The sequence below is a fragment of the Hordeum vulgare genome, chromosome 6H (genome assembly GCF_904849725.1).
Source record: "Hordeum vulgare subsp. vulgare chromosome 6H, MorexV3_pseudomolecules_assembly, whole genome shotgun sequence".
Taxonomy (NCBI): Eukaryota; Viridiplantae; Streptophyta; class Magnoliopsida; order Poales; family Poaceae; genus Hordeum; species Hordeum vulgare.
This window is the reverse complement of record NC_058523.1, coordinates 393775768-393847856: the sequence shown is the minus strand read 5'-3', so window position 1 is coordinate 393847856 and position 72089 is coordinate 393775768. Positions and strand designations below refer to the sequence as shown.

The following is a 72089-nucleotide window of genomic DNA, read 5'->3' as shown; positions in this document are numbered from 1 at the left end:
GAGAAGAAAAGAAGAAGAAGGAGAAGAAGAATAAGAGGAAAAAAGAAAAAAGAAAATAAGAATAAGAAGAAGAAGAGAAGAAGGAGGAGGAGGAGGAGGAGGAGAAGGCCAAGGACCTTCTATCCTTCTCCTCCTCCTCCTCCTTCTTCTTGATTTCTTCTTCTTCTCCTCCTCCTCCTCTTTCTTCTCCTCTTTCATATTATCCTTGCTTTAATTAACCCAACAATGACATAATTAGCCCATTTAGCTCCAAAATACCATAATAAGCTCAAAATGGCACAAGAACCTTGGTTAGCTCATGAATATTATATACTTAGCTTGTTTTCCTCTAAAATGACATAATTGGAATATTTAGCTCAAAAAAGACATAATTAGGTAATTTAGCTCCAACAAGAGGAGAAGAGGAGAAGAAATAGGCAAAATGAAAAGATAGAAGAAGAAGAAGAGATGAAGAAGAAGAGAAGAAGGAGAAGGAGGAGGAGGAGGAGGAGGAGAAGGCCAAGGACCTTCTAGTCCTTCTCCTCCTCCTCCTTCTTCTTGATTTCTTCTTCTTCTCCTCCTCCTCCTCTTTCTTCTCCTCTTTCATATTATCCTTGCTTTAATTAACCCAACAATGACATAATTAGCCCATTTAGCTCCAAAATACCATAATAAGCACAAAATGGCACAAGAACCTTGGTTAGCTCATTAATATTATATACTTAGCTTGTTTTCCTCTAAAATGACATAATTGGAATATTTAGCTCAAAAAAGACATAATTAGGTAATTTAGCTCCAACAAGAGGAGAAGAGGAGAAGAAATAGGCAAAATGAAAAGATAGAAGAAGAAGAAGAGATGTAGAAGAAGAGAAGAAGGAGAAGGAGGGGGAGGAGGAGGAGGAGGAGGAGCAGGCCAAGGACCTTCTAGTCCTTCTCCTCCTCCTCCTTCTTCTTGATTTCTTCTTCTTCTCCTCCTCCTCCTCCTCTTTCTTCTCCTCTTTCATATTATCCTTGCTTTAATTAACCCAACAATGACATAATTAGCCCATTTAGCTCCAAAATACCATAATAAGCTCAAAATGGCAAAAGAACCTTGGTTAGCTCATGAATATTATATACTTAGCTTGTTTTCCTCTAAAATGACATAATTGGAATATTTGTGTTGATCGGGTGGATTTACATGTGATAGTTGTCTCGTCGCTGTGAGGTCTGTTGTGCGAAGACCTGCCCGTGCGTTGTACGAGCTCCGCCCCTGCATTCGTGGGTCAGTACAAATTTCATCTCCTCCCCGCCCCTTCATTTACTGTGGCTTGGTTTCCGGATGAAACTTTCTAGATTTAGGTAATTCAACTAATTTATCAGTATGCGTGACTAGTATGCGTCTCCCGTTCGAAAGGGCGACATCTATAAATATGCATGTCTTTGCATATTTATAACCGCCATCCTTTCGAATTGTCCAACATTATCCATGGACAGTCCGAGTATCTGTAGATTGGGTTCATTTTCCCGTATGCTGTGCTCTGGATCCGATGCGGAATTTCGTCAGTGCCTCCCTGTTGTTCTCCGGATGCACATCCTCTCTGTTTATTGCGGAGACGTGTATCAGGAGAACAGCGGGGAGGTGCTGCCGAAATTTTGCGTTGGATCCGGAGCAGAGCATGGGAAAACGAACCCAATCTACACATACTCAGGTGGGATTAGGACCTATCTTTACCTATTAGCGTGTAGGTTGCCTGGACGTAATAAAAATGGCGAACCTGATTAACCGATGAATATAAATGCTAAATTATATATAGTTATATTTCTTGTCTTTAGTAGCTATGCAAGATGAGTGATCGTGCGTGGATGTACACCGGTCACCCTAGTCAGAAAGTGATGACAAAAGAATGGTTTTTAAAAACAAAGGAATTTGTGAAAGCCGCATTCGCAAATGGCCAGGAAAGAAACTATTGCCCATGTCCTGGATGCGACAACTATAAAAAGACGACAGAGGCTGTAATGATTAAACACCTGTAGAGGAGGGGTTTTAAGCCTAATTATACGGTGTGTACATTTCATGGTGATTCTATACAACGCACAAGAGCTGAGGTGGTCCGTCGTCGCACGGACGAGCATGGTACTAGGATCGAAGACATGGTGCAAGACTTTGATGATGCTCGGGATTCGGAAGATGAGATGGAGGAATCTGCAAAGGCCTTTTATGAAATGTTGGAGTCTTCAAAACGTCCTCTCCATGAGCACACTGAGCTCTGTCAGCTGGATGCAATTGCACAAGTAATGGCTCTGAAGGCTCAGTTCAACTTGGGAAGAGAATGCTACGACGCGATGATGACACTATTTGGACATTTCCTACCCAAAGGCCATGTCATGCCTGCAAACCTGTACCAGTCGGACAAAATACTTCGTGTACTTAAGATGCCCTATGAGAAGATAGATGCATGTGAGAAAGGGTGTGTCTTATTTAGGAAGGAGTATGCACACTTGGACTATTGTCCCAATTGCGAGTCTTGCAGGTATCTTGTGGTAGACAACGGTATGGGTGAGAAGAGGCAGACCAAAATCGCAGTTAGTGTTCTTCGGTATATGCCAATCGTACCAAGACTTCAACGTCTTTTCATGGTCGAAGAGACAGCCAGACAGATGACATGGCACAAATTGGGCAAAAGAACCGAACTAGATGCGGATGGGAATAAGATGATGGTACACACATCGGATGGGGAAGCGTGGAAAAATTTCGATGGATTGCATCAGGATAAAGCGGGAGATCCAAGGAATCCTCGAGTCTGCGCCGCCACGGATGGTTTTAATCCCTTCGGCATGACGGCAACCCAATACAGTTGTTGGCCTGTATTTGTCATTCCACTGAATCTCCCCCCCCCCCGGGCAGATTATGCAAAGAAAGAACATATTTCTGACGTTGATAATTCCAGGGCCCAATTATCCAAGGAAGAATATGAATGTGTGCATGCAACCGCTTAAGGATGAATTGGAAGAAGCTTGGGAAAATGGGGTCAAGACATACTATGCCGCTAGAAAATAAAACTTCAAAATGCATGTGTGGTACATGTACTCTATGCATGACTTGCTAGCGTATGCGCTATTCTCTGGACGGTGTGTGCATGGAAGGTTCCCATGCCCTCAATGCAAGGCAGCTCTTCAGTTTCCTTGGTTGCAGGAGGGTCGGAAGTATTCTTGCTTTGACTTGCATAGACAGTTCGTGGATCCTGACCATCAGTTCAGAAAAGACAAGAAGAACTTTACCAAAGGTAAAGTTGTCAAAAACTTGGCACCACCTGCGTTCACAGGCCAACAGATCCTGGATCAGTTAAACGCCCTCGAGCCTGATCCAGAGCGTCCAGGGTATTTCAAGGGGAATAATTCAAAACATGCCTGGACTCACAAGCCATGCTTCGGGGATCTGCCTTACTTCAAAGACCTCCTTCTACCACACAATATCGACATGATGCACACTGAAAAGAATATCGGAGAGGCTATTTTTGGTACATTGTTCGACATAGATGGGAAGACAAAGGATAATATTAAGGCTAGAGTCGATCAAGAGACACTATGTCATAGACCGTTACAAAACATGCGAGAAGGCAAAGGAAAGCAGAAGTGGTCGAAGCCAAAGGCCTGGTTCAATCTTGGAAGACCAGCAATGAGGGAAATTATCTTGTGGGTCAAAATGCACTTGATGTTCCCCGATGGATATGCAGCGAATCTAAAGAGGGGAGTGAGTCTTGAAAAATTAAAAATCTTTGGTCTCAAGAGTCATGATTGGCACATATGGCTAGAGCGGGTAATGCCGGTGATGTTGCGTGGCTTTATTCCTGAGGATGAATGGCTAGTACTGGCGGAGCTGAGCTATTTCTTCCGTGTTCTTTGTGCGAAAGAATTGTCGCCTGGCGTGGTAGTAGACATGGAGGAGTTTGCACCGGAGTTGTTGTGCAAGTTAGAGAAGATCTTTCCACCGGGCTTCTTTAATCCAATGCAGCATTTGATTTTACATCTACCGACCGAGGCAAGATTGGGTGGGCCCGTGCAAGATCGTTGGTGCTATGCAACTGAGAGGATGCAGAAGACCCTTCGAGCTAAATGTGAAAATAAGCGTAGAATTGAAGCATCGATGGCTGAGGCATTCATTACTGAGGAGGTGGCAAACTTTGTGACAGCACACTACAAAGCCAAAAATCATCATTTGCATAATCCGAAGCCTCGGCACAATGATGGAGAGCCTAAAAAAGGTGGGTCCAACCTCAGCCTATTCAAAGGGAAGCTTGCACCTGCAGGTGCTTCGAAACCAATAACGTTGGATATCGAAGAATGGTGGAACATTTCGTTGTATATCTTCAACAACCTAATAGAAGTGCGGCCGTACATCGAGTGAGTTCTCGGCACATTTTCCCGTAACTTCTAATTCATTTGAACTGCTCTTATTCCCGGATATTTCAAACAGCCGTTACGTCGTCAAATTCTCGGATGGAGCGGTGATCGAAAATGATTGCGTCGAAGAGTATGAGCTTCTGTCAAAGACAGGAGGCGGCTATCCCGGTTTCATCTCTTGGTTCAAACAAACGGTAATTATCAATAATGGACCATTTCATTCTTGGTCTAACTTGCGGCTAATGCAACAACCGTTTCGTATTAAACTTGTAGGCTAATTCAGAGTCTATGGACGCCGAATTGAGACAAGTCTCTAATGGTTTTGACTATAAGGTCCGTTCATTTGAGAAATACAACATCAACGGGTATCTCTTTCGTACCTTTGGCAAAGAGCTATCTATGCCCGACCGGAAATCTACAAATTGTGGTGTCTCTGCTATCGGCGAAGGTGTTATCGAGTATTATGGAAGAGTTGAAGCAATTTATGAACTTCAATTCTATGGTGAAAACCCACCAAACTTCGTAGTCTTCAAATGTTATTGGTTCCAGCCGAAAAAGACTAGAAGGACTCATGAACATATAGGACTAGTCGAAATCAATCCAAACACCCATTTAGATGTTCCCGATGTCTATATTACGGCTCAACAGGCGACCCAAGTTTTCTATCTACCGTGGGCATGCCAAACGGATAAGAATCTGGAAGGTTGGTATGTTGTTTATGAAGTGCCGCCACATGTGAGACCACCTCTCCCAAATGAACAGGATTATGAACCTCACATTAATCCAGACACATATGATGGAGAATTCTTCCAGGAAGCACGTCTTTCCAAGAAACGTTTCAAGAACCGCCGTGCTTCATCCAAGAACATGGAAGTAGACAGCGATAATGAATCTGACTCCAGCCCTGAGCCGGAACCAGAAGACCTGGAACTCGTAGAGGTTACTGATGCGGATGACCTGTCAATGCTTCAACGATTAAAGGAAGGCCTTTCACAACTTCACGCCGTTGAACCTGATGAGCACGTCATTCATGAAGACATGCGTGATAGTGCTGATGATGATGCATTTATTGATGATGATTATTAGTTTGTAAGATTCACAACTTAAATTATATATATTTGAATCTTTATTACTCATGTACATATTATTATTCATGTCAGTCATTCAATTTTTTTATGTTGTACTAATTTCTTTTAATCTTTATCATGGCAGGTGTCGAAAGATGGTGGGCGCGGGTCCAGAGCGCTCGATGGGTTCTTCCCAGGCGCCCCGCACGAGGGATGTTACTTCCCTTCCACCCCTATGTCTCCGTAGAGCCTTGGCAGACAGTCTTTCGACACCAGCCGGGGGTTCTTCTTCGTCGGCGGCATTGCCCCCTGGGAGAGGTGTTGGTCGGGTAGGGAGGAAGGGGAAGGGTACAGGGAGAGGTGGTGGCCGCGGAAGATCCAGGAGGACTGTTGAGCCGTCCTCGCCACCACCACCAGCTCATTCACCCGAGCATCGTACTAGTATGGTCGATCCGTTTGCGAAGGAGGCTATGAGGACTCCGGTCCAGGAGCCTGGTGTTCACGGGCATTCGTCCCATGAGACTCCGGTCCAGGAGCAGCCTCGGGTCGAGGTGCACTCGGCCCAGGAGCAGCCGGAGGAGACTACGGTTCTAGAGGCTTCACCCGACGTGGAGAGGCCCAGATGGGAGCCTTGGCCGGATCGTACCGAGTTGCCGGATTGGACCGAGGGTCCGGGTGGCTCAGGCGGCGGCGATGGCGGGGATGAGCTTACGGATAGCGAGGGCGATGTGCAGGTGGACGGGGCCACCGTGTACAAGCGTGGTAGTACATGTCTCCCGGTCTCCCCGGCAACCCGCGAGCAGAGGCCGGTGATTAAACCTGAAGGAAATAGGTAAGTACATTTACCCTTTTTTTAGCTTTTTCCTTCAAGTTTGTTCGAATATCTAATGCGCTGACCTTATCATACTGCAGGGGATGGGTACACCCTCTTGGAGTCCGCAGGCCGAACTCCGTCCTTGGTGTGCTTTGCCGGACAAATTTCCCGGGGTTTGTCACGTTGCCTGGTGAGGGTCAAGTTCCTACACTAGGATTTACCTGGGAGCACTACGAGGCTGCGCAGGCCCCGTCGGAGGAGATTATAGATGGTGTCTTGTGCCACACGAGGGCCGAGATGGTGACCAAGAGCTTTTGGGTAAATTATCCTTTTACAGAATCTAAAATTAACAATATACCTAATTATTGTACTAATCGGTGTTTTCACGTTTGATTGCAGACCTTCTATAGGTGTGAGGATGGATATGAGGAGGAGGCGGCCAGGGTTCTCGAGGTCGAGTGTAGGCGGTTACTACAGAACTTGCGCCACGAGGCTCGGCCGCAGGCTATTCGAGATTACTACGCCACGCGTGGTATTAAGAAGGAGAAGAAGGATTGCCGCGGAAAGTTTCTGAAGAAGGAGCAATACATGAAGGTAATTACCTATTCTTAAGTCCTTCTACGTAGTTTTCTTGATTTCATTCATAGGCGTAGCGTTGAAAATTCTTTCTAATAACTTACAGGTTCCCCCGAGATGGTGTGCGGATAAGATGGATTGTTGGGAGGCATTGGTTGATGAGTGGTGCACAGGCAGCTGGCGATCCGTCCACGATAATGCGAAGGATCGGCGTAGCCAAATGGTTGGTGTGCCACACCATCAAGGCAGCGCCAACTTACTTCGGTTTGGACGAAACTGGGTATGTGATTTGCTTCATGATTCATGCAATTCATTCTTGATGCTAATATTTTGTTCCTCTCTTTTAGGCGCATCACAATAAGACTGAGATGCCACACTTGTATGACCTTTATGGCCTGGCCCATACTGCCTCGTACAAGAAGGCGAAGGCATTCTCTGAGTCTGACCTGGATGATCCCAGTAACTTCACCAACATATCATCCCACCAGAAGCTCGTGGCATACAGGGATGCGGGGAAGGCTACGAAAGGGGATGACTTTAACCCTAGCCAGGAACCTTTGGATCCAGAGCTCGTGATGATATATGGTGGCGGGAGGCCCCATGGCTCGATAGCCATTGGATATGGGATAATACGTTGTCCACTCACTCTTCCGGAGATCAAGGCGCGCCAGTCGAGCAGCTGTCCTGAGATAACGTGTCGTCCACGGCCAGTCGAACTTGCCATCGAGGTTAATTGTACGAACCAAGAACACTTTCATCCATTTCATTATGTGTGTCACCATAAATCATTACTGTGGTAACGAGGAATGGTTTTTCAGGCTGCTCTTCAGAAAGAGAGAGCGGCAAACCAGGCTGCTCTTGAGAAAGAGAGATTGGCAAGCCAGGCTGCTCTTTAGGCTGCTCTTGATGAGAGGGACCAGAGCACGACAAGATTGCTTGAGGAGGAGAGGGCCCGGAATGAGGCGGGTCAACGGGCCCTGTACGAGCTTTTTGTGGTATGTTTTCTTCACATTAGCCAAATCATGTGTGTAATGTCTGTTTCAATACTAACTAATAAGACCCACTCTTCAGGGTCTGTGCGAGAAGAGCGGTCAAGTCCCTCCGCCGATGCCCGTCTTCTCTTCGATTGGCACGGTGAGTTTCATTATAAACTAGTATTAATAATTGAGTGTCATCATGCTAACTGAGACATTGCAAAATACCATTTCTGCAGAATAACTCCCGAGCGGCATCGCACGACCCTTCTCCAGGGCAACCGTCTCCAAACAAAGCCGGCGCGAGCAACCGTGGTGTTTCTCCTCCTTGATGACCACCACAGTAAGTTTCTCTTCAAAACTTAGCTTGTTTTCCTCTAAAATGAGATAATTAGCCCATTTAGATCCAAGAAGACATAATTAGGTAATTTAGCTCCAAAAAGAGGAGAAGAAATAGGAAAAATGAAAAGAAAGAAGAAGAAGAAGAAGAAGAGAAGAAGGAGAAGGAGGAGAAGGAGGAGGAGGAGGAGGAGAAGGAGGAGGAGAAGGAGGAGAAGGCCAAGGACCTTCTAGTCCTTCTCCTCCTCCTCCTTCTCCTCCTTCTCCTCCTTAATTTCTTCTTCTTCTCCTCCTCCTCCTCTTTCTTCTTCTCTTTCATATTATCCTTGCTTTAATTTCCCCAACAATGACATAATTAGTCCATTTAGCTCCAAAATACCATAATAAGCTCAAAATGGCATAAGAACCTTGGTTAGCTCATGAATATTATATACTTAGCTTGTTTTCCGGTAATTTAGCTCAAAAAAGACATAATTAGGTAATTTAGCTCAAAAAAGACATAATTAGGTAATTTAGCTCAAAAAAGACATAATTAGGTAATTTAGCTCCAACAAGAGGACAAGAGGAGAAGAAATAGGCAAAATGAAAAGAAAGAAGAAGAAGAAGAAGAAGAAGAAGAAAAGAAGAAGGAGAAGGAGGAGGAGGAGGAGGAGGAGAAGGCCAAGGACCTTCTATCCTTCTCCTCCTCCTCCTCCTTCTCCTCCTCCTCCTTCTTCTTGATTTCTTCTTCTTCTCCTCCTCCTCCTCTTTCTTCTCCTCTTTCATATTATCCTTGCTTTAATTAACCCAACAATGACATAATTAGCCCATTTAGCTCCAAAATACCATAATAAGCTCAAAATGGCACAAGAACCTTGGTTAGCTCATGAATATTATATACTTAGCTTGTTTTCCTCTAAAATGACATAATTGGAATATTTAGCTCAAAAAAGACATAATTAGGTAATTTAGCTCCAACAAGAGGAGAAGAGGAGAAGAAATAGGCAAAATGAAAAGATAGAAGAAGAAGAAGAGATGAAGAAGATGAGAAGAAGGAGAAGGAGGAGGAGGAGGAGAAGGCCAAGGACCTTCTAGTCCTTCTCCTCCTCCTCCTTCTTCTTGATTTCTTCTTCTTCTCCTCCTCCTCCTCTTTCTTCTCCTCTTTCATATTATCCTTGCTTTAATTAGCCCAATAATGACATAATTAGCCCATTTAGCTCCAAAATACCATAATAAGCTCAAAATGGCACAAGAACCTTGGTTAGCTCATGAATATTATATACTCAGCTTGTTTTCCTCTAAAATGACATAATTGGAATATTTAGCTCAAAAAGACATAATTAGATAATTTACCTCCAACAAGAGGAGAAGAGGAGAAGAAATAGGCAAAATGAAAAGATAGAAGAAGAAGAAGAGATGAAGAAGAAGAGGAGAAGGAGAAGGAGGAGGAGGAGGAGGAGGAGAAGGCCAAGGACGTTCTAGTCCTTCTCCTCCTCCTCCTTCTTCTTGATTTCTTCTTCTTCTCCTCCTCCTCCTCTTTCTTCTCCTCTTTCATATTATCCTTGCTTTAATTAACCCAACAATGACATAGTTAGCCCATTTAGCTCCAAAATACCATACTAAGCTCAAAATGGCATAAGAACCTTGGTTAGCTCATGAATATTATATACTTATCTTGTTTTCCTCTAAAATGACATAATTAGCCCATTTAGCTCAAAAATAAGGAGAAGGAAGAAGAAGAAGAAGAATAGAAGAAGAAGAGAAGGAGAAGGAGAAGAAGAAGAAGGAGGAGGAGAAGAAGAGAAGAAGGAGAAGGAGGAGAAGAAGGAGAAGGAGCCCTCCTTCTTCTCCTTATTCTTCTCTCCTTCTTCTCCTCCTTATTCTCCTTCTTCTTCTCTTCTTTTTTCTTCTTCTCCTCCTCCTTCTCCTTCTCCTTCCCCTTGCCCTCCTCCTCCTCCTCCTTCTTGTTTTTCTTCTCCTTGTTCTCTTCTTGCTTCTTCTCTTTCTTCTTCAATTAGCTTATTTGTCATATATATGTTGTTGTTCTTCTTCTTCTGACTTTCTTATTCCCATTTTGCAGATTGGATGTACTACATGCATGGAAGCTGGCGTTGGAGTGCTTTAGTTTCCGTTTTTATTTGAGTTGATGAACAATGTGTTGGTTCTTTGTATGTGTTGATGAACAATATATGTGCAACTATATGTATGTATATATGGATGAAACTTTGTATGTGATGGTTCTTTTGATATATGGGATGTACGTTGATGAACAAATGGCATTGATGAGCTTTATATGGATATCATATATGTGTTGTGATCTATTTATGATATATGTGCTATGAATTATATGTATATGTGATGTGAAATAGAAAAAATAAATAAAAATGTGACAATATAGGCTCTTTGCCGTCTGCCAGCTGATGGCAAAGGCCTTTGCCGTCTGCCAGCCGACGGCAAAGGTGCCACGTGGCGCCCAGCTGTGCAACCTGGGCAGTAGCAGCTGGTCATATAGTCTCTTTGTCGTCTGCTTCCTGGGGGGCAGACGGCAAAGAAGAGGGCACAGAGGAGGAGGCATACGACAAAGAGTGGAGAGAGGGGGGAGGGGAGGACCCGGCAGATGGCAAAGATGGTCGTGGGGGTAGACGGCAAAGATGGAGGGGGAGGGGAGGGGAGGAGAAGGCAGACGGCAAAGATTGACGGGGAGGCAGACGGCAAAGGCTCCGTTAACCCCTAACGGAGGCAACGCGTGTCGGCTGCCGTCTCAAGAGCTTTGCCGACAGCTCCTGAGGAAAGCTGACGCTAAAGAGCTTTCTCATCCGCCTTAGGCAAGCAGACGGCAAAGAAGTACCTATGCCGTCGTAGGCTGACGCAGAACTTTTGTCGGCCGTGACAATCTTTGTCGTCTGTGGTATTGTCTTTGCCGTCAGGGATACTGTCTTTGCCGTCTGTGATGGCAGACGACAAAGAAGGTGATTCTTGTAGTGATTACCAAAGGAATTAGGTTTTCCAGGTTGGTGTATCATAATCAATTGCTCCGACTAATATACAAGTAAGTTGAAAATAACTTAGATGGACAATCAAACAAAGTTGATTTGTCGAGAACCAGCTCTGTTTGGAAGGACGTATGAACCGGAAGATAATTCATGACTATCAATAGATGATTGTGTGCATCACACAAAGGCAGAATCAATAAGATCACAGGAAATTCACAAAGGAATTTAATGAATGTGGCTAGACATATGGATTTAACAATAATGCAAGCAGTTGAGAAGGTGAAGAGCAATAGGCTACTGAGTATTCCGAAAGATCGAATAGCAGTTCGAAGAACTTTCGAAACCCATGATAAGTGATGACGAACAGATCCCCGATAAGATAATTCGTTGCCTCTCGTAAAACAAGAGCAATTGGAAAATAAAGTATGGACGACATTTGTATGTCGTCATCCATAAGGGCTGACGGAGGACGGGAAATCGCAGAAGCGATGAGCAACAGCTCTCGAGAGAACATCGGAGGGTATCTGTAGTTCTTCTGACGGATAAAGCCATCGTCTCGAATACGGGGCTCTCCGAGAGGAAGTATTTACGAGAATCCTAATGTTAGAGTTAGTAAAATCTTTAACCCGAAAGAGGAGAGAGAGTAGAACCCAAAGTATAGAAAAGGAGTAAAAGATACTAATACCACCCAATTGAGATGTGGGCCCGTAAGCGACAGCATCAGTGTTAGTAAAGTTTTTCAAACACTAGACTCAACTTCGGCCAAGGAGTTGGAAAGGGGCCTACCTACAGGCAGCCGGCTCTGATACCAACTTGTGATGCCCTCGATTTAATCGTACACTAATCATACACGCAAATGCGTACGATCAAACTCAAGGACTCACGGGAAGATATCACAACACAACTCTAGACACAAATAAAACAATACAATCTTCATATTACAAGCCATGGGCCTCGTGGGCTAGAATACAGAAGCTTGATAAACACACGAGTCAGCGGACGCAACAATATCCGAGTACAGACATAAAACATGGGGTGCCTTAGAGAAGGCTAGCACAAAAGAAACACGATCGAACGAGGCGAGGCCTCCTGTCTGGGAACCTCCTAAACTACTCCTGGTCTTCAGCGGCTTCCACGAAGAAGACACCATGGGGGGGTGTGTGCCGACGTCGGCAGGAAAACTCCATCTCCTGTGCTCCATCATCTGGTCGAAACAACGGATCAAGGGGACAAAGGGGGAGAAAAGCAACGGTGAGTACTCATCCAAAGTGCTCGCAAGACTTATATCAGAACTAAGCTAAGTATGCATTAGTATCAAATGAAGAGGGGGTTTATAAGTGGATTCACTGCAGCAATGCAAGAATAGAGAGAAGGCCTAGTCCTATCGAAGACTAGCATCTTCAGGGTCTTGCAGCAATAGACGAGAGTAGAGCAAGGTAACACAAATACTCATATTGTTGCAGCAATATTAATATGAGGTCATGCCCAGAGATCCTCCCTCGACTCCGTGGGAGGAAGCAATCCCGGGGCACCTAATTCCAGTTAAGTAACAGTTGTAGTTGTATAAGATCAGGGCACAAATCCAAGTCGTCCTGTAACCGTGGACACGGCTACCCGAATAGTTAATTTTCATCCGTGCAGGGGTGCACCAAGTTTCCTGTCACGCTCGATAACACTCTGGTCGGGCACACTTTTCTGGGTCATGCCTGACCTCGGAATATCGACACGTCGCAGCCCCACCTATGCTCAGCAGAGAGGCCAGCCCGCCGGTTTAACTCCTAAGCACAAATGGTTCATGGGCCCACTTGCCCTCCGCGCTCCTGCACGATGCGAGGGCGGCCGAGGTCAGTCCTAGCACCCCTTAATCACAAGCGCGATGCATCTCGGGACCACTCGGTCGCGCGCTGCTCCATTTCTGACGTCTTAAGAGCTTCGGCTGATACCGCGACGTCGAGTACCCATAATTCTTCATGTGTAGCCGGTTAGTGTGAAAAGGTCTCCGACCAACCCAGATCAAATACCCAAATCCATTATCATTTTAATTAGGTCATCGACACAAACACGCGGGAATTCACCCGCCTAACATATATTCATCAAAGATCCCAGTAAGATGGCCGAGTAACTGTGTGGTTGTAACATCGGGGGGAATCCGAGGTATCACCCTCGTTGGATTCCAAACAATGTAACCGTGAAGGTGGACTTAGAGGAATCACCCTCGAGAGTCGCACACTTGAGGGGTTGCACGACAGAGGCATCATCGGGAATGGTGAAAGAGGAATCACCCTCGATAACCATGACCGACTAGTTGTACTACAGAGATATCATCACGAGTACTTCGCGAGGTTTCACCCTCGGTACCCGATAGTATCTCTGTAGCGTCGCATAACTAAGGGCGGTGTAAGTGATGTGTCGGGTCCGGCTCGTCGATCAGGGATCGAGACTTGAAAACAAAGCGGGGCAACTGGACTACGGGGTCAGAGGGGATGACTGTTGCACCTATACTAAAAAGTTTAAAGGTACAATACTGAAAGTAGTAGTTCATCAAAATTAGGGTATGCATCAGATATAGGAGCTAACTAAAAGAGTAGCAAAAATATAATGCAAGCAGGAGGAAGAAAGACATAGGCGATATAGGGATGATCAGGGGGGGTTGCTTGGCTTGTTGCTCTGCGGCAAAGGGCTGGTCGGCAGGGTCGTAGATGTACCCGACAGCAGCGTCGGTCTCAGGGTCTACCGGTAAGAAGAGGGGGGAGAAACAATAAATAATAGCAACAGGTGCAACACTAAGCATGACATGGCAATATGCATGCTAGGCATGAGCTAACGCAGTAACATCCGTCATAGACGGGTCGGGAAAATATAAGACGATATTTCCCGGGTCTCTAGCTACTACCGGTCAGACTGAAAACGATGGAAAAGTTCCACGGTTGCTATGCTAGGGACGCGTGACAAACGAATGGATGGCGTATCCCGGTTCGTCTCGTTCTACTGATCAACTTTCATATTGAAAATATTTGGATATGACTTATGGTTTATTTAATATTAATTTTTAAAGTTTTATTCAATAATTAGGAATTGAAAAAGTATTTAATTAATTATTTAAATACTATTATCACATCAGCCTGATGTCATGCTGACATCAGCAGTTGGCTGGTCAACTGACCAATGGGTTCTACGTGTCATTGACATAATTTTTAATTAAGGTTTAATTACCAATTAATCAGATTAATTTAGTGGGGGACCCACGTGTCATACTCTAATAGGATAATCATGTATCTATATTAACAGATTATGTAATTAATATATTTACTTAATTAACTAATTAATTAAATAATATATCTAAAAATTTATTTATTTTATTAATAAAAACATATTTAGTTATTTATATTTATTTATACTTTATTATTATTTTATGAGGTGTTCTGTGGGGCCTCCCTGTCAGTGGGAGTGGGGGATTGGCCCCACCGGTAAGTGGCATTGGCCACACCACAACTTACACACACACATATTTACATTCATACATAAACATAATGTATTTACTTTCTTCTACATACATGCATGCATATACAATACATACAAGCATACATACATGACACATACATACATACATACATGATACATACATTTTCCTTTCTTTATTTTTTTATCTCCCTCACATCTCTGTGCACATCTCTCTGCTCACATCTCTCTCAACAGAGAGAAAGAGGAGGCAACCTCCACCTCCACCTACAAGACCTCAACGGCGCCGGAACACAGCGGTGTTTGCCGGAACGGAACCGGCACGGGGGTAAGGAGGAGAGGGTGGCCGGGGCCGGAGCTCACCGGCGTTGATGGGGGGAGGATGGTGAGGCTCGGGGAAGCCGGTTGGGGACGGGTGAGGAAACCGGTGGAGGAGATGACGAGGAGACCAGTGGGGACGTTGGAGGGCACCGGCGCAGTGGCGGCCCCGGCAGGAGAGGGTCGGCCGGCGAAGGGGCTCCGGGGCGAGGTGGCAGTGGCCTCGGGCCGGTGGCGTCGGGTGGAGGGGCCGAGCGGGAGGCGCAGTGGACAGGGGCTCCCACTAGGGGTCGGCGCGGTGGCAGGGAGAAGGGGCCGAGCGGGAGGCTCGGCCGGCGGGATAGGCTGGAGGGGGCCGAGGGTGAGACCGCAGTGTGGGGCGGGGCGAGCGACGGGAGAGGAGGTAGGGGCGACGGGGGCGATGGGATCTGGGGGGTTGGGGCCAGGCACATTGGACGGTAGGTGGGGGCGGGGGGGGGGGGTAGGTGGGGCGACGTGGGAGGAGAGGCGCGGGCGTGAGGGAGCAGGCTCTGTGTGGCCGCTGGGGTGGGAGAGTGCGAGCTCTGGCTGTTGGTGGGGATGACGGGAGTAGGTGGTCAGGGGAGAAGCTGACGAGGGTTTTCCCTCGTCGCTTCTGGCGGAGGCAAGAGGGAGCGCTCGATGGTAGGGTCCCCCCTAGGGTTCTTATACCCCGAGGTGGGTTGGCCAAATTGGGGTTGGCTGGCTCGGCCAATTTGGCCCAGTTGGGCCACGGGCTTTTGGGTTGTTATTTTTTCTTTTGTTATTTATTTTATTTTTTCTAATAGTTTCTGTTTTTTATTATATATGGGTTTTAATAATTTCAAGAATGCCCGTTTCATTTCTATAAATTATTGCGGAATATTTGTAACTCATACTACATTTTTATTTTAACTTTTGAAAACTTTTCTCGTTCGATTTATATTTTAAATTTGAATTCAACTTGGTTTCGACTAACACGAGATCAATGATAGAAATTACGATGGCGTGGCATTATTAGCCTGGGATAACTGTAACTTCATTACATACATTAGTGTAGCCTAATCCGGGGATGTCACGGACTCTTTCCTACGTTGCGATAAATTGGAATTGCCTCAATGACTGAAATCATAGTTTGTTAGTTCACAATAGAATTCTTGATTCATATTTTACCTTGTGAATGAATTGTTACTCTAGGATAAGATATTCTATATCAATACGTGTTGCTGTTCTAAGAATAACCATGATGCCTTCATGTCCGTACTTTACTTTATCGATACCTCTGTCACAAAACATCTGGGTATAATTATTGATCCCAACTTTTGCTTGAAGACAAGCGAGGTCTAAGATTGGGGGAGTTGATACGTCCATTTTGCATCATGCTTTTATATCGATATTTATTGCATTGTGGGCTGTTAATACACATTATGGTACAATACTTATTGCCCTTTCTCTCTAATTTACAAGGTTGACATGAAGAGGGAGAATGCCGACAGCTGGAATTCTAGACTGGAAAAGGAGCCAATCTGAGAGACCTATTCTCCATAGCTCCAAAAGTCCTGAAAAGTTACGGAGAATTTTTTTGGAATATATATAAAATAGTGGGCGAAAGAAATACCAGAGGGGACCCACAAGGAGGTCACAAGCCAAGGGGCGCGACCTACCCCCCGGTCGCGACCTGCAGGCTTGTGGGCACCCTGGCAGGCCTCCAGTTCCCATCTTCTCCTATATTGATGGTTTTGACGTGGAAAAAAAATCATATCAGAGCATTCGGGACGAGGCACCACGGTCTGGAGACGGAACTTCCACAGAATGAATCTAGAGCCCCGGCGGAGCTATTCCAGCAGGGATACATCCCTCCCGTAGGGGGAAATCGAACCCATCGTCATCACCAACGATCCTCTCATCGGGAGGGGGTAAATCTTCGTCAACATCTTCATCAGGACCATCTCCTCTCCAAACCCTAGTTCATCTCTTGTATCCAATCTTTGTCTCAAAACCTCAGATTGGTACTTGTGGGTTGCTTGTAGTGTGGATTACTCCTTGTAGTTGATGCTAGTAGGTATATTTAGTGGAAGATTATATGTTCAGATCCTTAATGATTAGTAATACTCTTCTGATTATGAACATGAATATGCTTTGTGAGTAGTTACGTTTGTTCGTGAGGACATGGTATAAGTCTTGTTAGAAGTAGTCATGTGAATTTGGTATTCGTTCAATATTTTGTAAGATGTATGTTGTCTCTCCTTTAGTGGTGTCATGTGAACGTCAACTACATAACACTTCGCCATTATTTGGGCCTAGGGGAAGGCATTGGGAAGAAATAAGTAGATGATGGGTTGCTAGATTAATTGGAAGCTTGCAGGAGAGGTTAATCATAAGTGGGATGTTTGTCCAAGTAAGGTCAACACCCAAGCACCGGTCGACCTACATATCAAATTATCAAAGTAACGAACACGGATAATATGAGCATGATGAAAACTAGCTTGACATAAATTCCCATGTGTCCTCGGAAGCGCTTTGCTTTATATTAGAGTTTGTTCAGGCTTGTACTTTGCTACAAAAAGGATTGGGCCACTTTGCTGCACCATTGTCACATTTGTTACTTGCTATCCGTTACGAATCACCTTATCACAAAACTATCTATTACCGATAATTTTAGTGCTTGCAGAGAATACCTTACTGAAAACCTCTTGTCATTTCCTTCTGGTCCTCATAAGGTTCAACACTCTTACATATCGAAAGGACTACTATATATACCCTACACTTGTGGGTCATCAAGCTGCTAATTCTTCACCTGAAACTTCAAATGCTTCTATCTCTACAAATTCTTCACCTGTTCCTTTGGTAACCAATTCCTCACCTCAAGAATCCACAAATGCTATTGACGAAAATGCAGGGTTGAAGGAATTGTATGTGACAGGCATATACAAAAGTCGCAAAGGGCATCAAACCATTGGCGATGTGCTCAAAAAGAATATTCTGAACACGAACCCGAGGAAAGAGGGCATTTCCTTTGAGAGGAAACTGAATGTTGATGGGTCATACTGGAAATCTGAGCAGTACCCGGAAACCTCATGGGTTGCTACAAAAGGACGTCTTGTTGATCCATCCACTCTAACCTGCTTTGCATGTGAAATTTCTTATTCCTGTGATGAGTCATTTGACTCCAACTATAAACTGTTCAAAAATCAAGTTGGTGAAGTATTTGCTAGATATGTTTGAACTAACTGCAGGAATGGACCACCCCTGAGGAAAATCTGGGTTCCCAAAAGCAGCTTGGAAAGACTTGAGGTGAATGTCCTCATGACACCACCAGGGAAGAACAGGAACCACAGATCAAATTCCACAGGTGGACCAAAGTCTTCACGAGGATCAAATTCCTCAAATGGTCAAAACTATTCTTGTACTCACACTAATGTTTCTGATATGCAGGGAAACTACAAGGCACATGAATATGTGCACTATTCCTCAAATCACTATGTTCATAAGTCCTCAAAGAATTTCTCTGCCTACTATTTTGACTACTCTAACCCCCCTGATGTTAAAAGAAGTGCATTATTTCAATGCCTCAATTGTCATATGTTTCTCGCGGGATGATGAACTCTTTACCACCCCTTTAGATGTGGGTGGTGAAGAAATCGAACTAATCACTTCTACACGTCAGGTCTCCAGATGAAAGTCATCATCTGAAGAATTTGCTGGAGACGTGAGGAGATTGCTTGATAGGACGCAAGCTAAAGCGTGATGAAATGATCTATCATTTCACACGTCCTCATTATGTACTAAAATTTAAGAATATGATGAAATTCAAGAATGATGAAATTTATATCATATTCTTCAATCTGAAGCATATGATATGGTAAGCAGTACTAATTCATCTGCAGGATGACCAACCCAAGAACACAAAGTCGGTTCTTGATAGTGGGTGTACAAATCACATGACTAATGATAAAAGCTTATTGATGAATATCCCAGTGACTCCATCATCACTGAAGCATATCACCTACACACACAAAGGTAAAAGCAAGGTATTGGGACTTGGTAAGGTGGCTATATCTAAGAACCGGCACATGGACAAAGGCATGCTTGTCGAATCCCTTCGGTTTAACCTCATGTTAGTATCAATGCTTTGTGATCTTCATATGATTGTCATCTTTGGAAAATATAGATGTGTAGTCATCATGGAATCTGAAAAATCAGAAGTCTTCGAAAGCCTTAGGATAGGAGACTTGTATATTGTTCATTTCTCTACAGGTCCTCAGCCAGCCACATGTTTAATAGAAAAAACCTCAGAAGGTTGGCTATGGCATTGATGACTTGGTCATGCACACATGAGGAGTTTGCACACGCTGGCGAAGAAGAAGCATGTCATTGGCATTGAAACCTTCAAATTCCTCAAGGACCATCTCCGCGGGGCTTGTGAGTATGGAAAGATGACCACATCCAAACACCACTCGAAGACTATCATGACTACTACTCATCCTTTTGAATTGCTTCACATGGATCTCTTTGGACCTGCTTATTATGCTACTCTAACAAATGCAGCATTTCTATATGGCTATGTCATCGCTGATGATTATTCTCGTTATACTTGGGTGCATATCATTATTTACAAAACTGAAGTGCAAGAAGTTTTCAAACGATTTTCCTCAAGGGCCTCGACAAACATCGACGGCAAGATCAAACACATCAGGAGTGACAATGGGACAGAATTCAAGAATACATGCCTTGATGACTATCTTCATGAACTTGGTATTACTCACGAATTGTACGCTCCTTATAATCCTCAACAGAATGGTGTCGTTGAGCGCAAGAACAAGACTCTGGTTGAAATGGCATGGACTATGCTTGAAGAATATCAGACTCCTCGTCGCTTTTGGCATGAGGCAATCAACACTGCTTGCCACATCATTGCTACCTCTTGAGCTTGCGTTGGTTTTTCCCTTGAAGAGGAAAGTGTGATGCAGCACAGTACCAGTAAGTATTTACCTCAGTTTGAGAACCAGGGTATCAATCCAATAGGAGTATCAAGGCAAGTCTCCAAAGTACATGCACAAAAACAAGCAAACTTGCACCCAATGCTACAAAGGGGTTGTCAATCCCTTCACGATTGATTGCAAGGTGAGATCTGAAGGCGGAAAGTGCAACAAAGTGAAAGTGTAGAGCTGAAAATATGATGTGAAGTAGACCCGGGGGCCATAGTGTTCACTAGAGACTTCTCTCATGATAGCAAGTATTATGGTGAGTGAACGAATTACTGTCGAAAAATTGATAGAACCGTGCAAAGTCATGACGATACCTAAGGCAATGATCATACATATAGGCATCACTTCCGAGACAAGTAGACCGATACTTTTTGCATCTACTACTATTACTCCACACATCGACCGCTATCCAACATGCATCTAGTGTATTAAGTTCATAACAAACAGAGTAACGCCTTAAGCAAGACGACATGATGTAGAGGGATAAATTCATGCAATAGATATAAAACCCATCTTTTTACCCTTGATGGCAACAACACGATGCGTGCCTCGCTACCCCTTCTGTCACTGGTGATGACACTGCACGGTATGAACCCAAAACCAAGCACTTATCCCATTGCAAGAATTATAGATCAAGTTGGCCAAACAAAACCCAGAACTCAAAGAGAATTACAAGGATACAAAATCATGCATAAAAAGAGATCAGAGGAAACTCAAATAACATTCATAGACAATCTGATCATAAATCCACAATTCATCGGATCTCGACAAACACACCGCAAAAGAAGATTACATCGGATAGATCTCCAAGATGACCATGGAGAACTTTGTATTGAAGATCCAATAGAGAGAAGAAGTCATCTAGCTACTAGCTATGGACCCGAAGGTATGTGGTGAACTACTCACGCATCATCGGAGAGGCAATGGTGTTGATGAAGAAGCCATCCGTGTCAGAATCCCCCCTCCGGCAGGGCACCAGAACATGCCCCAGATGAGATCTTGCGGAGACAGAAGCTTGCGGGGCGGTAAACTATTTTTGTGGCTCTCTCTGGAAGTTTTAGATTTTTGGAGAATTTATAGGCGGAAGAAGTAGGGCAGGGGAGCCACAGGAGGCCCACAAGATTGCTAGCCCCCCCCCCTAGGCCGGGCCTGGGTGGCTTCTGACCTCCTCCGAGGTCCCGTGCCTTGGTTCTCAAGTTTCCTGCGTGTCTTATGTTATGGAAAAAATCATTCCGCGGGTTTATTCTGTGTGGACTCCGTTTAATATTCTCCTCTGAAAAAGGTCAAAAACACGGAAAAATAATAGGAACTAGCACTTGGCACTGAGTTAATAGGTTAGTTCCAAAAAAGATATAAAATAGCATATTCATGCATACAAGACATCCAAAGTTGACATGATAATAGCATGGAACCATCAAAAATTATAGATACATTGGAGACGTATCAAGCATCCCCAAGCTTAACTCCTGCTCGTCCTTGAGTAGGGAAGTGATAAAGACTGAATTTTTGGTGGCATGAATGTTCAGATCCGTAAGATTCAAAACAATAGTTTACTATTGACATGAAAACAATAATACTTCAAGGAAACTAGCAAAGTGATCATGAACTTTCGAAATAACAAGGCCAAAGAAACTTATCCCTACAAAATCATATAGTCTGGCTATGCTCCATCATCCCCACACAACGAATTTAAATCATGCACAACCCCGGTATTGGCCAAGTAATTTTTTTCACACTCTTACTTTCTCAAACTTTTTCAACTCTCACGCAATACATGAGCGTGAGCCATGGATATAGCACTATAGGTGAAATAGAGTGTGGTGGAGGTTGCGAGGAAAAAAGGAGGAGATGGTCACAGTGACTTGGCGTATTAATGAGATATGGAGATGCCCATCAATAGATATCAATGTGAATGAGTAGGGATTACCATGCAACGGATGCACGAGAGCTATAAGTGTGTGAAAGCTCAAAAGAAGAACTACTGGGTGTGCACCCAACTTGCTTGCTCACGAAGACCTAGGGCAATTTTGAGGAAACCCATCATTGGAATATACAAGCCAAGTTATATAATGAAGATTCCCACTAGTATATGGAAATGTCAAAACAAGAGACTCTCTATCATGAAGAACATGGTGCTATTTTCAAGCACAAGTGTGGAAAAAGATAGTAGCATTGTCCCTTCTCTCTTTTTCTCTCTCTTTTTTTTGGGCTCTTTGGCATCTTTTCATTTTTATTTCTGTTGGTGGGCATCTTTGGCCTATTTTTTCATATTTACTCACATGGGACAATGCTCTAATAATGATGATCATCACACTTTTATTTACTCATAGCTCAAGGCTTAGAACAATGATGACTCTATAGAAAATGCCTCCGGCAGTGTACCGGGTTGTGCAACGATCTAGCTTAGCGTGTGACGTTGAAACATCTCGCTAGCTATCTTACGACCATGCAATGGCAATATCTAAGTGACGGCACAAGTCATGAGACGGAACGGTGGGAGTTGCATGGCAATATATCTTGGAATGGCTATGAAAAATGCCATAATAGGTAGGTATGGTGGCTGTTTTGACGAAGGTATATGGTGGGTTTGTGCACCGGCGAAAGTTGCGCGACACTAGAGAGGCTAGCAAAGGTGGAAGGTGAAAGTGCATCTATACCATGGACTCACATTAGTCATGAAGAACTCATATACTTATTGCGAAAGTTTTATTAGTAATCAAAACAAAGTGCGAAACGCATACTCCTAGAGGAAGGGTTGGTAGGTGTTAACCATCGCGCGATCCCGACCGCCACACAAAGGATGACAATCAATAAATCAATTATGCTCCGACTTCCTAACATAGCGGTTCACCATACGTGCATGCTATGGGAATCACTAACTTCAAGACAAGTATTTCTAGATTCACAACACCCTACTAACATAACTCTAATATCACCAAATCCATGTCTCAAAACTTAATTGTTAGGAATCAAACTTCTCTTACTAATCAACACACTTGAATACGGAAGTTTTTATTATATCCTCTTTGGATGCCTATCATTTTTAGGACTACTTTCATAGCACACGCAAATTACCAAGTTACTGAGAGAGAGCACTCTAAAAAATATATAAGTGAAGATTGAGAGTTCTTATTTCTTCAAAATATGACACCGCCGTGCTTTACGAAGATTTAAGTGAAGCACTAGAGCAAAGTTATCTAGCTCAAAAGATATAAGCGAAGCTCAAAGAGTATTCTAGCAAATTCACGATGAGTGCATGTCTCCCTAAAAAGGTGTGCAGCAAGGACGATTGTGACACAACAAAAAGAAAATACTCCTATAATACACGACGCTCCAAGCAAAACACATATCATGTGGTGAAAAAAAATATAGCTCCAAGTAACGTCACCGATGGATTGAAGACGAAAGAGGGGATGCCATCCCGGGGCATCCCCAAGCTTAGGCTTTTTGGTGTCCTTGAATTTGGCTTGGGATGCCTTGGGCATCCCCAAGATTGAGCTCTTTCCACTCTTTATCCCATTGTCCATGAGAACATCACCCAAAAGTTGAAAACTTCACAACACAAAACATAAACAGAAACTCGTGATATCATTAGCATAAGAAAATAAACTACCAACTCTTTAGGTACTGTAGTAAACTTGATTTATATTTAGATTGATGGTAGATTACTGTATTCTCACTTTTCCATGGCTAATACCCCCCGATACTATCCATAGTTTCATCAAAATAAGCAATCAACACAACAAAAACAGAATCTGTCAAAAACAGACCAGTCTGTAGCAATATGTATACTTCGTATACTTATGATATACCAACAATTCTGAAAAATTATTAAAATTAGGGCAATTTGCATATAAACCAACAGAAAAAAGAATCAACTCAAAATCCTTTTCTGGATAGGAATTAAAAATACTTTCGTGATCACAAAGTTTCTGTCTTTTTCAGCAAGATCAAACAACCATCACCAAAACTAGTCATAAAGGTTTTACTTGGCTCAAACACAAAAAGAAACACAAAAAACACAATCATAACAGAATTATGATGGTGTGGACACAACAAAACAGAAATAAAAAAACAAAGATAAATTCATTGGGTTGCCTCCCAACAAGCGCTATTGTTTAACGCCCTTAGCTAGGCATAAGGCGATAGAGTCATGTATCGTCGTCTTTGGTGCTCAAAACATAAGTAACCCTCATCATGGATTCATAAGGCAATCTTATTTTATTTCTAGGAAAGTGTTCGATGCCCTTATTTAATGGAAATTGAAATCTAATATTCCCTTCCTTCATATCGATGACAGCACCAATAGTCCTTAGGAAAGGTCTACCAAGAATGATCGGTTATGTCGGATTGCAATCAATATCAAGCACAATGAAATCTACGGGTACGTAGTTCCTATTTGCAATAATAAGAACATCATTGATCCTTCCCATAGGTTTATTAATAGTAGAATCCGCAAGATGCAAATTAAGAGAGCACTCATCAATTTCATTGAAGCCTAGAACATCACATAAAGACTTTGGAATAGCGGAAACACTAGCACCCAAATCACACAAAGCATTGCATTCATAGTTTTTAATCTTGATTTTGATAGTAGGTTCCCACTCATCATGAAGTTTTCTAGGAATAGAAACTTCCAACTCAAGTTTCTATTCAAGAGATTTTATCATAGCATCGACGATATGATCGGTAAAGGCCTTATTTTGGCTATAAGCGTGTGGAGAGTTTAGCATGGATTGCATCAAGCAAATACATTCAATCAAAGAGCAACTATCATAATTGAATTCCTTGAAATCCAAAGTAGTAATTTCATTACTACTCAAAGTTTTGATATCCACTACTCCACTTTTAATGCTTTTAGCATCAAAATAGATACACTCCAAATCCTTGGGGTGTTTCTCAACAAAGGTGGATTCTTATCCAGGCCCATCATCATTATGTTTGACATTAGAAAACAAGGATTCAATGGGAGTCACACCAAGCACTTTAAGATCTTCGTGATTCTCATCATGAGAACACGCCTTTTTAAGCCATTCATGTCTAGAACGAATTCGGGCGGTTCTTTCTTTACTCTCATTCATGGAAACACGCATATCTTTCAAAGTTTCATCCATATTAATCTTGGGAGGAGCACATCTCAATTTCAAAGCATCAATATCAAGAGACATTCTATCAACGATCCTAGCCAAGTCATCAATTTTGAGCAGTTTTTCTTCTATGGATGCATTGAAAATCTTTTGCGAGTTGATAAACTCCTGAATATTACTCTCAAGATCATAGGGTAATTTATTGTAATTTCCATGAGCATTTTTGTAGGAATTGCCAAAGTTATTAGAGGGATTACTAGGAAAAGGCCTAGGAATGTAGTTACCTATAAAAGCATTGTTGTTGCCAAAATTATTCCTACCAACAAAATTAACATCCAAGATCTCATTGCTACTCTCAATCAAGGAAGACAAAGGCATATCATTTGGATCTAGAGGAGCACCTTTACTAGCAAACAATTTCATTAACTCATCCATCTTAGCACTCAAAGAGTTAATTTCTTCTATAGCATGCACTTTTTTACTAGTGGGTGACCTTTCAGTGTGCCATTGAGAATAGTTTGTCATGATATTTTCTTGGAGTTTTGTGGCTTCTCCTAGTGTGATTTCCATGAAAGTTCCACGAGAGGCGGAATCCAAGATATTTCTAGAAGCAAAATTCAAACCAGCATAGAAGATTTGTATAATCATCCAAAGACTCAAGCCATGAGCAGGACAATTTCTAATCATCAATTTCATTATCTCCCAAGATTGTGCAACATGTTCATGATCTAGTTGCTTAAAATTCATGATATCATTACGGAGGGAGATAATCTTAGCCGATGGAAAATACTTGGATATATAAGCATCTCTACACTTGTTCCAAAATCAATACTATTTTTGGGCAAAGATGAAAACCAAGTTTTTGCTCGATCTCACAATGGGAACGTAAATAGATTCAATTTAATCACATCATTATCCCCATCTTTCTTCTTTTGCATATCGCATACCTCAGTGAAGGTATTAAGATGGGATGCGACATCTTCACTAGGAAGGCCGGAAAATTCCTCTTTCATAACAAGATTCAGCAAAGCTGCATTGATTTCATATGATTCCACACTAGTGGCAGGAGCAATCGGAGTACTAATAAAATCATTATTATTAGTATTCGAGAAGTCACACAATTTGGTGTTTTCACTCATGGTGACTTCAGCAAGCAGACAAGCACACAAGCGGACAGAAAGCAAGCGAAAGAAAAGGGCGAACGAAAAAGGCAAATATTTTTGTAAATTTTTGTTTTTCAGAAGTGGGGGAGAGGAAAACGAGAGGCAAAAAAAGTAAATGCAAGAGATGATTTTGCGACAGTTACTTGGATAAGCTTCTCTTAGAATAATCCCCGGTGCCAGGAATTGACACGTTGGAGGAAAACTATTCTTGACTTGATACTCCCCGACAACGGCGCTAGAAATTGGCACGTTGATGGGAGACTATTCTTGACTTGATCCTCCCCGGCAACGGCGCCAGAAATTCTTCTTGCTACCTCCCCGGCAGAGTAGCAGTAAGTATTTCCCTCAGTTTGAGAACCAAGGTATCAATCCAGTAGGAGTATCAACGTAAGTCTCCAAAGTACCTGCGCAAAAACAAGCAAACTTGCACCCAACTCTACAAAGGGGTTGTCAATCCCTTCACGATTGATTGCAAGGTGAGATCTGAAAGCGGAAAGTGCAACAAAGTGAAAGTGTAGAGCTGAAAATATGATGTGAAGTAGACCCGGGGGCCATAGTGTTCACTAGAGGCTTCTCTCATGATAGCAAATATTATGTTGGATGAACAAATTACTGTCGAGCAATTGATAGAACCGCGCAAAGTCATGACGATATCTAAGGCAATGATCATACATATAAGCATCACATCCGAGACAAGTAGACCGATACTTTCTGCATCTACTACTATTACTCCACACATCGACCGCTATCCAGCATGCATCTAGTGTATCGAGTTCATGACGAACAGAGTAACGCCTTAAGCAAGATGACCTGATGTAGAGGGATAAATTCATGCAATAGATATAAACCCCATTGATGGAAACAACACGATGAGTGCCTCGCTACCCCTTCTGTCACTGGGTGAGGACACCGCACGTTATGAACCCAAAACCAAGCACTTATCCCATTGCAAGAATTACAAGAATATGAAATCATGCATAAAAAGGGATCAGAGGAAACTGAAATAACATTCATAGATAATCTGATCATCAATCCACAATTCATCGGATCTCGACAAACACACCACAAAAGAAGATTACATCGGATAGATCTCCATGAAGATCATGGAGAACTTTGTATTGAAGATCCAAGAGAGACAAGAAGCTATCTAGCTACTAGCTATGGACTCGAACGTCTGTGGTGAACTACTCACGCATCATCGGACAAGCAATGGTGTTGATGAAGAAGCCCTCCGTGTCTGAATCCCCCCTTCGGCAGGGCACCAGAACATGCCCCATATGGGATCTTGCGGAGACAGAAGCTTGCGGCGGCGGAAAAGTATTTTCGTGGCTCTCTTTGGCAGTTTCAGATTTTTGGAGAATTTATAGGAGGAAGAAGTAGGGCAGGGGAGCCACATGGGGCCCACAAGCCTGCTAGGCCCGCCCCCCTAGACCGGGCCTGGGTGGCTTGTGACCTCCTCCGAGGTCCCGTGCCTTGGTTCTCAAGTTTCCTGCGTGTCTTCTGTTATGAAAAAAATCATTCCGCAGGTTTTATTCTGTTTGGACTCTGTTTAATATTCCCCTCTGAAAAAGGTCAAAAACACGGAAAAAACTGGAACTGGCACTTGGCACTGAGTTAATAGGTTAGTCCCAAAAAAGATATAAAATACCATATTGATGCATACGAAACATCCAAAGTTGACAAGATAATAGCATGGAACCATAAAAAATTATAGATACGTTGGAGACGTATCAATCATTAATAGGATGTTGATGACCCACAAGTATAGGGGATCTATCGTAGTCCTTTCGATTAGTAAGAGTGTCGAATCCAACGAGGAGCAGAAGGATCTGACAAGTGGTTTTCAGCAAGGTAGTATCTCCAAGCACTGAAATTATCGGTAACAAGTAGTTGTGTGGTGAGATGATTCGTAGCAAGTAGCAAGTAGCAAAAGTAACAACGGTGCAGAAAAGTGGCCCAGTCCCTTTTTTAGCAAGGCACAATCCTGGACAAAGTCTTATAGGAGGTAAAACGCTCCCGAGGACACATGGGAATTTCTGTCAAGCTAGATTTCATCATGTTCATATGATTCGCTTTCGCTACTTTGATAGTTTGATATGTGGGTGGACCGGCGCTTGGGTACTGCCCTTACTTGGACAAGCATCCCACTTATGATTAACCCCTCTCGCAAGGATCCGCAACTACGAAAGAAGAATTTAGACAAAGTCTAACCATAGCATTAAACTAGTGGATCCAAATCAGCCCCTTACGAAGCAACGCATAAACTAGGGTTTAAGCTTCTGTCACTCTAGCAACCCATCATCTACTTACTACTTCCCAATGCCTTGCTCTAGGCCCAAATAATGGTGAAGAGTTATGTAGTCGACGTTCACATAACACCACTAGAGGAAAAACAACATACAACAGATCAAATTATCGAACGAATACCAAATTCACATGACTACATATAGCAAGACTTATCCCATGTCCTCGGGAACAAAAGTAACTACTCACAAAGCATAATCATAATCATGACCAGAGAGGTACTGAGTAGCATCAAAGATCCAAAAATATAATCTTCCACCAAGTAATCCAACTAGCATCAACTACAAAGACTAATTAACATTACTAGCAACCTTACAAGTACCAATCGGAGTCGCGAGACGGAGATTGGTTACAAGAGATGAACTAGGGTTTGGAGATGAGAAGGTGATGATGAATATGTTGATGGTTATGAGTCCCCTCCGATGAGAGTAGTGTTGGTGATGACGATGGCGACAATTTCCCCCTCCGGGAGGGAAGTTTCCTCGACAGGATCGTCCTGCCGGAGCTCTAGATTGGTTCTGCTCAAGTTCCGCCTCGTGGCGGCGCCGAATCCTCTGAAAAGCTCTCTCTTGAATTTTTCTGGAACGAAACCCTTCTTGTAGCAAAAGGGGGGGGGCAGAGTGCCAAGTGGGAGCCCACAAGCCCCCTAGGCGCGGCCAGGGGGGAGGCCGCGCCTAGAAGGCTTGTGGCCTCGTGCTGGTGCCCATCTGGTACTTCTTCAGCCTAGTATTTTTTATAAATGCCAAAAAAAATCCTCGTTGATTTTCACGGCTTTTGGAGTTATGCACAATAGGTATCTCAAACTTGCTCCTTTTTTAGGCCAGAATTCCAACTGCCGACATTCTCCCTCTTCATGTAAACCTTGCAAAATAAGAGAGAAGGCATAAGTATTATACCGTGAAGTGTAATAACAACCCAAAAAGCGATTGATATCAACATGAAAGCATGATGCAAAATGGACGTACCAACTCCCCCAAACTTAGACCTCGCTTGTCCTCAAGCGAAAGCCGAGATCGATAAACATGCCCACATGTTTAGAGAGAGAGGTGTCGACAAAACAAGATACGAACATACAGGCATCACGATCATAGTCAGAACAACAATACCAACATATAATCTCTGATGCTAAAGTGATAATTCCTTCACAAAGTAAAGTATGGATCAAGAACCTTACCGAGAATTAACAACCGACAACCTTTAGTCATTGAAGCAATTGCAATTTATCACAACATCGGAAAGAGTCAAATAAGAGCTTGCAAAGCAAATCCACATACTCAATCATCTTTTCGTTCTCTACAATTGCTACAACTCACGTGGTACTCATGAGATCAAAGTTTCAGCTGGACACAGAGAAAGATAGGGGCTTATAGTTTCACCTCCCAACCATTTACCTCAAGGGTAATGTCAACAATAATAATTCATGAATACTTACTTCCAAGTTGACATATGAATATAGATCTTTCCCAAGCATATGATGCTAGCCAAGATAAAGGCGAAATAAGGAATTGGTGAAGATCACGATGACTCTTTCAAGGGCAAAAAGTAAAGGTACAAGATAGGCCCTTCGCAGAGGGAAGCAGACGTTGTCATGCACTTTTGAGGTTTGGATGTGTGTCCTCTTAGTGCGGAGGAACGTCACTTTCTATTGCCTCCTGTGATAAAGAACTTTATTATGCAGTCTGTCGCTTTTATGTCTTCCGCATCACAGGTTCGTACAAAGCTTATTTTCCACACACTAATAGATCATACATATTAGGGAGAAATTTTTATTGCTTGCACCGATGACAACTTACTTGAGGGATCTTATTCAATCCATAGGTAGATATGGTGGACTCTCATGGCAAAACTGGGTTGAAGGTTTATGGATGCACAAGTAGTATCTCTACTTGGCGCGGGAGTTTTGGCTGCTATGAGGTGGAAGCAATCGTCACATGCTAAGGGATCTCTAGTCATATAACATTGTTCGGAACCAAGCAAACACAATTCATTATGTTGTCTTCCTTGTCCAACATCTACTACTAAGCATGTAATAGTTTAGTGAGTGTTCACAATCATAGATGGTGCTAAATATGATATGTTTATATGTGAACCTCTCCTTCTTTATCACTTCCTATTAATTGCAACAATGACCAAGGTCTACGTTTATCTACCCTCAACAAGTTTCAATCATCATTCTTTTTATATGTGAAGCCATCACTTCCCATAAGATCATTACATGATCTTTCATGCTTTTGTTCTTTTCTCATTCTCTTGATCATGGCATGAGGCAAGGCCCTTTAACTAAGAAACTCTTTATTATAAGGCTCACGAGTTCGAATACATCAGGAATGACACAAAGCAAAACTCAAGCCTAAAACACTAAGAACTTTAATCTACTAGAGAAAGAGAAAACTGAAAAGGAACAAACTAAAACAAAGGTAAAGGCAAAAGATGTGATCGTGATACGATACCGGGGCAACTCCCCCAAGCTTGGCACAAGCGAGGGGGATTGCCCATACCCATGCTCAGTTGTCTTCCTTTGGAGGTGGTGGTGGTGGAGTTGTTGCCGAGGTCTTGAACTTGTTTAATTTCCTCTTGAGCATAAAATTCTGCTCCCTCAGATCATCAATTTTCTCTTCAAGCCTCAACACCCTTTGGCATAATTCCTGCTGACTCTCCTGCAAAAAACAAGAAGGGATAAACAAAATCTTAGGCTTCTTCCTTGAGTCAGGGAGGCTCGACTTCTTGAACTTCACATGCGTGTGTCCAAGTTGAGGTAGAGGAGCCTCCTCTTCATCGGAACATGTTTGTTCCTTCCCCCTGGGATCATAATCTTCTTCCTCATAAGTGGTCCAACCATAACGATCCAAATCCCCATAGACCTTGGGGTTAGCAAGGTAATCGGCCACATAGCTCTCCCCCTCTGAATCCTGAGAAGACATCTTGCCCTAAATCTGCGGCAGAAACCAGGCTCGAAACGAAAACAGAGGAAAATTGTGTGATACGAGGGTCAGACCTTTCGGGAGAATATATAATATTTTTTTCCGACCACAAGGAGTACTCCGCAAGAAAACAGAGTCCGGGAGGCACACGAGGTGGCCACAAGCCCCCCACGCGCGGCCAGCAGGGCGGCCCGCGCCTGGCAGGCTTGTCGCCTCCTCGTGCGCTTTCTGGACTGCTTTAAAATTTTCTATTTTTCAAAAATTCCAAAATGGAGAAAAATTCCTAGTGGAAAAGTTTTGTAGTCTGTTCACTTACCGAATCACATACCTCTTTGTTTTCGGAGTCTGAAACAGGCTGATAAATATCCCTTAGGTACTCCTCCAGAGTTATGGTATTGATAATATTGCTTTCAACATTTATGGGAATACGTGAGATATAATGCTTGATTCTCTGCCCATTTACCACTCTCGAACAATTACCTTCCGTGTTGTTGATCTTGATAGCACTGGAACGATATACTTCCTCAACAATGTAAGGACTTTCCCATTTAGAGAGAAGCTTGCCTGCAAAAAATCTTAAACGAGAATTATATAGCAAGACATAATCACCTACATTGAACTCATGCATTTGTATCCTTTTATCATGCCACCTCTTAACCTTTTCTTTGAACAACTTTGCATTCTCATATGCCTGAGTTCTCCACTCATCAAACGAGCTAATATCAAATAACCTCTTCTCACCAGCAAGTTTGAAATCAAAGTTGAGCTCTTTGGTTGCCCAATAAGCCTTATGCTCTAGCTCAAGAGGTAAATGACATGCTTTGTCGTAAACCATTTTGTACGGAGACATGCCCATGGGATTCTCATAGGCAGTTCTATAAGCCCACAGTGCATCATCGAGCTTCTTAGACCAATTCTTTCTAGACCTATTGACAGTCTTTTGCAGAATCAATTTAATCTCTCTATTGCTTAGCTCTACTTGACCACTGGACTGAGGGTGATAGGGAGACACAATTCTATGGTTGACATCGTGCTTAGCAAGCATTTTACGGAAAGCTCCATGAATGAAATGTGAACCACCGTCGGTCATTAGATATCTAGGGACTCCAAATCTAGGGAAAATAACTTCTTTAAGCATTCTGATAGAAGTATTGTGATCAGCACTACTGGTTGGGATAGCTTCTACCGACTTAGTGACGTAATCAACAACAACTAGGATATGAGTATACCCGTTGGATTTTGTAAAAGGTCGCATATAATCAAAGCCCCACACATCAAATGGTTCAATGACAAGTGAAAAGTTCGTAGGCATTTCCTGACGTTTACTGATATTACCTATTCTTTGACATTCGTCACAAGACAAGACAAACTTACGGGCATCCTTGAAGAGAGTGGGCCAATAGAAACCTGATTGCAATACCTTGTGTGCAGTTCTATCTCCCTCATGGTGTCCTCCGTAGGCCTTAGAGTGACACTTCTGTAGGATCTGTCCCTCTTCATGTTCAGGTACACAGCGTCTAATAACACCATCTACTCGTTCCTTATAAAGGTGAGGATCATCCCAGAAGTAATGTCTCAAGTAAAAGAAGAATTTCTTCTTTTGCTGGTATGTGAAACTAGGTGGTATATATTTGGCAACGATATAGTTTGCATAATCAGCACACCACAATGCACTACGTGAAGTATTGATGACATTCAATTGCACATCAGGAAAGCTATCATCAATAGGTTGTGGGTCATCAAGAACATTCTCCAACCTAGACAAGTTATCTGCTATGGGGTTATCAGCACCCTTCCTGTTGACACCATGCAAATCAAATTCTTGTAGCAAGAGAACCCATCTGATAAGTCTAGGTTTAGCGTCTTTCTTCTCTATGAGGTACTTAATAGCAGTGTGATCAGTGTGAATAGTGACTTTGGAATAAACTATGTATGATCTGAAATTTTCACATGCAAACATGACTGCTAAAAATTCCTTTTCCGTAGTAGCATAGTTTCTTTGGGCACTGTCTAGAGTTTTACTAGCATAGTGAATAACATTCAACTTCTTATCAACTCTTTGCCCTAGAACAACACCAACAGCATAATCACTAGCATCACACATAATTTCAAAAGGTAAGTTCCAATCAGGTGGTTGAACAATAGGTGCAGTTATCAAAGCCTTCTTAAGTATTTCGAAGGCTTCCTCACAATCATCGTCAAAAACAAAAGAAATATCCTTTTGCAAGAGATTGGTAAGAGGCCTAGTAATCTTAGAGAAGTCTTTAATGAACCTTCTATAGAAACCAGCATGACCAAGGAAAATTCTAATACCTTTGATATCTGTGGGGCATGGCATTTTCTTGATAGCATCAACCTTAGCCTTATCGACTTCAATACCTCTTTCAGAAAGTTGATGTCCTAAGATGATGCCTTCATTAACCATAAAGTGGCACTTCTCCCAATTCAAGACAAGATTGGTGTCTTTACATCTCTGCAAGACTCGATCAAGGTTGCTGAGGCAATCATCAAAAGAAGACCCGTAGACGGAGAAGTCATCCATGAAAACCTCAACAATCGTTTCACAAAAGTCAGAGAATATAGCCATCATGCATCTTTGAAAGGTGGAAGGTGCATTACATAAGCCAAAAGGCATACATCTATAAGCAAAGGTACCGAAAGGGCATGTGAAAGTAGTTTTCTCCTGAGCAGATTGTGCAACAGGTATTTGGGAGAAATCTGAATAACAGTCTAGAAAGCAGAAGTATGTGTGTTTAGACAGTCTTTCTAGCATTTGGTCAATAAAAGGCAAAGGGTAATGATCTTTCCTAGTGGCTTTATTCAACTTCCTAAAATCGATCACCATCCTATAGCCAGTAATAATCCTCTGTGGGATCAATTCTTCCTTATCATTAGGGACAACGGTAATACCTCCCTTCTTAGGGACGCAATGCACCAGACTCACCCAATCACTATGAGCAACAGGATAGATAATACCAGCTTCCAGGAGCTTTAGTATTTCTTTTCTTACTACCTCTTTCATCTTAGGATTTAATCTCTATTGATGATCAGCGACTGGTTTGGAATCAGGATCGGTTTTAATCTTGTGCAGGCATAGAGTGGGACTAATGCCCTTAAGATCATCAAGAGTATATCCAATAGCAGCACGATGTTTCCTCAGAGTTTTTAGTAACCTCTTTTCTTCATACTTTGAGAGGCTAGCACTAATTATGACAGGATATATCTATTTTTCATCAAGATAAGCATACTTCAGAGTATCTGGCAACTGTTTAAGCTCGAACACATGATCACCCTTTGGTGGGGATGGATCCCCAAGCAGTTCAACATGCAAATTATTCTTAAGGATAGGATATTGTTCTAAGACAACTCTATCTATCTCATCCCTTTCATCCATATGCATATCAGTTTCATGATCAAGCAAGTATTGCTCTAAGGGATCAGTAGGAGGCACAGCAATAGAAGCTAAGGCAATAGTTTCATCCTTACTAGGAAACTCTTTTTCATGAGGTTGTCTGCCAAACTTGGAGAAATTGAACTCGTGTGGCACACCTTCAAAGCCAACAGTGACAGTTTGCTTCTCACAGTCAATATGAGCATTGGCAGTATTGAGAAAGGGTCTGCCAAATATGATGGGACAAAAGCTATCTTGTGTGGTACAAGAACGAGGAAATCAGCAGGATACTTCGTTTTACCACACAAGACTTCAACATCCCTAACAATTCCCACAGGGCAGATAGTATCTCTATTGGCAAGCTGAATAGTGACATCAATGGGTTCTATCTCGACAGGTGCAATCTCGTCTTTAATTTCATCATATAAGGATTGAGGTATTGCAAAAACACTAGCACCCACATCACATAAATCATGATAACAATGATCTCCTATCTTAACAAAAACAACAGGCATGCCAAAAATAGGGCTATGTTTGTCTCTAGCATGTGGTTTAGCAATTCTAGCAGGATCTTCACAGAAGTGAATATCATGGCCATCAACATTGTCAGACAGGAGATCTTTGATAATAGCAATGCTAGGTTCAACACTAATTTTCTCAGGGGGTATAGGTGTTCTAATGTAGCCCCTACGTATCATAGTTGAAGCTTTAGAATGATCCTTTATCCTAACAGGGAAAGGTGGTTTCTCAATGTAAGCACCGGGAACAATAGGATCATTATAGGCAATGACTTTCTCTTCAACTGGATTGGGTTCAGCTACATTGACTTCTAAGGGAGGATGATATTTACACCACTTCTCTTTGGGGAGATCAATATGAGCAGCAAAGGATTCACACAATGAAGCTACTATCTCAGAGTCAAGTCCATACTTAGCGCTAAAATCACAAAAAGTATTTGTTTCAACAAAGATTTAACGCAATCAAACTTGAAATTCATACATGACTCCTTACCTTCATCAAGCTCCCAATCTTCAGAGTTGCATTTAATTCTTTCCAATAAATTCCACTTGAAGTCAATATCTCTCTTCATAAAAGAACCGGTACAAGAAGTGTCAAGCATGGTGCGATCATCATGAGAAAGCCGAGCATAGAAGTTCTGAATGATAATTTCTCTCGAGAGCTCATGGTTGGGGCATGAATATAACATTGATTTAAGCCTCCCCCAAGCTTGAGCGATGCTTTCTCTGTCACGAGGCCAAAAATTATAAATATAATTCCGATCACGATGTACTAGATGCATAGGATAAAACTTTTGATGAAATTCCAATTTCAACTGATTGTAGTTCCATGATCCAGTATCATCACATAGCCTATACCATTTCAACGCCTTATCCCTCAAAGATAAGGAAAATTGCTTCTTCTTGACCTCATTCTCGGGCAAACCTGCAAGCTTAAATAAACTACAAACTTCCTCAACATAGATTAGATGCAAGTCTGGATGTGATGTTCCATCTCCTGTAAAAGGATTAGCCATCAGTTTCTCAAGCATACCCGAAGGAAATTCATAGCAAATATTTTCAGTAGGTGCAGCAGGTTGAGGAGCAACTCTTTGTGCTTCCGTTCGAGGTGAAGATACCCCGAACAAGCCCCTCAAAGGATTAGTTCCATAGTGACAAGTGACAATAAATTTCAGCACACTATATAAATGTTTCCATTCCAAATTACACTTATCAAAGGCGCTTCACTCCTCGCCAACACCGCGAGAAAAGAGTCTTGATGAACCACAAGTATAGGGGGTCTATCTTAGTCCTTTCGATAAGTAAGTGTGTCGAACCCAACGAGGAGCAGAAGGATCTGACAAGTGGTTTTCAGCAATGTAGTATCTGCAAGCACTGAAATTATCGGTAACAAGTAGTTGTGTGGTGAGATGATTCGTAGCAAGTAGCAAGTAGCAAAAGTAACAACGATCCAGCAAAGTGGCCCAATCCCTGTTGTAGCAAGGGACAAGCCTGGACAAAGTCTTATAGGGGGTAAAACGCTCCCGAGGACACATGGGAATTTCTGTCAAGCTAGTTTTCATCATGTTCATATGATTCGCGTTGGCTACTTTGATAGTTTGATATGTGGGTGGACTGGCGCTTGGGTACTGCCCTTACTTGGACAAGCATCCCACTTATGATTAACCCGCAACTATGAAAGAAGAATTAAGACAAAGTCTAACGATAGCATTAAACTAGTGGATCCAAATCAACCCCTTACGAAGCAACACATAAACTAGGGTTTAAGCTTTTGTCTCTCTAGCAACCCATCATCTACTTACTACTTCCCAATGCCTCCTCTAGGCCCAAATAATGGTGAAGTGTTATGTAGTCGACGTTCACATAACACCACTAGAGGAAAAACAACATACAACACATCAAATTATCGAACGAATACCAAATTCACATGACTACGTATAGCAAGACTTATCCCATGTCCTCAGGAACAAAAGCAACTACTCACAAAGCATAATCATAATCATGACCAGAGTGGTAATTAGTAGCATCAAAGATCTGAACATATAATCTTCCACCAAGTAATCCAACTAGCATCAACTACAAAGAGTAATTAACACTACTAGCAACCTTACAAGTACCAATCGGAGTCGCGAGATGGAGATTGGTTACAAGAGATGAACTAGGCTTTGGAGATGAGATGGTGCTGATGAAGATATTGATGGTGATGAGTCGCTTTCGATGAGAGGAGTGTTGGTGATGACGATGGCGATGATTTCCGCCTCCGGGAGGGAAGTTTCCCCGGCAGGATCATCCTACCGGAGCTCTAGATTGGTTCTGCTCAAGTTCCGCCTCGTGGCGGCGGCGAATCCTCCGAAAAGACCTCCCTTGATTTTTTCTGGAATGAAACCCTTCTTGTAGAAAAGGGCGGGGGGGCAGAGGGCCAAGTGGGAGCCCACAAGCCCCCTAGGCGCGGCCACAGGGGAGGCCGCGCCTAGTAGGCTTGTGGCCTCCTGTTGGCGCCCCTGTGGTACTTCTTCGGCCCAGTATTTTTTATAAATCCCAAAAAAATCATCGTTGATTTTCACGGCTTTTGGAGTTGCGCAGAATAGGTATCTCAAACTTGCTCCTTTTTCAGGCCAAAATTCCAGCTGCCGACATTCTCCCTCTTCATGTAAACCTTGCAAAATAAGAGAGAAAAGGCATAAGTATTGTACCGTGAAGTGTAATAACAGCCCAACAAGCGATAGATATCAACATGAAAGCATGATGCAAAATGGACGTATCAGGTATATCTTCACAAATTCCTCAACAAGACTTCATACGATCTTCTCACTGACAATAAACCCAATGTAAGTTATTTCAAAGACTTCGGTGCAAGATGCTGGATTAGAGATCCTCACCATAGCTCAAAATTTGCACCAGAAGCACATGAGGGTTTTATGATTTGTTACGGAAAGGACTTGCACACCTACAAAGTATTCAACACCTATCACAACAAGGTTGTTGAAACTGTAGATGTGTGGTTCGATGAAACTAATGGCTCACAAAGAGAGCAACTGCCTCATGTGCGAGATAAATTGACTCCTGAGGAAGCTATTAAGCACAAGGCTACTGAAGATAGCATTCCTACTGAGGAACGAACTCCTGTTGAAGAAGTCATCCCCAACAATGATGAAATTCAAGCGGGTGCACCTGAGGAAATTGCTCCAGATGAAATTCCTCAGCCGAACCAAAGTGTTCAACCTACGCAACTAAGAATTGCAAATGAAGTGGAAATTGAGAAAATCCTCGATGACATCAATGCGCCGGGTCCCCTCGCTCACTCGAAAGCCTCACATTTAGTTAACTTTTGTGGGCATTTCTCCTTTGTGTCTATCGCAGAACCCTCAAAAGTTGATGAAGCCTTCATGGAACCTGAATTGATTCAAGCCATTTAAGATGAACTTCTTCAATTCAAGATGGATGATGTCTGGGAACACGTCAAAAGACCTGACCCTCGCAAGCACAATATCATCGGCACGAAGTGGATCTACCGAAACAAGCAAGATGAGGATGGTCAGGTAGTGAGGAACAAGGCAGGACTTGTAGCCCAAGGCTACACACAGGTTGAAGGAATTGAATTTGATGAAACATTTTGCACCTGTTGCTAGACTTGAAGCTATTTTTATGTTGCTTGCTTATGCTAATCATCACAATATAACACTATATCAAATGGATGTGAAAAGTGCATTCCTCAATGGTAAGCTTGAGGAAGAAGTGTATGTTGCTGAGCCCCGAGGTTTTGGTGACCCGAAGCATCCAGACAAAGTCTTAAGACTCAAAAAGGCACTCTATGGCCTCAAGCAAGCGCCTCAGACGTGGTATGATACATCGAAGGAATTCCTAGTGAAGAAAGGCTTCAAACCGGATTCACTCGATCCCACTCTTTTCACAAAATCCTATGATAGTGAATTGTTTGTATGCCAAATATATGTGGATGGTATCATCTTTGGTTGTACTAACAAACGTTATAGTGGTGAATTTGCCTACATGATGGTTGAATTTGTCATAGTGGTGAATTTGCCTACATAGATATCAAATGTCTATGATGGGGGAGCTAAAATTCTTCCTAAGGCTTCAAATTCGTCAACAACACAATGTCATCTCCATATGTCAAGGGAAATACATCAAGGATGTCCTGAAGAAATTCGGCATGAATGAATGCAGAGGTATCAAAATTCCCATGCCTACCAACGGTCACCTATTCATTGACGAAAACGGTACAGATTTCGATCAGCATGTATATCGCTCTATGATTTCCTCTCTATTGTACCTATGTGCATCTCGTCCAGAGATTATGCTTAGTTTTGCATGTGTGCACGTCTCCAAGCAAAACCGAAGGAATCACTCCATAACGTTGTGAAACATATTCTTCGATAACTAGCTCACACACCAACACTTGGATTATGGTACCGCAAGGGCTCAAATCTTCACCTCGTTGGATATTCTAATTCTGATTATGCTGGTGACCGTGTGGATCGCAAGTCAACACCAGTCACATGTCATTTCCTCGGACGTTACTTAGTCTGTTGGTCCTCAAAGAAGCAGAATTGCGTATCACTCTCCACTTCTGAAGCTAAATACATTGATGATGGGTCTTGCTGTGCTCAACTGCTATGGATGAGCAAACCCTCAAGGGTTACGTCAACAACATGAAGAATGTGCCCCTCTACTGCGACAATGAGAGTGCAATCAATATTGCCTATTACCCAGTACAACACTTGAAGACCAAGCACATCCAGATTCATCATCAGTTTCTTCGTGATCATGTACTCAAGAGCAACATCGTCATCGACCATGTGAATAGTGAAGGTCAGCTAGCAGATATCTTCACTAAGCCCTTCGATTAGAACAGGTTTTGCAATTTGCGGTGTGAGCTAAATATCCTAGAATCTTCGAATGTTCTGTGAAAAGGCACACATCCTAACACTAACGCAAAATTGATGACTTATATGCGCAACACACAAAGTAACATTTTTGTTCAATCAATGAAGAACAAAACTCTAAGTGTGAAGAAATTAACCAAAAATTTGATTCTCAGGGCCCTACGATATTGTACGCGGTGCGTGAAATCATCATTCTTATACGATGGATTACGCCACCACCAAAATTTGAAATTCTTCAAGTTGAAATTCTTCAAAGTTGAGATTCTTCAAAACTAAGACTTTTTGCAAATTCCTCAAATTTTCAAAGTCTTGAAAATTTTCAAAATCTTCAAAATTTTCTATGATGATCTTCACTGATTATACACACACACACACACACATATATATATCTATATATATAGGACAAATTTCTGTACTCATGGGTGTATGTACTCCCATATTCTTAATATACTTCATATACGCATTGGTTATATCTCTTTATCATTTTCAATATACTTCATTAAATATTCTAAGATGCCTCAATATGAGTTTTGTTGAAAAAATATCAGTTGCGACGTATTTTTTATAATATACCTTTTTCACGTATAAACAAAGCAGTATATATGTAAACCTATAAAAATATGTAAACTCACATGATTTTTTTATAAACTCAATTTAAGGTATCTAGTATTACTAATGAAGTATATTAAAAATAATAATGAGGTATAAAAGACTCATCTATGTGGTACATGAGGAGCGGGATTACGTATGTGTGTGTGTGTGTGTGTGTGTGTGTGTGTGTGTGTGTGTGTGTATATATATATATATATATATGATCTTTCAATGTCCTCAACATCACAACATCATCACTTATTGCTAAAGTCTTCAAGTTGGTTTTTCGTCTAAGTGAATGTGATCGGACCCGTCTCCCCTCTATGCTAAGCTCAACCCAAACTATTCTCAATTCTTTATATGCGATCTAATTGACACTTGTTCAAATTCCTCACTAAGTCCTTGCGAGCTGAAGACTTTGCTACAAAATCCTCAAAATTTTCAAGCTTAAATTTTCCAGTCGTTCCGCTCTAACTACAGCCACTACTCACGATAGGATAACCACGATCTCCACTATCTCCACCGCTTCGTACGTGGGTAACGCGTGTCAAGCCAAGAGGAAAGGGCAGGGGCAGTTTGGTCAGAAAGTTTTGCTTTAGACAGTTTTCACGTGAGCTATAAATAGCCCCTACCCCCTTCAGTTAAAACTCTTTGTCTCGCTTTCATCTTCCCCTTCTCGAGCTCTAACCTAGCGACACCGCTGGAAATCTTCGTCGCCGGTGAGGTACAGCTTCGTTGTGTCGACCTGTTTGCTGTCGGACTCACGCCGTCGTCGTAGCTATCTTTAGTCGTCAAGTTAGGGCACTAGAGTCTGAACCGACGAGCTTCTATTTTCACTTCCTCAGTTGGTCGTCTTCGTCGAGTTCTTCACACACGGTAATTAAAATCTAATTTCACTGCCCTGTTGATCCATATATTTGTATTAGAACTGTGAAATCTGTTATTCCTCAGAAAATCCTTCAAATGAACACATCCATACCTAGAAGAAGTGATGAATTTCTCTAAGTTACTAAACTCTTCACGAGATTCATCAATTGTGTAAATTTTCAAATCAGCACAACTCTGGAACCCAAGATCAGAATTCTTAGCGAAATTCTTCAACACTGTATTGGTCGAATTCCTCACCTTGAGTCATTTTTCAAATTCCTCATATATGAGAACGCATATGACCTTTCCAAATTCTCCGCACCTATACTCCGTTCACACGTACAAAATGTTAGCTCATGAATCACTAGGTTCTCATCAACTTAACTCATTTGGAGCGTTTCTTGAAGAAAATCTGCTTGTGTCATCAGATTCCTCCAGAATTCAAATTCCTCAGCAAAGTCATCAAGTGAAGAAAATGGAGGATGACAAGAAACACAAGGGTGGCAAAAAGCCAGAGCAGAACACTGCCTTTGCAATTCCCTCAAAAGGTGCCAGATGCATCTATGAGGAACCTGAACTGGAGATCATTATATGCAAATCCTCATGAAACCATTGGCACCTGGTCAGCCCCCAAGGACCAAATTCCACTCAAAGGAATTGATCTATGTGCCAAGGATAGTATATCGCATCTTGGCCAAAACCTTTTGTCCAATCAAGGGCCATGACTCAAATGATGAAGAAATTGTGGGGATAATGAAGAACTTGCTCTTTCACATCATACGTCGAATCCCCATAAACCTTCATGATTTCTTCCTAAGGACTTTGTCCCAATCTGCTCTCTCACCATTTGATATGAAGCCTTACGCTCCATGGATTATGAGATTCATTAGAAAGAGGTCTGGAATTCCTTCCAAAGCTGACATTCTGAATTACCAGACTTATCTGCCTCCAATTGAAGTCATCAAGAGCCCCTTTGATGAAATTGACGGCAAAGGAAAATCAGTGATTGATTAAGGCAATCGGCCCCTTGATGTCCAGTTTCGTAAAACAACATCATACTCCACCAATGATGACACTATATAACAAGAACCACCAAGCCCAACTGCACCCCCCTGTGATGACTAACTGTGAGCTACTGCTAAGTGTTCATCAGAAGGTTGATCGCAACCACAAATGGGTCAAGCGTCAGGTTGGAGAAATTTTGAAAGATCTCAACGCAACCAGGAATGCAGTGAAGAAAAATCACTATTATCTTCATGAGATCTTTGATCGCACATTGTTCATTCTATCTCACATCAAGACCCTTGAGGAACTCATTGAGATGGAGTTCCAATAAGGCTTTGACTCGTCCTGGTCTCCAAAGAAGAATTTCAAGAAGATCCCTGTTCCTCAACTAGTGGCCAGCTCATTTTCTTCAACGCGCACCACCAACGAAGCTGAAGACATTGATGACACTGCTACAATGGCCGACCTCAACCCTCCTCCTCCAACTTGGAAGTGAAATTCTTCAAGGGCGTTAGTCCTTATCTTTTGTCCCTTTTCGTCACTTGATGACAAAGGGGGAGAAATCTGAGTTAGTCTTCAAGCGGGTCTACTTTATGGGCTATTATAAATACAAACTCTCATTCTTCTGAAGTTTTTGCTGTAATGAGTTGTAACTTAAGCCTGGTGGTGGTCTGACACTTTTGAACATTTTTCCTCGCATGCTTATTCCTAAATTGATTAAATGCATGCATGCTGAAATTTGCTAGACACCATTTTTCATCATGCATATCAAATTCCTCATAATATATGTTAAATGCATGCATGAATTACAAGAAATAGGGGGAGATCTCCATGATATAAATCATCAATGTGCATTTGCAGTCCAAAGAAAATTCTTCAAACATGCTCTATAAGTGCATCTAGTGCCCCTTAGTGCCCCTTAGGGGGAGTTTCTCTATATCTTGCAATCGAATTCCTCAAACTCTGTACTTACACTTCATATTTTTATTCCCGTCGAAAACTTAACCTATTTGTCATCAACCACCAAAAGGGGGGAGATTGTAAGTGCATCTAGTGCCCCTTAGTGATTTTGGTGGATTGAAGACTTATAGGTTAAGAGACTGATATGTTTGTGAGTGTACACAGGCTCTATAATTCGCTGAGGAGTTTGAGTTATTCGAAGAATATCGGCCCCTGATACGTCTCCAACGTATCTATAATTTTTTATGGTTTCATGCTATTATCTTGGTAAATTTTGGATGTTTTGTATGCCTTTTATATATTTTTTGGAACTAACTTATTAACTTAGGGCCAAGTGCCAGTTCCTGTTTTTTCCGTATTTTTGACCCTTTTCAGAGAAGGATTTTAAACAGAGTCCAAATGGAACGGAACTTCCAAAAAGATTTTTTTCGAAATAGAAGACAACCGGGGGACTTGAGAACCAAGGCAGGGGGCCACCAGGGACCCCACTAGCCCCCTAGCCGTGGCCAGGGGGCCGCGCCTCCCAGGCTTATGGGCTCCCTGGGCCACCTCTGCCCTAGGTCTTTCGCCTATATATTCCCAAAAATTCTAGAAAAAGTTAGGAGATCATCGGAAGTACTTTTCCGCCACCGCAAGCTTCTGTCTTCGCAAGATCCCATCTGGGGAACGTTCTGGTGCCCTGCCGGAGGGGGGATTCAGATACGGAGGGCTTCTTCATCAACACCATGACCTCTCCGATGATGCGTGAGTAGTTCACCATAGACCTATGGGTCCATAGCTAGTAGCTAGATGGCTTCTTCTCTCTCTTGGATCTTCAATACAAAGTTCTCCATGATCTTCATGGAGATCTATCCGATGTAATCTTCTTTTGCGGTGTGTTTGTCGAGATCCGATGAATTGTGGATTTATGATCAGATTATCTATGAATCTTATTTGAGTTTCTTCTGATCTCTTATATGCATGATGTCGTATCCTTGTAATTCTCTTCGAGTTGTGGGTTTTGTTTGGCCAGCTTGATCTATGATTCTCGCAATGGGAGAAGTGCTTGGTTTTGGGTTCAGACCGTGCGGTGACCTCACCGAGTGACAGAAGGGGTAGCGAGGCATGCATCGTGTTGTTTCCATCAAGGGTAAAAAGATGGGGTGTTCATCATTGGTTTGAGTTTATCCCTCTACATCATGTCATCTTTCTTAAGGCGGTACTCTGTTCGTCATGAACTCAATACACTAGTTGCATGCTGGATAGTGGTCGATGTGTGGAGTAATAGTAGTAGATGCAGAAAGTATCGGTCTACTTGTCTCGGACGTGATGCCTATATGTATGATCATTGCCTTAGATATCGTCATGACTTTGCGCGGTTCTATCAATTGCTCGACAGTTATTTTTTCACGCACAGTAATATTTGTTGTTTTGAGAGAAGCCTCTAGTGAACACTATGGCCCCCGGGTCTACTTCACATCATATTTTCAGCCTTACTCTTTTACTTTGTTGCACTTTCCGCCTTCGGATCTCACTTTGCAATCAATCTTGAAAGGATTGACAACCCCTTTATAGAGTTGGGTGCAAGATCTTTTGTGTTTATGCAGGTACTCTGGACTTGACGAGATTCTCCTACTGGATTGATACCTTGGTTCTCAAGCTGAGGGAAATACTTACTGCTCCTGTGCTGCATCACCCTTTCCTCTTCAAGGGAAAAACCAACGCAAGCAAGTCTCTGTCAACGTGTCAATTTCTGGGCTGTTGTTTGAGAAGTAGCAGGAGGATTTCTGGCACCGTTGCCGGGGAGGATCAAGTCAAGAACTCATCCAAGTAAGTGTCGCAAACTCATCTCTTGCATTTACTTTTTTGCCTCTCGTTTTCCTCTCCCCCACTTCTGAAAAACAAAACTTTACAAAAGTATTTTCCATTTTCGTTTGCCTTTTTCGTTCGCCCTTTTCTCTCGCTTGCTTTCTGTTCGCTTGTGTGCTATGTGCCTTCAATATGCTTGCATCTTCGCTTGCTAAAAATCTAGTGATATGGATCCTCACCCACTTGCTAATATCTTTAAGAGATCCACTTATGTGGAACCAATTGCTAGTGAGTTGAGTGCACTTGACTTTCTCTATGGAGTTTTTCTTGAGATGCGTGAATCTGAAAATCGTGATGAAGAAATTTATGAAATGATTCACGAGGGCTCCTTGGATGAAAAGCATGATTGCAATGATTTCATTATAAATTCTATTAATGACAATCATGCCAAAAATATGCAAAACCCTAAGCTTGGGGATGGTAGTTTTGCTTTGTCCACTACTTGTTGCAATGATATTTGCAATAATATTGAAAGTGGGTTTGGAGAAGTCATGACTTTAGTTGATGATAGTCCCACTATATTTGAAGAGCGTCAAGTTTGCATGCATGTGGATCATGAAAAGAATATCCTTTGTGATAGCTATTTTGTTGAATTTGATTATGATCCCATATATAATTGCTATGAGAGAGGAAAATTTTGTGGTAGAAACTTTCATGTTACCAAATTACCTCTCGTTATGTTGAGATTGCTATTGTCTCTTTCTTCTTCCTTGCATTTGGTAACTATTGGTTGTCTTGCCAATTTGTTCTCCTATAAAATTCCTATGCATAGGAAGAATGTTAGACTTATATGTGATTTTCACATGCTTTATGATGCTCTCGTTGTCCTTCAATTCTTGTCTTTTGTGTGAGCATCATTGATTTATCAATGCCTAGCTAAGGGCGTTAAACAATAGCGCTTGTTGGGAGGCAACTCAATGAATTTATCTTTTTTTTTCTGTTTTGTTGCGTCCACACTATCATAATTCTGTTATGATTGTGTTTTTTGTGTTTCTTTTTGTGTTTGAGCCAAGCAAAACCTTTATGACTAGTCTTGGTGATGGTTGTTTGATCGTGCTGGAAAAAGACAGAAACTTTTCGCTCACGAGATTATTTCTCATTTTTATTCAGAAAGAGCTTTTAAGTTGATTATTTTTGCTGCTGGTTGATATGGCTTTTGCCCAGGCAGTCGTAATTTTTCAGAATTGGTGAAGTACCAGAATTATACGAAGTATACAGATTGCTACAGACTGGTGTGTTTTTGACAAATTCTGTTTTTGTTGAGTTGGTTGCTTGTTTTGATGAAACTATGGATAGTATCGGGGGGTACTAGCCATGGAAAAGTGAGAATACAGTAATCTAACACCAATATAAATAGAAATCAAGATTTCTACAGTACCTAAAGGGGTGGTAGTTTGTTTTCTTATGCTAATGATATCACGAGTTTCTGTTTAAGTTTTGTCTTGTGAAGTTTTCAAATTTTGGGTGATGTTCTCATGGACAAAGAGATAAAGAGTGGAAAGAGCTCAAGCTTGGGGATTCCCAAGGCATCCCAAGCCAAATTCAAGGACACCAAAAAGCCTAAGCTTGGGGATGCCCCGGGAAGGCATCCCCTCTTTCGTCTTCAATCCATCGGTAACATTACTTGGAGCTATATTTTTATTCACCACATGATATGTGTGTTGCTTGGAGCGTCTTGTATCGTAGGAGTCTTTTTTTTGTCACAATTATCCTTGTTGCACACCTTTTGAGAGAGATATGCACTCATCGTGATTTTGCTAGAATGCTCATCGTGCTTCACTTATATCTTTTGAGCTTGATAATTTTGCTCTATGTGCTTCACTTAGATCTTTTAGAGCACGGCAGTACATGACTTGGTAGTTGGCTTGTGCTATGAAAGTAGTCCCAAAGGTGATAGGTACCCAAAGAGGATACAAAAAACCTCCATCTTCATGTGCATTGAGTAGAAAAAGAAGTTTTGATTCCGTCAATTAGTTTTGAGACGTGGATTTGGTAATATTAAGAGTTATGTTAGTAGGGTGTTGTGAATCTAGAAATACTTGTGTTGAAGTTAGTGATTCTCGTAGCAGGTACATATGGTGAACCGCTATGTTAGGAAGTCGGAGCATAATTGATCTATTGATTGTCATTCTTTGTATTGCGGTCGGGATCGCGTGATGGTTAACACCTACCAACCCTTCCCCTAGGAGCATGCATTTAGCACTTTGTTTCGATTACTAATAAAAACTTTCACCACAAGTATGTGAGTTCTTCATGACTAATGTCAGTCCATGGTATAGACGCACTTTCACCTTCCCCCATTGCTAGCCTCTCTAGTGCCACGCAATTTTTGCCGGTGCACAAACCCACCATATGCCTTCCTCAAAACAGCCACCATACCTAACTACTATGGCATTTTCATAACCATTTCGAGAGATATTGCCATGCAACTCCCACCGTTTCGTCTCATGACTTGTGCCGTCACTCTCATATTGTCATTGCATGATCGTAAGATAGCTAGCGAGATGTTTCAATGTCATACACCAAGCTAGATCGTTGCACATCCCGGTAGACTGCTGGAGGCATTTCCTATAGAGTCATCATCATTCTGAGCTATGAGCTGTGAGTAAATAGAAGTGTGATGATAATCATTATTGGAGCATTGTCTCATGTGAGGAAATAAAAAAATAGGCCAAAGATCCCAAATAAAAAAAAGAAAAAGAAAAAAGAGGCCCAAGAGCCCAAATAAAAAAAGAGAAAAACAGAGAAGGGACAATACTACTATCTTTTTCCACACTTGTGCTTCATAATAGCACCATGTTCTTCATGATTGAGAGCCTCTCGTTTTTTCACCACCATATACTAGTGGGAATCTTTATTATATAACTTGGCTTTTATATTCCAATGATGGGCATCCTCAAAATTGCCCTAGGTCTTCGTGAGCAAGCAAGTTGGATGCACACCTACTAGTTCTCATTTTGAGCTTTCACATACTTATAGCTCTAGTGCATCCTTTGTATGGCAATCCCTACTCATTCACATTGATATATATTAATGGGCATCTCCATAGCCCTTTGATACGCCGAGTCAATGTGACCATCTCCTCTTTTTTGTCTCACAACCACCACCACACTCTATTCCACCTATAGTGCTATATCCATGGCTCACGCTCATGTATTGCGTGATAGTTATAAAAAGTTTGAGAAAGTAAGAGTGCGAAAACAATTACTTGGCCAATATAGGGGTTGTGCATGATTTAAATTAGTTGTGTGAGGATGATGGAGCATAGCCAGACTATATGATTTTGTAGGGATAACTTTCCTTGGCCTTGTTATTTTGAAAGTTCATGATTACCTTGCTAGTTTGCTTGAAGTATTATTGTTTTCATGTCAATAGCAAACGATTGTTTTGAATCTTATGGATCCAAACATTCATGTCACACGAAAGAAGTTACAAAGGAAAACTATGCTAGGTAGCATTCCACATCAAAAGTTTAGTCTTTATCACTTCCGTACTCGAGGACGAGCAGGAGTTAAGCTTGGGGATGCTTGATACGTCTCCAACGTATCTATAATTTTTTATGGTTTCATGCTATTATCTTGTCAAACTTTGGATGTTTTGTATGCCTTTTATATATTTTTTGGGACTAACTTATTAACTTAGTGCCAAGTGCCAGTTCATGTTTTTTCCGTGTTTTTGACCCTATTCATAGGAGGATTTTAAACGGAGTCCAAACAGAACAAAACTTCCAAAAAGATTTTTTTCCGAAATAGAAGATGATCGGGGGACTTGAGAACCAAGGCAGGGGGCCACCAGGGACCCCACAAGCCCCCTAGTCGCGGCCAGGGGCCCCGCGCCTCCCAGGCTTGTGGGCTCCCTGGGCCACCTCTGCCCTAGGTATTTCGCCTATATATTCCGAAGAATTCCAGAAAAAATTAGGAGATCATCGAAAGTACTTTTCCGCCGCCGCAAGCTTCTGTCTCTGCAAGATCCCATCTGGGGCACGTTCTGGTGCCCTGCCGAAGGGGGGATTCGGATACGGAGGGCTTCTTCATCAACACCATGACCTCTCCGATTATGCGTGAGTAGTTCACCATAGTCCTACGGGTCCATAGCTAGTAGCTAGATGGCCGCTTCTCTCTCTTGGATCTTCAATACAAAGTTCTCCATGATCTTCATGGAGATCTATCCGATGTAATCTTCTTTTGTGGTGTGTTTGTCGAGATCCAAGGAATTGTGGATTTATGATCAGATTATCTATGAATCTTATTTGAGTTTCTTATGATCTCTTATATGCATGATTTCATATCCTTGTAATGCTCTTCGAGTTGTGGGTTTTGTTTGGCCAGCTTGATCTATGATTCTTGCAATGGGAGAAGTGCTTGGTTTTGTGTTCATACCGTGCGGTGACCTCACCCAGTGACAGAAGGGGTAGCGACGCACGCATCGTGTTGTTGCCATCAAGGGTAAAAAGATGGGGTTTTCATCATTGGTTTGAGTTTATCCCTCTACATCATGTCATCTTCCTTAAGGCGTTACTCTGTTCGTCATGAACTCAATACACTAGATGCATGATGGATAGCGGTCGATGTGTGGAGTAATAGTAGTAGATGCAGAAAGTATCGGTCTACTTGTCTCGGACGTGATGCTTATATGTATGATCATTGCCTTAGATATCGTCATGACTTTGCACGGTTCTATCAATTGCTCGACAGTAATTTGTTCACCCACCGTAATATTTTCTATTTTGAGAGAAGCCTCTAGTGAACACTATGGCCCCTAGGTCTACTTCACATCATATTTTCAGCGTTACTCTTTTACTTCTTGCACTTTCTGCCTTCAGATCTCACTTTGCAATCAATCTTGAAGGGATTGACAACCCCTTTATAGCGTTGGGTGCAAGCTCTTTTGTGTTTGCGCAGGTACTCTAGACTTGACGAGATTCTCCTACTGGATTGATACCTTGGTTCTCAAACTGAGGAAAATACTTACTGCTCCTGTGCTGCATCACCCTTTCCTCTTCAAGGGAAAAACCAACGCAAGCAAGTCTCCGTCAACGTGTCAGTTTCTCGCGCTCTTGTTTGAGAAGTAGCAGCCCCTAAAAATGTATGTCTTCGGGTGAAGACTTTAGTCATTCCTTGAAGACTTTGATAGTGAAGAAATTACTATTCCTCATGAAGACATTGAAGATGAGGAATTAGGTGTGTATCGAAGAAAATGCTCTGAATACTTTGAGGCTTGAAGATTTACTATTTCTGTTTCATTTTCTTCATTCTTGAATCATAGGAACACCGTACTGTTAAAGGGGGTCGAGGTAATACTAGGGAAATATTTCCTCATGATGCTCAACTCAAACCTACACATACCAAATCCTTTAAGTGAGGAACATTAGAGACATGAGTACTTTCACACTTGAAAGTTCTGACAGTTGCCGCGCCGCGCGCCACCTCTCCCCAATCTTATCCACACAACGGTCGTATCATTAGGGGCAATAATGTCATCTCATGTCGGGATGCTCCAAGGCTATAAATAGCCGCCAACACAACAACTAGCTGGTTTGCTGCTATGAGAGAAAGTGACATTTTTCATTTAGAGCAATCCAATTCCTCGAAGACTTTGAGCGAAGATCATCAAGTGAGGAAAAAACCCCAAACACCCAGACCAAAACCAAAAAACCCAAAGTGATTGAGCATCACTGAAGAGATTGTTCCAATGTGGAACCGACGCTTGTTACCTTTGAGGAGTGTGCATCCTCCAGTCGGTTAGGCGTAATGGTCTAGAGCATCCAGCAGTCAATTATGGATAGCTGGGTGACCGAGTTTGTAAGGGTTAGGAAGTCTGCCCTGAAGGCTTACCACGAGTGTTGGGCGAGGATTGTGTGTCCTTAGCTCAAGGAGACTACGGTAGGGACTGTGTGTCCTAGAACTACGTGTCTCGAGACTGTGTGTCCTTTGGTTTAAATACCAAGCCGCTCCAAACCAGATGTACAACTATCACAGCAGTTGGAACTGAGTCATCAACCATTGTCTTGATCGAGCTACGGGTTATATTTCTTCAACTCTTTCATTCCCACAATTGCATGTTGATGACTTTGATCTATACCGTTTGAAGAATTTGACTGAAGACTTTCTCTGAATTCCTCACCTCAGTTATTCATCACCTGCTTATCCTATTCACGTGACCTGTGCAAACCGAACCTATCTGCTCACTCTATGTACTTAGTTGTTGTTGCTTTTGCATATCTCTTTAAGTACTATTTTTGCTCCACTTAGTTCATGAGTGAGGACTTTCCTCACTAGGAATTTCCACAGTGATGAATTTATAAAAATAGCCTATTCACCCCCCCCCCCCCCTCTAGTCTATATAACGCACTTTCAGCGGGCCAATAGGTAGCCGGAGGAAGATGAAGTCTCCATGAAGGATGCGACTGAGGACGAGCCGATGCCACCCTTGTCGGTGCATTGCACCATGACCATTGGTGAGGCCCGTCCCCATTGCTTGGAGATGGTGCGAGATGAATGGCAGGAGTTCGGGAAGGTGCATGCTGACGTGGCCTACAACCTCCAGCTCTTTGAGGAGCACCAACAGCTGGAGGAACAACTCAACGATGACATGGCGATCGCATCGGACACAGACGTGGCGGAGCAACCAGCGCAACTTGAGTCTTATTGCTGCGTCCGTGAGATACGCCTCGATCGCTTGTGGAACCACCAGCATCAGACATAACACGAGACCGCCTACAAGGAGTTCAACAAGGCTGCGGACAAGGTGTGGGGCAAGAAGGATGATGAGGAGCACGTCGCCGGCTCTGCCAACGCCGCTCCCGCCACCACGACCATGAAGTGAGCATGTCTGCGGGAACCGCCGGCACCGAGGAAGCATAGTGCATGTTAGGTCACCACTGCTCGAGTCCGAGGAAGGCCAACGCGCTACCCTTCGAGCCGAAGCCAAGCTTGAGGGAGGGGGAGGGGGGCTAATAGCCGTCACCCGGTTAGCCGCACAAACTGCGGAGGCGGAGGTAGAGCTGGAGAACGCGAAGGCAAGTGCCAAAGTTCCTATTCTCGGGGCTCGGGACAATCTGGTGGGAAACGGACATCGACGATCAATTAGATTAGAAATTATACCTTCAGACCTCGACGAAATCCGCTTTTAGTTAAAATATGTGTGAAGTGTAATAATTTTTGTCATGTGTTACATGAAATACGTCGGTGTTTGAATGAATCTCTTTCTATTTATTTAAAATCATTAGATTTGCATGAATTATGTTTGATTAATTTAATAAATTGTTGAAATGTATACACACAACGTTGAATAACGATGCCAACATCAATGTCCATGGATAGACATAAGGGAAAAATTACGTCTAGACGTCGCAGAAGTGGGCCTCTTGGCCAACGAGGGTCACCATGAACCCCGCTACACCGACACGCGTGATGGAAATGACGAAGGGCACTGATCAGCGCCGGCGCGCCGGCTAAAACGTTCGACCAATCGTGCGCGAGCCATCAGATCAAACCCTGTTGACCGCTAGATCGACCCATGCAGCAAAAATCGTTGATGGTAGCAAAAACAAGCAGCAATGTAGCAAATTTCGGTCACGGATGCAGCAAAAAACATGGCTGTAGCAAAATCATCGTTGTCGTCGCGCGAGTTCGCAACACCGCTTTGATGGATGTAGCAAAAAAGTTCGTCGGTAGTAGCAAAATGCAACTACGTTAACAGCAAAAATTCATCGCAGCCATCGCTAGGTCCCATGTGCACCTTGATGGATGTAGCAAAAAAATTAGCCGGTAGTAGGTAAATGCAACTACTGTTGTAATTTTGCTTGCTGGTAGAGCCGATTCGACCTTTATTTGTTTATGGTTGAAGCTTTCTTTAACAACGTTTAAAGCTTTTTTAAAGATGGTTGAAACACTCGTATACACGTGAGTCCGATTATGACAATAGCGACCAGGACAACATGTAGCTGAAACCGGCGGAGCGGACGCGTGAGGACGGACACCAACGATGCAGACCGTCGACGGGAACAGGCAGTCGATGGGAACACACACCGACGATGCGGGCGGTGGACCGCAGGGGCGACAGCAGTAGGGACACAGGGCCGTGATGAAATCTTCTTTTGCGGTGTGTTTTTCGAGATCCGATGAATTGTGGATTTATGATCAGATTATCAATGAATCTTATTTGAGTTTCTTATGATCTCTTATATGCATAATTTCATATCCTTGTAATTCTCTTCGAGTTGTGGGTTTTTTTTGGCCAGCTTGATCTATGATTCTTGCAATGGGAGAAGTGCTTGGTTTTGGGTTGATACCGTGCGGTGACCTCACCCAGTGACAGAAGGGGTAGCGAGGCACGCATCTTGTTGTTGCCATCAAGGGTAAAAAGATGGGGTTTTCATCATTGGTTTGAGTTTATCCCTCTACATCATGTCATCTTGCTTAAGGCGTTACTCTGTTCGTCATGAACTCGATACACTAGATGCATGCTGGATAGCGGTCGATTTGTGGAGTAATAGTAGTAGATGCAGAAAGTATCGGTCTACTTGTCTCGGATGTGATGCTTATATGTATGATCATTGCCTTAGATATCGTCATGACTTTGCGCGGTTCTATCAATTGCTCGACAGTAATTTGTTCATCCAACGTAATATTTGCTATTTTGAGAGAAGCCTCTAGTGAACACTATGGCCCCCGGGTCTACTTCACATCATATTTTCAGCCTTACTCTTTTACTTCTTACACTTTCTACCTTTAGATCTCACTTTCCAATCAATCTTGAACGGATTGACAACCCCTTTATAGCGTTGGGTGCAAGCTCTTTTGTGTTTGCGCAGGTACTCTAGACTTGACGAGATTCTACTACTGGATTGATACCTTGGTTCTCAAACTGAGGGAAATACTTACTGCTCCTGTGCTGCATCACCCTTTCCTCTTCAAGGGAAAAACCAGCGCAAGCAAGTCTCCGTCAACGTGTCAATTTCTGGCGCTGTTGTTTGAGAAGTAGCAGCCCCTAAAAATGTATGTCTTCGGGTGAAGACTTTAGTCATTCCTTGAAGACTTTGATAGTGAAGAAATTACTATTCCTCATGAAGACATTGAAGATGAGGAATTAGGTGTGTCCCGAAGAAAATGCTCTGAATACTTTGAAGCTTGAAGATTTAGTATTACTGTTTCATTTTCTTCATTCTTGAATCATAGGAACACCGTACTGTTCAAGGGGGTCGAGGTAATACTAGGGAAATATTTTCTCATGATGCTCAACTCAAACCTACACATACCAAATCCTTTAAGTGAGGAACATTAGAGACATGAGTGCTTTCACACTTGAAAGTTCTGGCAGTTGCCGCGCCGCACGCCACCTCTCCCCAATCTTATCCACACAACGGTCGTATCATTAGGGGCAATAATGTCATCTCATGTTGGGATGCTCCCAGGCTATAAATAGCCGCCAGCACAACAACTAGCTGGTTTGCTGCTATGAGAGAAATTGACATTTTTCAATTAGAGCAACCCAATTCCTCGAAGACTTTCAGCGAAGATCATCAAGTGAGGAAAAAAACCCAAACACCCAGACCAAAACCAAAAAACCCAAAGTGATTGAGCATCACTGAAGAGATTGTTCCTATGTTGAACCAACGCTTGTTACCTTTGAGGAGTGTGCATCCTCCAGACGGTTAGGCGTCATGGTCTAGAGCATCCAACAGTCAATTATGGATCGCTGGGTGACCGAGTTTGTAAGGGTTTGGAAGTCTGCCCTGAAGGCTTACCACAAGTGTTGGGCGAGGACTGTGTGTCCTTAGCTCAAGGAGACTACGGTAGGGCCTGTGTGTCCCGGAACTGTATGTCTCGAGACTGTGTGTCCTTTGGTTTAAATACCAATCCGCTCCAAACCAGATGTACAACTATCACAGCAGTTGGAACTGGGTCATCAACCATTGTCTTCATCGAGCTACGGGTATATTTCTTCAACTGTTTCATTACCTCAATTGCATGTTGATGACTTTGAAGAATTTGACTGAAGACTTTCTCTGAATTCCTCACCTCGGTTATTCATCACCTGCTTATCCTATTTACGTGACCTGTGCAAACCGAACCTATCTGCTCACTCTATGTACTTAGTTGTTGTTGCTTTTGCATATCTCTTTAAGTACTATTTTCGCTCCACTTAGTTCATGAGTGAGGACTTTCCTCACTAGGAATTTCCTCGGTGATGAATGTATAAAAATCGCCTATTTACCCCCCTCTAGTCTATATAACGCACTTTCAGCGGGCCTATAGGTAGCCGGAGAAAGATGAAGTCTCAATGAAGGATGCGACTGAGGACGAGCCGATGCCACCCTTGTTGGTGCATTCCACCATGACCATTGGTGAGGCCCGTCCCCATTGCTTGGAGATGGTGCGGGATGAATGGCAGGAGTTCGGGAAGGTGCAGGCTGACATGGCCTACAACCTCCAGCTCTTTGAGGAGCACCAGCAGGTGGAGGAACAACTCAACGATGACATGGCGATCGCATCGGACACAGACGTGGCGGAGCAACCGGCGCAACTTGAGTGTTATTGCTGCGTCCGCGAGATACGCCTCGATCGCTTGTGGAACCACCAGCATCAGTCAGAACACGAGACCGCCTACAAGGAGTTCAACAAGGCTGTGGACAAGGTGTGGGGCAAGAAGGATGATGAGGAGCACGTCGCCGGCTCTGCCAACGCCGCTCCCGCCGCCACGACCATGAAGTGAGCATGTCTGTGGGCACCGCCGGCACCGAGGAAGAATAGTGCATGTTAGGTCACCACTGCTCGAGTCCGAGGAAGGCCAACGCGCTACCCTTCGAGCCGAAGCCAAGCTTGAGGGAGGGGGAGGGGGGCTAATAGCCGTCAGCCGGTTAGCCGCACAAACTGCGGAGGCGGAGGTAGAGCTGGAGAACGCGAAGGCAAGTGCCAGAGTTCCTATTCTCGGGGCTCGGGACAATCTGGTGGGAAACGGACATCGACGATCAATTAGATTAGAAATTACACCTTCATACCTGGACGAAATCCGCTTTTAGTTAAAATATGTGTGAAGTGTAATAATTTTTGTCATGTGTTACATGAAATACGTCGGTGTTTGAATGAATCTCTTTCTATTTATTTAAAATCATTCGATTTGCATGAATTGTGTTTGATTAATTTAATAAATTGTTGAAATGTATACACACAACGTTGAATAACGATGCCAACATCAATGTCCATGGATAGACATAAGGGAAAAATTACGTCTAGACGTCGCAGAAGTGGGCCTCTTGGCCAACGAGGGTCACCATGAACTCCGCTACACCGACACGTGCGATGGAAATGACGAAGGGCACGGATCCGCGCGGGCGCCGGCTAAAACTTTCGACCGATCGCGCACGAGCCATCAGATCAAACCCTGTTGACCGCTAGATCGAGCCATGCAGCAAAAATCGTTGATGGTAGCAAAAACAAGCAGCGATATAGCAAATTTCGGTCACGGATGCAGCAAAAAACATGGTTGTAGCAAAATCATCGTTGTCGTCGCGCGAGTTCGCAACACCGCTTTGATGGATGTAGCAAAAAAGTTCGTCGGTAGTAGCAAAATGCAACTACGTTAACAGCAAAAATTCATCGCAGCCATCGCTAGGTCCCATGTACACCTTGATGGATGTAGCAAAAAATTAGCCGGTAGTAGATAAATGCAACTACGGTTGTAATTTTCCTTGCTGGTAGAGCCGATTGGACCTTTATTTGTTTATGGTTGAAGCTTTCTTTAACAACGTTTAAAGCTTTTTTAAAGATGGTTGAAACACTCGTATACACGTGAGTCCGATTATGACAACAGCGACGAGGACAACAGGTAGCTGAAACAGGCGACGGACACTGACGATGCAGACCGTCGACGGAAACACGTAGTCGACGGGAACACGTAGTCGACGGGAACACGCACCGACGATGTGGGCGGTGGCCCGCAGGGGCGAAAGCAGCAGGGACACAGGGCCGTGATGAAATGTTCGCCGTGCAGTTCTTCCCTAGACACATTAAAATTATTCTGCATGCATTCCGTGCTCCTCTGAAAGTTTGACACGCAAGCTGACAAACAAACTGCAGGTCAAGTGAATGATTGCAAGCGTAAGTAAAATTGAAGTCGAGGCGTACGAAAAATTTAAGTCGACAAGTTGAACTGTTCATGATAACATAAAAAGATGTCTCGGGATTAGCCAGTCGTACTCGTACAGCGATTAGCACGTCATTTGCCCCAAAAAAGTAAAAAAAGAAACCTCATTTGCGAGGCAAGGTTCTTTAGTCACCTGGACTGATGGTTCCATTCTTCGTGGAAATACAGCCTCAGGGTCAAAATCAGTACACTCCCGGCACATTAGGTGCGGAAGCCAAGTAGCCAACCAACCATGAGCGTCCTTCATCTGCTCCTTATCTTGGCTCTTCATGTCCTTCCCCTCGCATCTCCGGCGGTCGACGTCGACCAGTTCACGTTCGATAGCTTCGCCGGCGCGAACCTCTCGCTCGACGGCACGGCCATGGTCACCCCAGACGGGCTCCTGATGCTCACCAACGGCACGACTCAGCTAAAAGGACACGCCTTCTACCCTTCCCCAGTGCGGTTCCACGACGCCGCAAACGGCGACGCCTCCTCCTCGCGCTCCTTCTCGACAGCCTTTGTGTTCGGCATCCTCAGCGAGTACGACGACCTCAGCAGCCCCGGCCTGGCCTTCGTCGTTTCCAAGGGCAAAAACTTCTCCACGGCGCTCCAGAGCCAGTACATGGGCCTGGCCAACGCGGCCAACAACGGCAACGCCAGCAACCACTTCCTGGCCGTCGAGCTGGACACCATCGTCAACGCCGAGTTCGGGGACATGAGCGGCAACCACGTCGGGGTCGACGTCGACGGCCTCTCATCCATCGTCGCCGACAACGCGGGGTACTACGAGGACGGCACAGGCGCGTTCATCAACATGAGCCTGTTGAACCGCACGGCTGCGCAGGTGTGGGTGGACTTCGACGCCCGCACCTCTCTCGTTAGCGTCACCATGGCACCCCTTGAGTTGCCCAAGCCTAAGAAGCCCCTGCTCTCCGCCACCGTGAACCTCTCGTCGGTGATCCAGGACAAAGCCTACATTGGCTTCTCGTCATCCACCGGCGTCGTGTCGAGCCGCCACTACGTGCTTGCCTGGAGCTTCAAGATGGATGGTGGACAAGCCCCGCCGCTAAACATACAGAAGCTGCCGGCCCTGCCGTTCACGATCCCCAAGCGCCGGTCGAAGATGCTGTATATCTTATTGCCGATAGCATCGGCAGCGTTGGTGTTAGCACTGGCCATCGCCGTCGTCGTGATTGATCGGAGACGGCGCAGGTATGCGGAGCTGAAAGAGGACTGGGAGACGGAGTTCGGTCCGCACCGTTTCTCATACAAGGATTTGTTCCACGCCGCCAAGGGGTTCTCCGACGAGCGGCTGCTTGGCATCGGCGGATTCGGGAGGGTGTACAAGGGCGTGCTTCCGACGTCAGGGGCGGAGGTTGCAGTGAAGAAGGTGTCGCACGAGTCGAGGCAAGGGATGGAGGAGTTCATCTCTGAGGTGGTCAGCATCGGGCAGATCCGGCACCGGAACCTCGTCCGGTTACTCGGATACTGCCGGCGGAAGCGTGAGCTCCTGCTAGTCTACGAGTATATGCCAAATGGCAGCCTCGACAAGTTTCTGTATGACCACAACACGATGGTCTTGAGTTGGAGCCAACGGTTGGGGATCATCAACGACGTCGCATCCAGCGTCTTGTACCTCCACGAGGACTGGGAGCAGGTGGTTCTGCACCGCGACATCAAGGCGAGCAACGTGCTTCTGGACGCCGACATGAACGGGCGGCTAGGCGATTTTGGCCTCGCGAGGCTGTACGATCACGGGACCGACCCGCACACCACGCACGTGGTCGGCACCATGGGCTACCTAGCGCCGGAGCTCGGGCACACCGGCAGGGCCTCCAAAGCGTCCGACATCTTCGCCTTCGGCGTGTTCATGCTGGAGGTCGCGTGCGGGCGGCGACCCATCTCCATCTCCCAAGACGAGCACGGCGATCACCTCCTGCTGGCGGACAGCGTGATCGAGCACTGGCGCCAAGGAACGATCACCGACGCCGTGGACCCGCGGCTCCGAGGCGACTTCCCTGTGGAAGAAGCGAGATTCGTTCTGAAGCTGTGCTTGCTGTGTTCACACCCTCTGCCCAACGCGCGCCCGGGCATTCGGCAGATCATGCAGTTCCTGAGTGGTTACACGCGGCTCCCGGAGGTGTCGGTAGAGCACCTGAGTGTCGACGTGCTAGCGCTGAAGCAAAACCAGGTGGTTCGCTCGCATTCATCTTTGCCGTCAACGGAAGCTGGTAATATGTCTGATATTCCTGGAGCGAGGTAATAAACAAAAGAATTAACCAGGTGGCTCATCCGTTCATGGGAGGAACCGAACGAAACTTGACTCTAAAATGTTTTTTCTCCAAGTACAGTCTGAAATGGACACGCCACGCGACCCAACGCGGGGCCCAGATGAACGTTTGTCCATTTTCTATTCGTTTCCGATCCATTTTCAGTTTAAATTTGGTTTTGTTTTGAGATGAAACGGACATCGCGCGCACGCCGCGTGGATGGGTGTATCTGTCTTTCCCTGGCCCGTCCGTCGGTGGCACAAAGCAGTACGGCCTTTCCGCCCCCACGCCCCATTCCATTTCAATTCCTCACAATACCCTCCCACGCCCCGCTCTCCACCCTCCCGCCATGAACGATCCCCCGTCGAATTCCGATGACCCGGCCATCGTCGCGGACACCAAGGCGAAGAAGAAGAAGGAGCCCGAGGCTACAAAGAAGCCGCGGTCGGAACTCCCGCCGGAGGAGATCGCAAAGCTGGACGCGGAATCGACAAAGTGGCCGAACCGGCGGGCGGAGGCGAAGAGGAAGGACGCCGCGGCCACGTACGCCATCGAGCTCGCTGCGTTGGAGGCCGCGTGACAGAAGGCCGATGCTCAAGAGAAGGAGGACATCGTCAACAAAGCACACACCCTCCTCATCATGGGGTTGTGCCGTCCGACGAGCTTTGCGGCTGCGCCCGTCAGGGCGGCGAGCACCGGCCTCCGCAGTGTTGGGGAACATTGCATGGGAAACAAAAAATTTCCTACGCACACGAAGACCTATCATGGTGATATCCATCTACGAGAGGAGATTTGAATCTACGTACCCTTGTAGATCGCACAACAGGAAGCGTTAAGAAACGGGGTTGATGTAGTGGAACGTCCTCACGTCCCTCGATCCGCCCCGCGAACCGTCCCACGAACCGTCCCGCGATCTGTCCCACGAACCGTCTCACGATCCGTTCCGATCTAGTGTCGAACGGACGGCACCTCCGCGTTCAGCACACGTACAGTTCGACGATGATCTCGACCTTCTTGATCTAGCAAGTAGGACGAAGAAGTAGATGAGTTCTCCGACAGTGTGACGGCGCTCCGTTGGTGGTGAAGGATCTACTCCTGCAGGACTCCGCCCGAGCTCCGCGGAAATACGATCTAGTGGTAAAACTATGGTGTCTAGATCTGAGTGGCACGTGGTCAAGAGGGGAGTAGGACTCCTACTCCAATCCTACTCAAAATAGGATTAGAAAGTGGAGTCATTCTCTTCCCTCCCACTTTTTTTTCTTTCTTTGGTTTTTTATCTATGGCGCCTAGGCCCTCTTGGGCTGTCCCACCAGCCCACTAAAGGCTGGTGCGCCATCCCTAGGGCCATTGGGCTTCCCCAGGGTGGGTTGGCCCCCTCCCGGTGAACTTCCGGAACCCATTCGTCACTGTCGGTACATTCCCGGTAATCCCCGAAAACCTTCCGGTAACCAAATCAAGTCATCCTATATATCAATCTTCGTCTCCGGATCATTCCGGAAACCCTCGTGGCGTCCGTGATCTCATCTGGGACTCCGAACAACATTTGGTAACCACACATATATAACTCAACTATATTAAAACATCGCCGAACCTTAAGTGTGCAGACCCTGCGGGTTCGAGAACTATGTAGACATGCCCCGAGGCACTCCTCGGTCAATATCCTATAGCGGGACCTGGATGCCCATATTGGATCCTACATATTCTCCGAAGATCTTATCGGTTGAACCTCAGTGTCAAGGATTCATATAATCCTGTATGTCATTATACCTTTGTCCTTCGGTATGTTATTTGCCCGAGATTTGATCGTAGGTATTCGCATACCTATTTCAATCTCGTTACCAGCAAGTCTCTTTACTCGTTCCGTAATACAAGATCCCTCGACTTACACTTAGTCACATTGCTTGCAAGGCTTGTGTGTGATGTTGTATTACCGAGTGGGCACCAAGATACCTCTCCCTCACACGGAGTGACAAATCCCAGTCTTGATCCATACTAACTCAACGGACACCTTTAAAGATACATGTTGAACTCCTTTATAGTCACCCAGTTACGTTGTGACGTTTGATCCACACAAGGTATTCCTCCGGTACCAGTGAGTTATATGATCTCATGGTCATAGGAACAAATACTTGACACGTAGAAAACAACAGCAATAAAACGACACGATCAATATGCTACGTTCATAGTTTTGGGTCTTGTCCATCACATGATTCTCCTAATGATGTGATTCCATTATCAAGTGACAACACTTACCCATGGCCAGGAAACCTTGACCATCTTTGATCAACGAACTAGTCAACTAGAGGCTCACTAGGGACAATGTGTTGTCTATGTATCCACACATGTATTTGAGTTTCCAATCAATACAATTCTAGCATGGATAATAAATGATTATTATGAACAAGGAAATATAATAATAACTAATTCATTATTGCCTCTAGGGCATATTTCCAATAGTCTCCCACTTGCACTAGAGTAAATAATCTAGTTCACATCACCATGTGATTTTAACGAATCCAACACCCATATAGTTCTGGGGTCTGATCACGTCTTGCTCATGAGAGAGGTTTTAGTCAATGGTTCTGAATCTTTCAGATCCGTGTGTGCTTTACAAATCTTTACGTCATCTTATAGATGCTGCTACTACGGGCTATTCGGAAATACTCCAAATATCTACTCTACTATACGAATCCGTTATACTACTCGTAGTTAATCGGATTAGTATCAAAGCTTGCATCAACGTAACCCTTTATGACGAACTCTTCAACCACCTCCATAATCGAGAAAAATTCCTTAGTCTTTTAGTTACTAAGGATAACTTTGACCACTGTTCAGTGATTCAATCCTGGATCACTCTCTGTATCTCTTAACAAACTTGTGGGAAGGCACACATCAGGTGCGGTACAGAGCATGGCATACTGTAGAGTCTATGGCTAAGGCATAGGGGACGACCTTCGTCCTTTCTCTTTCTTCTGCCGTGGTAGGGCTTTTGAGTATGACTCATATTAACACCTTACAATACAGCCAAGAACTCCTTCTTTGCTGATCTATTTTGAACTCCTTCAAAAACTTATCAAGTCATGCATTTCATTTGAAAGTTCTGTTTAGCATTTTTGATCTATCTCCATAGATCTTGATGCTCAATGTTTAAGTAGCTCTATCCAGGTCTTCCTTTGAAAAACCCTTTTCAAACAACCTTTATGCTTTACAGAAATTCTACATTACTTCTGATTAACAATATGTCAACCACATATACTTATCAGAAATTCTATAGTGCCCCCACTCACTTCTTTGGAAATACAAGTTTCTCATAAACCTTGCAGAAACCCAAAATCTTTGATCATCTCATCAAAGCGTATATTCCAACTCCGAGATGCTTGCACCAGTCCATAAAAGGATCGCTGGAGCTTTGCATACTTGTTAGTATGTTTAGGATCGACAAAACCTTCTGGTTGTATCACATACAATCTTTCCTCAAGGAAACCGTCGAGGAAACAATGTTTTGACATCCTATGTGCAATATTTCATAAATAATGCAGCAACTACTAACATAATTCTAACAGAATTTTAGCATCGCTACGAGTGAGAAAGTCTCATCATAGTCAACTATTTGATCTTGTCGGAAACATCTTTGCGACAAGTCGAGCTTTTCTTAATAGTGACTTATCACCATCATCATCTGTCTTCCTTTTAAAGATCCATGTTTACTTAATAGTCCTACGAACATCAAGTAGTTCTCCCAAAGTCTACACTTTGTTTTCATACATGGATCCTCTCTCAGATTTCATGGCCTCCAGCCATTTGTTGGAATCCGGGCCCACCATCGCTTCTTCATAGCTCGTAGGTTCATTGTTGTTCAACAACATGACCTCCAAGACAGGGTTACCGTACAACTCTGCAGTAGTATGCGACCTTGTCGACCTACGAGGTTTGTAGTAACTTGATCCGAAGCTCAATGATCACCGTCATTAGTTTCTACTTCAATTGGTGCAGGCGCCGCAGGAACATCTTCCTGCACCCTGCTACACATTGGTTGAAGTGACGGTTCATTAACCTCATCAAGTTCCACTACCCTCCCACTCAATTCTTTCGAGAGAAACCTTTCCTCGAGAAAGGACCCATTTCTTGAAACAAACACTTCGCTTCCGGATCCGAGATAGGAGATGCACCCAACTGTTTTGGATATCCTATGAAGATGCATTTATCCGCTTTGGGTTCGAGCTTATCAGACTGAAACTTTCTCATATAAGCATCGCAGCCCCAAACTTTTAAGGAACGACAACTTAGGTTTCTCCAAACCATAGTCTATACTTTGTCATATCAATGGAAATACGCGGTGCCCTATTTAAAGTCAATGCGATTGTCTCTAATGCATAACCCATAGACGATAGTGGTAATTCGATAAGAGACATCATAGTATGCGCTATATCCAATAGGGTGCGGCTATGACGTTCGGACACACCATCACACTATGGTGTTCTAGGTGGCAGGAATTGCGAAACAATTTCCACATTATCTTAACTGTGTACCAAAACTTGCAATTCAGATATTCATCTGTATGATCATATCATAGACAGTTTATCCTCTTGTCACGACGGTCTTCACTCTGAAATAGCTTTGAACTTTTCAATATTTCAGACTTGTGATTCATCAAGTAAATACTCCTGTATGTACTCAAATCATCAGTGAAGTAAGAACATAATGATATCCACTGTGTGCCTCAACACTCATTGGACTGCACACATCAAAAATGTATTATTTCCAACAAGTTACTTTCTTGTTCCATCTCAATGAAAACAAGGCCTTCAGTCATCTTGCCCATGCGGTATGATTTGCATGCCTCAAGTGATTCAAAATCAAGTGAGTCCAAACGATCCATCTGCATGGAGTTTTTTTCATGCATTCTACACCAACATGACTCAAGCGGCAGTGCCACAAGTAAGTGGTACTATCATTATTACTTTGTATCTTTTGGCACCAATATTATGAACATGTGTAGCACTACGATCGAGATTCAATAAACCATTGAGGCTAATTATTCAAGCAAATAGAATAACTAGTATTCTCTTTGAATGAATAATCATATTGCAATAAACATGATCCAATCATGTTCATGCTCAACGCAAACACCAAATAACAACTATTTAGGTTTTACCACCAATCCCGATGATAGCGGGAGCGTGTGATGTTTGATCACATCAACCTTGGAAACACTTCCAACACATATCGTCACCTCGCCTTTAGCTAGTCTCCATTTATACCGTAGCTTTCATTTCGAGTTACTAATCACTTAGCAACCGAACCGGTATCCAATACCCTCGTGCTACTAGGAGTACGAGTAAAGCACACATCAATATCATGTATATCAAATATACTTCTGTCAACTTTTCCAGCCTTCTTATCTACCAAGTATCTAGGGTAGCTCCACCTCAGTGACCGTTCCCCTCAAACAGAAGCACTTAGTCTCGGGTTTGGGTTCAATCTTGGGTTTCTTCATTAGAGCAGCAACTGGTTTGCCGTTTCATGAAGTGTCCCTTCTAGCCCTTGCCCTACTTAAAACTAGTGGTTTTACTAACCATCAACAATTGATGCTCCTTCTTGATTTCTACTTTCGCAGTGTCAAACATTGCGAATTGCTTCAAGGATCATCATATCCTTGACAAAGTTGTCAGAATCGCGATTCTGAATCAGATTTGAGCTCCGTTGCTAGGATCGTGAATCGTGGAATCTTAACTATCAGGATCGTAGAAACTTAGATTCTATGAGCAAAATCGTAGAATCGGAGGGGCTAGTTTGGATCGTAAGATTGTAAGATTTTAAGACTTGAGTCATGATTCTGACAACTTTGATCCTTGATTTGTTTATAGTTCATCATGAAGCTCTAGCAGCTTGGTGGTAGTGACTTTGGAGAACCATCAGTATCTCATCTGGAAGATTAACTCCCACTTGATTCAAGCAATTGTTGTACTCAGACAATCTGAGAACATGCTCAACGATTTGAGCTTTTCTCCTTTACTTTGTAGACAAAGAATCTTGTCGGCGGTCTCATACCTCTCAACAAGGGCACGAGCATGAAATCTTAATTTCATCTCTTAGAATATCTCATATGTTCCACGACGTTTCAAAACGTCTTCGGCGCCTTGCTTCTAAGCTATTTAGTATTATGCACTGAACTACCACGTTGTCATCAAAAACGTGTATGCCAGATGTTCGCAACATCCACAGACGACGCTCGAGGTGCAGCACACCGAGTGGTGTATTAAGGACATAAGCCTTCTGTGCAGCAATGAGGACAATCCTCAGTTTACGGACTCAGTCCGTAATCTTTCAACTAAATTTTCTCTAGGAACACATAAAAACAGTAGAGCTATAGCGCAAGCTACATCGTAATTCGGAAAGACCATTAGACTATGTTCATGATAATTAGTTCAATTAATCATATTACTTAAGAACTCCCACTCAAAAAGTACATCTATCTAGTTATTTGAGTGGTACATGATCCAAATCCACTATCTCAAGTCCGATTATCGCGTGAGTCGAGAATAGTTTCAGTGGTAAACATCTCTATGCTAATCATATCAACTATACGATTCATGCTCGACCTTTGGGTCTCTCGTGTTCTGAGGCCATGTCTGCACATGCTAGGCTCGTCATGTTTAACCCGAGTGTTCCGCGTGTGCAACTGTTTTGCACCCGTTGTATGTGAACGTTGAGTCTATCACACCCGATCATCACGTGGTGTCTCGAAACGACGAACTGTAGCTATGGTGCACAGTCGGGGAGAACACAAGTTCGTCTTGCAATTTTAGTGAGAGATCACCTCATAATGCTACCGTCGTTCTAAGAAAAATAAGGTGCATAAAAGGATTAACATCACATGCAATTCATAAGTGACATGATATGGCCATCATCATGTGCTTCTTGATCTCGATCACCAAAGCACCGTCACAATCTTCTTGTCACGGGCACCACACCATGATCTCCATCATCATGATCTCCATCAACGTGTCGCCGTCGGGGTTGTCGTGCTACTTATGTTATTAGTACTAAAGCTACATCCTAGCAATATAGTAAATGCATCTGCAAACACAAACGTTAGTTTAAAGACAACCCTATGGCTCCTGCCGGTTGCCGTACCATCAACGTGCAAGTCGATATTAACTATTACAACATGATCATCTCATACATCCAATATATCACATCACATCATTGGCCATATCATATCACAAGCATACCCTGCAAAAACAAGTTAGACGTCCTCTAATTGTTGTTGCATGTTTTACGTGGCTGCTATGGGTATCTAGTTGATCGCATCTTACTTACGCAAAAACCACAACGGAGATGTGCAAATTGGTATTTAACATTTCCAAGGACCGCCTCGGTCAAAACCAATTCAACTAAAGTTGAAGAAACCGACACCCGCCGGTCATCTTTATGCAACGAGGTTGCATGTCAAGCGATGAAACCAATCTTTCGTAAGCGTACGAATGATGTCGGTCCGGGCCGCTTCAATCCAACAATACCGCCGAATCGAGAAAAGACTAAGGAGGGCAACAAATCGAACATTACGGTCCACAAAACCCTTTGTGTTCTACTCGAGATTACATCTACGCATGAACCTAGCTCATGATGCCACTGTTGAGAAACGTTGCATGGGATACAAATATTTTCCTACGCACACGAAGACCTATCATGGTGATGTGCATCTACAAGAGGAGATTTGGATCTACGTACCCTTGTAGATCGCATAGTAGGAAGCGTTAAGAAACGCGGTTGATGTATTGTTACGTCCTCACGTCCCTCGATCTGCCCCGGGAACCGTCCCACGAACCGTCCCGCGATCCGTCCCACAAACCGTCCCGCGATCCATCCCACGAACCGTCTCGCGATCCGTCTCACGATCCGTTCCGATCTAATGCCGAACGGACGACATCTCCGCTTTCAGCACACGTACAGCTCGACGATGATCTCGGCCTTCTTGATCCAGCAAGCAAGACGGAGAAGTATATGAGTTCTCCAGCAGCGTGACGGTGCTCCGTTTGTGGTGAAGGATCTACTCCTGCAGGGCTCCACCCGAGCTCCACAGAAATATGATCTAGAGGTAAAACTATGGTGTCTAGATCTGAGTTGCACGTGGCAAAGTTGTCTCAAATCATACCTAAATCACCACTATATATAGGAGGCCGGGGGAGGAGGCAGCCTTGAGGACCAAGTCCCCAAGGGGGCATTGGCCTAGAGGGGAGTAGGACTCCTACTCCAATCCTACTCAAAATAGGATGGGAAAGTGGATTCCTTTTCTTTTTTTTCTTTGGTTTTTTCTATATGGCCCCTAGGCCGTCTTGGGCTGTCCCACCAGCCCACTAAGGGCTGGTGCGCCACCCCTAGGGCCATTGGGCTTCCCCCGGGTGGGTTGGACCCCTCCTGGTGAACTTCCGGAACCCATTCGTCACTCCCGGTACATTCCCGGTAATGCCCGAAAACCTTCCGGTAACCAAATGAAGTCATCCTATATATCAATCTTCGTCTCCGGACAATTCCGGAAACCCTCATGACGTCCATGATGTCATACGGGACTCCGAACAACATTAGGTAACCACACATATATAACTCAACTTTATTAAAACATCGCCGAACCTTAAGTGTGCAGACCCTGCGGGTTCGAGAACTATGTAGACATGCCCCGAGGCACTCCTCGGCCAATATCCTATAGCGGGACCTGGATTCCCATATTGGATCCTACATATTCTCCGAAGATCTTACTGGTTGAACCTCAGTGTCAAGGATTCATATAATCCCGTATGTCATTCCCTTTTACCTTCGGTATGTTACTTGCACGAGATTTGATCGTCGGTATACGCATACCTATTTCAATCTCGTTACCTGCAAGTCTCTTTACTCGTACCGTAATACAAGACCCCGTGACTTACACTTAGTCAGATTGCTTGCAAGGCTTGTGTGTGATGTTGTATTACCGAGTGGGCCCTGAGATACCTCTCCGTCACACGAAGTGACAAATTCCAGTCTTGATTCATACTAACTCAATGGACACCTTCGGAGATACCTGTAGAACACCTTTATAGTCACCTAGTTACGTTTTGATATTTGATGCACACAAGGTATTTTTCCGGTGCCAGTGAGTTATATGATCTCATGGTCATATGAACAAATACTTGACACGCAGAAAACAATAGCAATAAAACGACACGATCAATATGCTACGTTCATAGTTTTGGGTCTTGTCCATCACATGATTCTCCTAATGATGTGATCCCGTTATCCAGTGACAACACTTGCCGATGGCCAGGAAACCTTGACCATCTTTGATCAACGAACTAGTCAACTAGGGGCTCACTAGGGACAGTGTGTTGTCTATGTATCCACACATGTATTTGAGTTTCCAATCAATACAATTCTAGCATGGATAATAAACGATTATTATGAACAAGGAAATATAATAATAACTAATTTATTATTGCCTCTAGGGCATATTTCCAACATGCAGTGCCCCTTCCCGATGTCGTCGACCACTCCATTGTCGCTCGGTTTCCCTCCGCGAAAGTGCCAAGCCCAGACCTGTTTATCGGGGTCGTCGGAAGTCAGCGTGATCGCGCCATCCACGCGGCGCCCCTCGTCCATCATCAACCTCAACATCACGCCGGCGTCCTGCAACGGCGGCCGCCCGTCCATCGAGATGCAAAGAAATCAAGCCCGACCGCCGTCTACGGACACCATGTGGTCGCCCCGTGTCTTGTTCGGCGAAATGCCAACACCCACGCCAACGGTCGAGGACCCTTTCTACGGCCAGTTAATGGAGAATGTTCTCCTCGATGGCCGTAGCAAGGCCTTTCATATGGGTGGGCAGGGCGGGACCTTCGATCCGGAGGAGACCCAGAGTCAAGATGGCCGCGACGAGTGTATGGCCGATGAAGACTTTGAGGCCGACCATGGTGACTCGTGGCATGAAGAAGATGACATATATTGCGAAGGTAATGAATTAGAAGAGGACGGCGTCGATATTAGGGGCAAGCCATTGTTCATCGACGAGCTCACCCAAAGAGCGGAAGCTCAAATGAGGAAGAAGAGCATTCGTACGAGATCATACACACAAGATCAGGACAAGTTGATTTGAGAAAGTTGGAAGGAGATTTGCCAAGATCCTAGAGTTAGTGCGCAACAAAAGGGAATTGTTTTCTGGACAAGATTTCACAAAACATTCCATGAAATAAAGTTGTTTCCTCCCTACCAATTTACGAGCGATCGTAACATCAACTAGATTCAAAAGATGTGGTTTTTCATCCAACAAGAATGCAATAAATATTGCGTCACACTTGATAGCGTTGAAGCATGTCCTGTGAGTGGTCTTGGCATCGGGGACATGGTATGACCTCTTCTCTTTCCTTTGCTACGGCCGTGCCTCGGCCTCCTCTATGATTAATTGTGTTTGCATGTCCAATTGTTGTTGATCATGTAGGCATTTCAATCTTTGGAAGCATTCAAGGCCCGACACAACGACAAGCCATTCACTCTCTCGCATTGTTGGGAAATCATCAACAATTGCCCTAAGTTCAAAGATCAATACCGTGAGCTTCAAAGGAAGAGAGGCAAGAAGGCGGCCGCCTTGGCCGGAGGTGGAGATGGTTAGGTGTTGAAGAGGCTGAGGGGCAAGACCAACTCCAAGGTGGATGACAAGCGTGATGCGGCATCGTACGATTTGCATGAGACTTTGCATGGCATGATGTCTCAAAAGCAAGTGAGGGACGAGAAGAAGTGACGAGGCAAGGAGGAGAAAATAAAGCAATACATGGAGTTGCAAACAAAGAAGCTTGAGATGGAGGAGGCAGCCAAGAAGAGGAAGATTGACATGGAGGAGGTGGCCAAGTAGAGGCAGCTCAACATCGAGGAGGCGGCCAAGCAGAGGCAGCTTGACATCGAGGGCGCCAATGCCGCGGCCAGGCAGAGGTAGCTCGACATCAAGGCTGCCAATGCCTCAACCAAAGTAAAGGAGCTGGCGCTGGCAATAATGAGCGTGGACTTGAGCAAGATAATGGTTCGAGGCCTGGCAGAAAGAGATGTTCGACGCCGATGGCCTGAACTAGGGAGTCACATCGGCCATGGCCGTTCATTTTTTGGAGGCTCGCTTGGTGAGTCGGCCGCTAGCTATGTTGCCGGCGAAAAACCTATTCTTTTGGAGGCCCGCTGTGTTGCCGTCCGCTCGCTGTGTTGTCGGCGAGGACATGTAGGTTGGCTATGTTGCCGGTGTGATTTAGGGCCGCTTGCATGAACTATGGGTCGTGGCTATTCGAATTCTTGTGTTTCAAAATGAGGCGGACATGATGCGGCGAAGGATGCGTCCGCGCGTTGGGCGCATGGCCACCGCATCCCAGAAATGGCCCGGACACGACCCCGTCACCCGCCCCAAACAGACATAATCCAGGCAAAACGAACGTCCTGATGGGGTCACGCGCTGGAGTTGGCTTATTATCAAGCGAATGCTAATGTTCTTCTATCACGTGGTCAACATTTCTAAGTTATCTATTCATGGTTGGAAATATGAGCGATTTATCATATGATTTTACTAGCAGAAACAATAGATAAATCATGACTACCATAGCAACTATAAGACATGACATGCGACCATACAAAGAGTATGCAAGTAGCATATCAAGTGATGAGTATGAATGGAACATATCTTGAACAGAAACTAGAATAAGAAGTTGCGGCAGGAACTCAAACAAGAAAAACATGAACACGTATTGAGTTGCAGCAACAGCACCAGTAGCGAGATTAGGGTTGGCGTCGTCACCAGCCATGTTGTCGAAGAGGTTGTTGACATTGGGGAAGAAGTCGTCGTCCGGGAAGTGGTCATCGGCGTCCGTGATGAAGAAGCCAGTAGTCGCGCAGAGCGCTCCCCAAAAACCTTATGACCCTTCTCCCATACAGGACTCAATGCGGGGGACTTTTGGAGTCCTACTGTCCCGACCTGCAGTTTGGAACTTGATGGCGAGAGAGAGAGAGATGATGATCTGATGTGTCTCTCTTATAGGCACAAGAGAAGGAGGCGAATAGGCAGCGACGGGAGGCAAAGCAAAAGAGGGTACGAAACAAACCCGCGTCATGACTAGGCGAGGCGGGCGACGGAGCAGGAGGAGCACGCGTGTATGTCTCTCTTCTTCTCATGCTTATACATCTAGGGAAACATCCTCCCTTATAAGCAAGTCCAACTCCTACCAAACTAGCAATGTGGGTCTAAACTTTAGTTTCACCT

General features: G+C 43.8%; 1 protein-coding gene across 1 annotated transcript; it reads left to right on the top strand.

Annotated features, from left to right (window-relative positions):
* Positions 1 to 57747: 57747 nt before the first annotated feature.
* Positions 57748 to 59836, top strand: LOC123403021 (L-type lectin-domain containing receptor kinase SIT1-like). The gene has a single exon (XM_045097000.1). The coding sequence runs from the start codon at positions 57805 to 57807 to the stop codon at positions 59815 to 59817; it is 2013 nt and encodes a 670-aa protein (XP_044952935.1). The 5' UTR covers positions 57748 to 57804; the 3' UTR covers positions 59818 to 59836.
* Positions 59837 to 72089: the final 12253 nt, after the last annotated feature.

Bases quoted from the DNA above. Each gene is read 5' to 3' on its own strand.
- LOC123403021 (XM_045097000.1), top strand. From the start codon at position 57,805: ATGAGCGTCCTTCATCTGCTCCTTATCTTGGCTCTTCATGTCCTTCCC.